The sequence below is a fragment of the Mirounga leonina genome, unplaced genomic scaffold (assembly GCF_011800145.1).
Source record: "Mirounga leonina isolate KUSES-001 unplaced genomic scaffold, KU_Mleo_1.0 Mir_151, whole genome shotgun sequence".
Classification (NCBI taxonomy): domain Eukaryota; kingdom Metazoa; phylum Chordata; class Mammalia; order Carnivora; family Phocidae; genus Mirounga; species Mirounga leonina.
The window spans coordinates 44,360,051-44,432,139 of NW_023270377.1; the positions used below are offsets into that span (position 1 = coordinate 44,360,051).

Below are 72,089 nucleotides of genomic sequence, written 5' to 3' on the forward strand. Positions count from 1 at the left end.
TAACTGGCGCTTTCGCTTTTTTTGAAGTCGTGAGCCTAATAAATGTTTCTCTCTGTCTCCTCTGCCATGACACTGTCCACATTATCATTTCCTCTCTCCTGGGCTCCTTCAATAGCCTTCTTACAGGTTTTCAGGCATCCGTTCTTGCTCTTTTTTGAGCCCTTCTTCCCCAAGAGCTAGAGCGGTCAATTTGAAATACAAGTCTGAATATGTCACCTCACTCTACTCCGCTCCATCCAACACACACACACACACACACACACACACACACACCCCTTAAAAAATTTCGGTGGTGTCTTCCAGGATAAAGATAAAAATCCTTAAACTCAGAGTCTCTGCCATGACCTGACACCTGACTCCTGAAGCTTCATGTTGTCATTATCTGCCCTACTCTCTGCTCCACACACAATGGATTTCTGTCCATTTCCCCAAAACAGGGTTCCCCATCCTGCCTAAGTCTATTTGCGTATGTATTCCTTTTGTCCAGTTTACTTGTACTCATCTTTTAGAGTTCTGTTCAAGGACATCCTCACCCTTCACCACCACCCAGGTTAGATAAAGTCCCTGTTATAAATTTTCTTGGCACTCTGTGCTTTTCCCTTATAGCACAATTACAATGCTTTACACAGTTTTATGATTATTTAATTAGGGTCAGTCTTCTCTATTGTATTTGTTACAAGGGCAGGGGCTATTTATAAGGATCCGACATACTGCCTGGTATATTTGTGTTTGTTCAAAATATATTCATTGAGTGAATGATGAGAAATTATATACTGTGTAACTGGAAAAGTACACTTAGAGAGTATTAATAATTGATTTATGTATTAGTGTGAAGCATGTATCACTATTACTATGTATTATTTGTATTATTGGATAGGAAACACAATAGAAGAAATGATTCTATCCCCAATGGCAGTCACAGCATACAACACCAAAGACTAGATCTGACAAGAAGTCTATAGAACCTGACTAAAAAACTGTAACATTTCACTAAGATATGTAAAATAAGATAAAAATGGGAATAAATGTGCCTTATTCTCACATAGGGAAGCTCAGTATTTGGAAAATGTAATTCTTTTTCCTAAATTCATGCCTAAATTAAATACAACCCCACTCAAAATCCCTACAGGATCTTAAAAACACGGAACATGACAAAATCATTCTAAAATTCATTGGAGTAAAAAATATGCAAGAAAAATGATAAAGCATGCCCCCCCCCGAAAAAAAAACAGAAATGAGTAAAGTTGGGTCACTGGCCCTACTAGATAAAATTAGATGAAAAAAATATAATAAAAAGCTACTGGCCATGGTGAAAGAAGAGTATTTCGAAATGAATCTATGCATGTATATTACAATTTAATATATAATTAATTCTCATGTAGTCAGTAAATTATATTACAGAAACTTGATAAACATTTATCATTTTAAAGCATGTTTCCTTCTCTAGTCCTCATACCAAGGCATTTCCCAAATGGACTGAATAAAACCTCTAAATGTATTAGTATAAAATACTTTGAGCAGTTTAATAATCTTGGAATGAGAATGAAACAAATATATAAATAATAGATTAAAATGTTGGAAGATCAGATTCTAAAATGAATTTCAAATCTCGATTATAAAACTCTTACAAGCATGTTCAAACTGGGAAAATTTTTGTATTTAATATGACAGAAAATATTTAATAGATTTACTTGCAAAAATTCCTTAGGAATCAGGAAGGAAAAAAATTAAAATATGAAAATCCTACATAGAGAATTCACAGAAGCCATAGTATAAAGGCCAATAAACATGTAGAAGATATTTAATATCATTAGAAAAAAAATGCAACCAAAACAATAAGAAATTAAACTCTATCAGAATTTGACAGATTTTAAAATGTCTGATTGTATTGGGTATAAAAGAAGATGCAAGGAAACATATACTTTTTGCCTGTTTTTTTTTTTTTTTTTAACTTCATGTGCAAGGTATAGTTAAAGTCATTTTCTCAAATTGGTTTATTCAGATTCCTATTAGTATGGGGAGGGGCTGTGACCAGATGTGAGCTGTGGGAAAGAGAAAGAGCAGGATACAATGGGGTATATTCCAGGACCATTAATTTTACAGGATGACAAGTAACTGAAAATATCATTTGTAAAAATTACAAGAACAGATATTAAACAGAGTGGAACTTAAAAACACATGACAAAACCGATTTCACAATGATGGCAGATTGATTTAGACTATAGCCTAGGAATCAGGTGTGGGTGCTTGATTTGCATGTGTATTTCATGTAAGAATATTGGCATTTTTTATTTGGAATGTAAAATGACTATCCAATCAACAGGAAGCCACTCTTGTATATTTACCATTTAGTGGGTAAAACAGAAAAACACACCAACTGAATTGAATAAATATGTGGTGATAACTGATTTTAACGAAGTATTCACAGTGGAACCACAGGACTGAGCCATCTAAACTAGACTGGGATTTGGAAAGGAGGGGAAGCAAAGAAGAATACCTGAGGCTTGAACGATGAAAATAGTGTCTTGAGCAAGGGACCAGACATAAAGAATGACGTAGATCAAGGCATGGAGCTCTTAAAAGATGTGGTTTGTTTGGGGAACCCCAAGTGAGAAGTCAGGGCACTAGGACTAAATGCAGGGCATCACAGGGAAGTAAATAAAAGAAGCAGAAAGAGACGTCAGGAAGGGACTTGTATGTCAAGCGAAAGAGATTGAAAATTATTCTGGAGGACTTTCTTTTAGGAAATTTTCGGTTTTCAGCTGAGAGTTTAACCATACCCTCTAGAGGGCCCTCAGAAATGTGTGAGGAGGGTGTTTGTGGTTAGCATAAAAACTGGGAAATAATCTAGGCGTTTCATGGATAGGCCAAAGATGCTGAATATTTTGCATGCAGGGCTAATCCCTTTGAACAAAATAAGGACCATCCAAAATATAGGTAGAACTCTTACTGCAAAATACTGAGTGAAGTGTTTTAAGCAAGTAAGACACGTATTGTGATTTGCATATTAGAAACATCACCTTGGCAGAATTTTTAAGTGAGTGTGACTGAAAATAGATTAGTTATAGCAATATTGGAGAAAAAGAAACAAGGAATAAGAAGTCAAGGCTATTGAGGATGGAGAAAGAGGGATGGATTGGGGAGATGCTTAAGAAATAGAATCAACAGAATATGACGAAAAAGAGGGGGTGAGGCAGCAAACAATTTCAAATAATTCTCGTTTCTGGCTTGGGTAGCTGGATGGAAGATGGTGGCATTTCCTAAAATGGGGAGCAGAACTGGGGAGAGGCTGAAGACATATGGAAAGTACCTGTGGAGCATCCAGCTGGACACAGGTTGGGTTTATACTTAAAGACATTCTAGCCATCCCATGGAGGAGCTGTTAGAGCTTCAAGTGGGAATGCGATCTCTCAAGAAGGAATTAAAAGGAGAGCAGTGAGCTAGGACAGATCACCAGGAGCACTGATGTTTAAGGGTGAAAAAAAAGAAAAAGAAAAGTTATATTCCTATTACTAGGAGTATTACTTCTCAATTACAGAATCCTGAACCTTAGTTGTTAAGGGTAACCACAAACTTTGGAAAGAGAACTGAAAGCCACCTCTGATGCTGTCCTGCATTCTTGTTCTCATCTTTACACTTTCATGACTAAAATCAAGGAGACAAATAGAAAAAAACATGAAGATGAAAATTCTGGTTGAAAAATCAATCTAGGCAAAGACACCAGTGAGATTATTATAATAAGAAGCCCTAAAAGGGTGCCTGAGTGGCTCAGTCAGTTAAGCATTGGACTCTTGATTTGGCTCAGGTCTTGATCTCAGGGTTGTAAGATCAAACCCCACACTGGGCTCCTCGCTCAGCAGAGTCTGCTTATCCCTCTCCCTCTGCTCCTCTCTCTCTCTCTCTCTCTCAAATAAATAAATAAATAAATAAATAAATAAATAAATAAATAAAATCTTTTTGAAAAAGAAGCCCTAAAGATGAAATTGCACTAATTCAGCATAATTCTATATAATTTATGCTTATAATTCTCTGCTGGATTTTATTTTGCTGTCATCAAGAAACATCTCAAATGATATGCAATGCACATTAAAGCCTTACCATGTGACTATCTTACAAGTTAAAAAACCCAAAAACCGGAATTGCATTTATTTTTATCAAAGAATATGATTTACCACAATTTAGGGAGTGCATACCAAAAGCCTATGCACATAAGCAAGGATGGTTAAATGCCCTCAGTATTATAAGAGATGGGTCTGTACGTATGTGAAGTAAATCAGGTGGCTTCGATGGTAATCAACAGAGGAAGGTAGAACTGTAATGTCAGCGTGAACAGTTTTCCCAGCAGTTGAAACGGTAAGAAGCTATACAATGAAAGGCAGCTGGAGATACAGAATGATCCCAATTATTAGCCACTTTAATGAGAACAACATAACAGGAAAGGAACACATCTGTAGTCAAAACGCAAGCCCTAAAGATTCAGATAAGGAAGAGGCACTGCAGTCCCTGCTCACCCCCACCCTCCGGGACGTCTGACATGTTTCCCCGCAGGATGCTGTGCTCTCTGCTCTGTGGGTTCGCCCAGGCAGGGAATGCCTGCATCCCTTCAAATCTGTGCTCTTGCTGCCTCCACAGAGAACAGTCTCCAGGTGGTTTAAATTCAAGACAAAATTTGAAAATCAGGCCCGAATCATTTTTGTCAAGAGCATTAATGATACCTTCCTTCTGTTCAGTTTCCTCTCTGTGCTCATAGCCCTTGACTTCATCACAATCCAGCCCTCAAAATTAAACCCTCCTTTCTTCAGCCATTAAAAGCTACAGGATGCCAAATGAGACTCGCCGTTGCTCCCTCCACAGCCTCCCTCCCACCACACAAACACCACGCTGGCCTTTTCCCTCTTTCCTTTGGAAGTTTTGCTCCCTCATGATTTCATCTGGAGCCAGATGATTTCATCCACCATCTGTAGAAGGGTAATTTCCACATCTGCTTAGCCGCCCCTGACCTCGTATTCTGCAATCAGTCACACATTTTATCATGTTCAACCGCTCTTCCAAGTGAATCACTGTTGTGTTGAACCGCCACGTAGAAAGCTGTTAAGACTGGAGTTGTGTAACTTTCCACGTAGTCCTCCTTTTTTAAACAGAAACAGCTCCTGCGTGACTCTTGATGTCCTCCTTTTGCTGACCCCATTTTCCCCTCTTAACCTAATTTTCCCAGCAAGGACGTCTACACTCTGTGACTCCTTAGTCTAGTCTTTGGGGGAAGAAAATTGCCCTGATTTTTTTGTCAAGTTTTTTTCGTCTTATCCGCTTCCTCCCTAAAATGGTGATTCATTCTTCCTTCTTCACAATAGATACGTCTTCACTGCCTGTTAATCTGATCTTGTCTCCCCACACTTTCCTCGACCTTGGACTCTCCTCAAGCAAGAATCTTCCAATAATTAAAACCTTTAAATGGCTCTACATTAAGAATCAGATCAAAAACAAAAACAAAAACAAAAACCCTGTCACCTTACTATTGTAAGCTCTTTGGGCCAGACTATACTTCTAGCCTTGTCTTATTACACCACCGGTGAAACCTATGCTCCATCTGAAACTGGGCTAATTTAAACACCAGATATATTTCATAACTCTGCACCTCTTTCTTTACAGTATTTTCTGTGAACCTCCTTTCTCTTTCTCCTTGAAAATGTTGTTACTTAAAGTCTGCCTCAAAGGCCACTCTCTGCATATAGCCTTTTAAGTGGACATGATTGTTCCTTCCTTGTGTCTTTCTAGTACCTCATATCTCTCTAATACAAGTTATCATGTTGAGTCCCATGACATGTTATTTTCTAAATTGTATGGTATCTCATTCTCCTTGAATCTTCTTGAGCACTTGGTTCTGGGCCTTGCATTTAATAATTGCTCAATAATGTCGCTGAATTGAAATGAATACATTTAGGTAGCCTGGATTCTTCACTATTCCAAGAGCATAGAATAATCATTCTTGCTTCTATTTCTCTTCTTTTGTTTCTTAGTCTGAAATGGCTTTCCTTTTCTCCACCATTTGCCCAAATCATACTCCTTTATTCCACAGCTCAAGTTTTATCTTCTTAAAGACTGTCCTGACAATATAATCATCATTGGCCATTTCTTTTTTTCTGATGTAGTATCTATATCTCCTTGGTTGGTCCAGCACCATTTGGCACTTAATTGCTAACCATCTTGAATGCTTTTGTACCATTTCATATGGGTTCAACTGACCAATTCTTGATAGACAACACATTTCTAAGGAGGAGCAATTATATATTATATCCCCCTATAGTGTTTAGTAGAGCACTGAGCAGAGAGTAGGGGTTATAGTAGATAGTATGTTGTTCCACTCAGATTTTCTCTTCAAAGCCAAAGCATTGACAGCCCCTCAGAATGCCTGTTATTGAAGATTCACCACCATTCCCCTCATTGAGAATTGCTTTTAGTCACCAAGACTGCCTTATTGAACATACCTCCCACCCCTTGCACATTCTGGTCTAGTCAATGACTGCCTTGAGTCAAGGATGCACAGACCCATCCCCCTTACTGTGAATTATAACAACTCAGAAAGGTCATCTCAGTTCCAGAACTTGTTATAGGATTGTATGAGACCTCGGTGTCAATTGCATGTGGGTCATCTTCTCCTTCAGTCCAAACCTGCCTTTCTGTATTTTCTGAAATGACTCCTTAATGAATCTTCTGCTCACAAGTTGCTACCTTGCAGTGTGTTTCCAGAGGACCCAATCTAAGACAGAGCTTAAATCTTTTTTTTTTCTCCCACCTATTTAATTATGAAACGTCTCATTTCAACATTGCAATGAGCATATGTCTTTGGTCAATGTTTAAAGAGATGAGAAGAAAAAGAGAAGAAAAATTATCATCAGAGAAGAATTTGTTTAAAAAATATTGGCCACAGATGATATCATTTTTTTTCTTTGTGGCATGAACTCAGCAAGTGATTCTTTTATAAGATCTGTGAAAACTATAATGTGGCAGATTGGGGAACACAAAGATTTGGTGAGAGTTTTCATCTGTGCACTGTCATATAGAATGTTTCACTAATATTCTATCAAGCTCACTTAGTGAGTTATGACTCAATGGAGAATTACGTCTGAAAGGAAAATATTTTTCACAGTTTCTGACTCACTTTTAAAAGTAAGCACATTTCTCTAAGATAGAACCCAGACAAGTAAAATTTTAATATAAACTAGACAGAAGAAAGGATATTTTAGTGTGATTTCTAACTTCATAGTCTTTACTTTTAAAAAATAGCTTCTTCTGTGTTTTTCCCAATTATTACCAAAATTAAAAAAAATTTAAATAAAGCGGTATCCCATTAAATGAAATAAGTGGCATACAAAATTGCGTATGTAGTATTGTCCCAATCATGTTAGAATATACATAGAATAAGGAAGTGTCCACTGATATGGGACAAGGTTAATCAATTTTCCTTCTTACTTGTCTGCATTTTCCAAATATGTTATAATGTCTGTATAAATTTCATTCTCAAGACTTATAAAATAAATTTTATTTAAAACAAGGAAGTGTGGGCACCTGGGTGGCTCAGTCGTTAAGCGTCTGCCTTCAGCTCAGGTCATGATCCCAGGGTCCTGGGATCGAGCCCCACATCGGGCTCCCTGCTCAGTGGGAAACCTGCTTCTTCCTCTCCCACTCCCCCTGCTTGTGTTCCCTCTCTTGCTGTGTCTCTCTCTGTCAAATAAATAAATAAAGTCTTAAAAAATAAATAAATAAATAATAAAAAAAAACAAGGAAGTGAAATAATTGTTGTCAAATGCCAGATTGAAGGTAAAGAGAGTTGTATTCAATCTTTTAACAAGTAAGAGATAATTAAGTGATAATATGGCTTTAAAGTGGTAATATAAGTTGGGGGATTGCATCACGTCACTGTCTGTAGTTTATAGGACATTGGAAAACTGATATAACCTCACTTGATCTCACTTTTTAAAATCTGTGATTAGTGGCTTGGAATACATCAACTCTAAGCTTACCTATCCTTGTAATATGCTATGAATTTAACGTTGAGACAACAAACTTTTTTCCTACTTGCTGTCCGGGTCATTGTACTTTTCTGGTTTCCTTTCATTACATCTCCATCTTCTTTGCTGTTTCCTCTTCATTTCTCCAACTTATAAATATTGGACTACCCCAGAGTTCAGTCCTTCTTCCCTTTCTCCTTTCTTTCTACACTCACTTACTTGATGATTGCATCTGCTTCCATGGATGTAGAAGCCATGCCTATGCGGAAACTCGTAAGTGTGTTTCTCTAGCCTGGATCTCTCCTCTGACCTCTAGATTTGTCTAACCACCATCTCAGCAAGTCTACTTAGGTGATTGCGAGGCATCCCCAATGTAACCTTCCCAGCCTGAAATCTTGAACCCCTCAAAATCTTTAACCTTGACAGTCTCCTCCATCTCAGATATTGCCAACTCTTTTCTTCCAATTACTCAGGCTGAAAGCTTTGGATTCATGCTTGACATCTCCCTTTCTCTTAGACCACACATCCACATTATTAGCAATTCCTGTTGCCTCTATATTCAACATCTATCTAGAACCCAACTACTTTTCATCACTTCCACTATTACCATCCTGGTGGAAGCTACACTATTATCTCAAAAGAGCAACCACAGCAACACTCTAAAACTCTAAGCCAGATCATGCTGTCCATTTGCTCAATGACTTCTCATCTCACTGAGAGCAAAGGCCAAGATCTTCACAGTGACCAAATAAAAGTCGGGTGGCCATTTAATATCATAAAATCAGAATATTTAGAGAGTCCTAAAATGCTGAATGTCATGAGACATCAAGAAAGTACCCATAAATAGTGCTCTCCCAGGCAAAGCTAGACCAAAGATCACCCTTCCTCTAAGACTCCATACAATCTATCCCCCTGTCTCTTTTGGTGGTCTTTTCTTATACTACTCTCCCACATGCTAACTGCTCCAATCAGTCTCCCTTTGTTCTTCCTTGAACACACCAAGAACACCCCTCTCTCAATACCTCTGTAATTGCTCTTCCCTCTGTCTGGTATGATCTTCTTCAAGATCTCCATATTGCTTGCTTCATGAAAGACATTTAGACATTTTAGTGGGGGTCTCAGTTAGGCCATTGAAAACATGGTTCATTTGTTCTACAAAATACAGATGTAAATTTGTGAGTTATCCTCAGTGAAAGTGCTGACTGAAGTTTTGGATATAGCTGAGATTGTCCAGGGGAGATATTAGGGAGACTAATGACACTCTAATGACTGGCAAGAGGATGTATCCTTAACATGGTAACTTTTATACTGTTTGCTGTCATGGCTTAAAGTATCAGCTCTAAATTCAGATTGTTTGGGTTAAAATCTTAACCCCAAATTTTAACTTCTTACTAGCTAGGTGACCTTTGGCAATTTACCTAGTCTTTCATAATTTGTTTGTTTGGTGAAATGAAGATAATAGTACCTCATAGGATTGAAGTGAATTGTACATTAATAAGTTTAAGGTGACTAGGAAAATGCTTGGTCATATTAATAATAATGCTTGGCTCATCAGTTATGTTGTTATTGTAGGAGACTTCCTCCAAAGCTCTGAACTTCATTCAGGGTACTGGATCTATGAACTGTCTCATAGTCTGGAAACTGGGGGGAGAGTCATATCCTGTATGATTGTTCAACCAAGCTCTCTTTCTACCAGCACTAGAATTGTTTGTCATTATTGTTTATGAAAAACTAAGTACAGCTGTCACAGTCAGCCCATCTAGCAGGACCCAAATAGTAGACCCTTTCTTAATTAGCCACCACCAAAGATATGATATTTCTGAGTTAGGCCTTTTTTTAAAAAAACCACTCTAGCCCTGTTGTCTCTTATAGTTATTCTCACTTTGTTTCTAGTGATCTAGAGATGCTTTTTGGCTTCTGTCCACTCCTGTCATCTCCAGTGAAACCAAGAAGCTTATTTCAGCTGGTTTTTTTCTACTTCCATCTCTAGACTAAAGACACACTTCCAAGGAAGTTTTCAAAGGTCTGGCAACATCTCACTATGTATTTCTTAAGACCTTGGTGTTCCATCCTAAGAATATAGTTAGAAGGTAAGTTATGTCTCACATAGGATAAGCCATTCCAATTTTTCTATCTTAATTCTTCTTTAATTCTCCATCTGGCAGGATGTTTGCAATGTCTCAAATCATTTGTTCATTTAATTTGCGCTGCCTCTGAGGCCTGGTTCAGTCAACCAACCATGTTAATAATATAGCCTTTCTAGAATTTTCTATTAACATTCACATATTGGTGAATTTTGTCTAACCTGAATTGCACAATTCTTCCACACATATTGCCCAGATTTTAGAAAATACTATTTAATGAAATTTTTTCATTCTTTTTATGTGTAAGCCTCCTTCTGAGATTGACTTCTTAATTGTTACACAAAGCATTCTGGGATCTGACTCTAGTTATAAATCTGGAGACAATAAGCAGTGGTGGGAGTGAAGTATGAGGAGAATTAGTCTTTTCTTGGAGGCATCTTGCATTTCAAGAAAGGCAGAAATATTAGCAGGTAGGAAATAAAGGGTCCTATTTTAAATGGCTAGAGTAATTTAATGTGAAAGAGGAATATTTGAAGAGAATTCTTTCAAAAACCCCATGCAAATTTCTGGGGTCCTATTACTTCCTAGTTATGTACCAATCAAACAAAGAATTCGAAAACCCATTTAGGTTTATGTTGAAGTTTGCTGATCTGCAATAAGTTAAGATTTATATTTGCTCTTTGGTTATCTCAAACCTTTGCAAAGAGATGAGTTCTAAAATATGTTTTTCCATGTTAATATATTTATTTTAGCACAGTCAGGGAAAGGCCATAGCTTTCCTTCTGCACGTTGAGCCAAGAAGATACGGATCTGAACTTGTCATTCTCTTCCTGTGGATCAGCAATAAAGCAGACACACCTGCATGCTGTCCTGCAATTTCTCATGAAATTTAAATATCCTGTTGCATAGCAGAGGTCACTCACCCTCTTCAGCCTTAGCTTCACATTGCAAATCATTCCAGGCAACCACAGACGTGAGCCCTATCTCCACAGACTGACAAGTTCTCATCTCTAAATGCAAATTGGATTTTCCTATGTTTACCCCTAACCAGTATAATATTTGATCCCAGAGTTTTTCCATTTTCCTGAATTTCTGCTCACTGTCATTACTGCTATTATCAGTTGCTGGCCGAGTTGGGGTTCTTTGTTACAAACCACCTAAATGAACATTGGCTGTTTTAAGTAGAAATGTAATTTATAGGTTTTGTCTAAATTTCAGGGAAATTCAGAGAAAGCTATAGAACCCAGGCTCATAAAATAAACATATATGAAGAGAAGGCTCACTTTCAGAGCCATATTCAAAATCATACCCCAAAAGCAGCCTGGTGAAATCATCATAACATGGGACACTAGATGCTATTTTGGGTATAAGGTTGCAGACAGAATTAAGGTTGGTCATCAAATGACCTTGAGATGAGGAGATTATCCTAAATTGTCCGGTTGCACCCAATGTAATTATAAAGGTCCTTATAAATGAAAGAGGGAGGGGCGCCTGGGTGGCTCAGTTGGTTAAGCGACTGCCTTCGGCTCAGGTCATGATCCTGGAGTCCCGGAATCGAGTCCCGCATCGGGCTCCCTGCTCGGCAGGGAGTCTGCTTCTCCCTCTGACCCTCCTCCCTCTCATGCTCTCTGTCTCTCATTCTCTCTCTCTCAAATAAATAAATAAAATCTTAAAAAAAAAAATGAAAGAGGGAGACAGGAGAGCCACTGTCAGTGTGATGCAATGTGAGGAAGACTTGGCCAAATACTTCTGGCTTTGAAGGTGCCTAAATTTAAAACTCCAAGTAATTTAATTTTAAGGCATAATGCAAATTGGCTTGCTTTCTTTCTGTCTCTCTATCTCTGTCTCTCCATATCTCTGTATGTGTGTATGTGTATATATAATATTTCTGGAAAGATGCACAAGAAGCTGTTAACACTGGTTTCCTCTAACATGGAGGGTAAGTGGACGTCTTGACGTGACATTTGGCTGATAGAATTTTTATTTTGGAAAGTAGTATTATTGTTATAAACCATATAGAGTAAGCAAACTTCAAACTATAAAGTCAGATGTGCAAGACCATACTTACAGTAACTAAAAGAATAAGAATTTGAAGGTGGAAAAGGGCCAAGAGGGCAATGAGACAGTGTGTAGCAACGGTAGAAAAGCGTCGACTTGAATTATTCTTAATTGTTTTGCCAGACCCTCCTTACTTCCAATAAATTACTGGCATCTTCCTCCCTGATTCCTTCCCTTTTGGGGACAACTGAATTTACTATGTTTTTTTTTTTTTTTAAAGATTTTTTATTTATTTATCTGAGAGAGAGAATGGGAGACAGAGAGCATGAGAGGGGGGAGGATCAGAAGGAGAAGCAGACTCCCTGCCGAGCAGGGAGCCCGATGCGGGACTCGATCCTGGGACTCCAGGATCATGACCTGAGCCGAAGGCAGTTGCTTAACCAACTGAGCCACCCAGGCGCCCCTGAATTTACTATGTTATTATTTCCAGGGATTGACTCAAAGAGCAAGCCCTCAGTTTTCACTGAATATGATCTAAAAATCCTCAAGATTCCCCATTGAGCATTATCTCTCTTCTGAATGAACATAGCTTATTATCTCATATTCTTGAGGTCATTGCATTATTAAGCTAGAGAGTTAGAATTCAATATGTTTTTTTCAAGAAGATCACCAGAGTTCTAGAGTGTACACATACATTTCTTGTATTTATTAAAAGTGACAGAAACCAGGAATGTTTTATTATGATATTTTATTATGGGTGTCTGTAGGAAAAAAAAAAAAGATCAACAACCACATATAAGCTCACAAAGTTAAATTTCAACACATTCTCTGTGTTACTGTGACAAAAGAAGCCCCATTATTTGTTTTTTGTTGTTGTTGACTTTTACAGGATCAAGGGAGAGAGTTCCCCGAAGTGACACACCAATAAATTTTTTTGATAGGAGACATGTACAGATGGTGTGCATTTATGTTTTGAATATAAGGCAACAATTCTGACCTAGAGTTTTTAAAGTGAAAATACATTAGCACCATAACATATGTCTTTAAAGCCTTCCCAAATATCGGTAATCTTGATAATTTCAGCAGTGACAAGAAAAGAGAAAAGCACCTTTAAAAGCAGTTGATATCCAAGATTAAAATAATTGTAGATTTTAAAATGTTTATTCAAATTCTTGTACTATACTTTTTACCAATATTTTAGGAAATTATTGTTCAATTATATAAATTTTTTCATCTTCCGGGACTTCTAGAATTCATCTGTATTTCTGACCAGGTTGAGGTAGTTGAAACAGGGAGGTCTTTTCTAATTTCATGTTGACTATTTCAGAAAGAAAGATTATCTTTTAATGGTAAGCCTAGTCATTGCTCTGCAAATGGGATAGGATTCAAAGAATATAACACAGTGTTATTGTAAGAGTGTTGAAGTTTATTTATTATAGCACCATTGAGACATTTTGAAATTGGAATTGGTAAAAAAAATAGAACAAAAAGCATTTGAACTGTATTTGGTGTAACAGCAAAAAAAAAAAATCCTTTTTTGCCAAATTATACTTTTTCCAAAACTTTTGGAAATAAATAACTGGAATTGAGTTGGTCACTTGTACTGGTTGACAAGGTTAGAATGAGAGGAACACATATGGAGTGTGAAATTTTTTGCTGGGGTTTCAGATAGAGTTTGATTTATAAAAAGCAAACAGGGCCAATGTCCACACCAAATTCTTGATCAGGACCACCAATATCATAGGGTGCAATATCTACAATAGGTAGTCTCACGGCCTTGCGTGTTCGATATTCGAAGACTGTTTTGCCCCATTCCCCAGTGTGTTTCTGTAAAAAAGAGGAAAAAAATGTGAGCTATCATGACATTACAATTACTTAGACACTTCCTCTGACTGACCAAGTTTAAAAACATAGTGTGCCCTAAGGGTGTTGCCAAACTGCCACACTATCTTCCATGCATATGAGACCGCCTCCATTTTAAAGTTATAATCATCCCAGATAATAAACCATATTGGGCTTTTTTAGAGATTGAGAGAGAAAGCATGTGCACATGAGGGGGCAGGGGTCGTGTGAGAGGGAGAGAGAATCTCAAGCAGGCTCTACCCCAGTGCGGAGCCCCACATGGGGCTTGATCTCACAACCCTGAGATCATGACCTAAGCAGAAATCAAAAGTTGGACGCTTAACCGATTGAGCCACCCAGGCACCCTAATAAACCATACTGTTAACCAAAAGCATTATGGAGCTTTAAGGTACATTCAGTAGAGATTGCCAATAGCCAGCCCATTTTCAGGAGGTCTGGTTCTGTCTGGTCACTGCTACCAGATATATGGTTGGTTTACTAAAAAGTGAGTAAGTCTCTCATGATGGAATTTGCTAGTATTAGAAGTGAATTCTCCCTTTGCTTATAAATGATAATAACAAAGAAAAGATTTAAAGCTAACCTTTAAAGAGAAAGCAGAGATTTTAGATTGAGTCCATATGATAGCTATTATGGAGAATGTATAGTAACCACCCAGAAGTTTATATTATGAATTTAAATTTCTACTGATTTCATTTCAACTTGTTTCGCCTGGAGGTTGGGAAGATATATATTTTTGTGTGTGGTATTTAATATTCCCTGCAATGAACCAGTAAATCCTACATAACTCACACCAAATGTTAACTTTTGTTCATTCTCATTATTTTTTTTTCTTTTCAAAATAGCATGATTAAACTAGAAATGCTAAGATCATTATGGTCCATGCCTTTAAAAATGTTATTACTTACAGTGCAACCATCCTCCAGGACTGTGTATGTGAATTTGCTATTTCCTTCAGCCTTGAATTCACCTTCATTTGAGCCCATCAGCCTCAAGGCTTTCTTTACATTCCCACTGGCATGATCCATGTATGCAATGCTATTCTTGCAGTGATACGTGATGTTCTGGGAGGCCCGGCTGGAGAGAAGTCGGAGGAAGGCCAGCTGGACATCGAGGACATCTTCAGGAAGTTCAGGATTGCCATAGCTAAACTGTGATGGGGAAAAACACAGGTGATCAAACATCTTTGTTGCAACCATATGTCCTAAGGATTCATGTAGTATAGTATGGTCATTATAACGCAGGTTATCCATATATTTTATGTATGAATATTTTATATGTGAATATGTTCTTATTGCGTGTGTAACATATAATGCTAGAGTAAAAAAGGTGTTAAGAATTGAAAGAAAGGTGGTTGCATACAACAAATAATTCAATCTAACTTAGCTTTGGGAGAGAAGGTATAAAAGTTATAAAGATAGTCACCTGAATATATAAAGCCATTTGGGTTCTCCTATTTATTAACTAATTCAGCATTGTGATGAAAAACTGGGAGGAATCAAAAAAGTTAGGTAAGTAGGAATGACTTCGTTAAAAAACGGTATATCCATTATTACCTGAAAACCACCATCCATAGATTCTCCAAACCAAACATGTTTCTTCTCAGCACTAGAATCTGTCCACCAGTTCTTACGTGGAACAGTCCAAGGACTGGCATTTATGCACGTTTCCCCAGTTTCCATATTGCAGAATACTTTAATAGCATCCAACTTGCAACCTTGGTTAGGATCAACCCAATATTCTCCTGAATAGTCACAAAAGAGAATAATGGGAATTGGTTACAAAATCCAGTAGTGAAGTTGCGGCCAGAATGATTTTGTTTGTTTACCTGGTAAAGCATTCATAATGTTGTTTGTTAATTTACTTGTATTTTATAGTACAATATAATACAGAAACTTTTTATTGAAATTGTGGAGATTAAAAAGTGTTAGGTATAATAATTAGAAAGCATGAAGTAAAATATAGCTTCTTGATTTGGAACAATGATGATATACTTAGCCAAGACATTTTGATTGGTGTATTGTATTGATTGAAATCTCTCCCTCTTTTTAAGACGATTATCTGTTTAATGTGGCTTTGCTAAATAATGTAAGCTTTCTGTCTAATCTAGATTTATGCCAGCAAGTTTAACCCAAAGTCCCTGTGACTGATGTTGTTCTCTTTCTTAAGTAATTTTCAGAAATGACTCCTAACAAAGGCAATGTTCCATGTCAAGGTATCTGAAAGCCTGAAATAATTTTTGCCTTTCAGAAAGAATTAACCCAATATATGTAAAATCTTACAGTATTACGGTATTTGATTTAATTTTATGTAAGTCTGGGATGTTTCATTTAACTGTTTCTTAATATGAAAAAGCTAATAATTAGATTTATCGCAAAAATTAATCTCATTAAATAAAGATTGCAAAAGTTAGGTTGCAAATTATGTCTGTATCAAGTTATATAAATTTTGTCCTGAAAACACAGTGATCTATGTTGCTTTATCACCCAAACAACTTTAGACTGATATGCAGAAACATCCCAAACTATGACTTATATCAAACTTTCTACAAGACTATCTTGAAGTTTTCCTACATTTGGAATATTTGGATCATGTATGTTCCATCTTAAGGATACCTGCAGTGTGTACTTTCTGAAAGTATCCAGCAGTTTCAATCCAACCAACATTCTTTAAGTACTATTTCTGCTATAAAATATTTTCTATTCACAGTGAAACTTTTCTCTTCCCCCAGTTCTCATCTAAGCAGCTTTCTCTGTAATCTTGTTGCCATGAGCCTGAAAGACTCCCCACATACCGCTCTTGAGTTCAGGATGGCAAAATTTCAGGTCTCGGCAGTTCCGAGCAGGGTGTTTACGGGACCCATCAGGACTAAGGAGGCTTTCCAGTTGTCCGTTGACCGATTTGAGTGAAGTCATAATCTCCTCGGTGTTGATTTTGAAATCCATCGGTTCATCTCCATAATATGGGGCAAAACCACCAGCTTTTTCAGCCCCTCCGATAGAACCCATGGCAGCAGCCCCACCACCACAGCACGGACCAGGAGCACCAGGAGGTCCAGGAGGGCCCGGTTGTCCTGGGTGGCCTGGGGAGCCCTAGGATGGGTAAGAACAGGCATCATGGAGGTGTACTTGCTCTTTGCTGAAAGAATATGTTGCTGGGTCAATACAATGCATTAGAAACAACCAATATGTCAACATAATTACTTTAAGAAAGGTTTACTTGAGTTGTTTTGTGATCAAATGATAACCAATGATAATAAATTTGTTGCCATGAAATTTATTGTGTTCCCCTGGGTACAAATCAGTGGAGTGAGAGCACAAATTTTACTCTATCATGTTTCCTTCTGAATAAATTATGTAAACACTTCTAACTCTGACATGCCAGAGGGAATCTGATCAGGAAACCTAGACTCTGATCCCAGATTTGTCATTAATTTTGTGTCTTTGGGCGGATTACTATTTGTGTTCAATTATCAAATTTGTAACTCATGGGGATAATGGTTTTTATTCCGTTTATGCCAAAGATGTGGGATAGGAAGGTATTGGGAATGATGGTATTGGTAGCAAAACAGGAATCATGGAAGCTGTTTGAGAAGATGTGCCACGTGCTTGCCATTCATTACGATGGTCATAATTGTGCGATCTCCAGCGTGAGATCAATGCCTGCAGAGTTCATTTGGTTAATTGGGCTTTTGTCTTTATTCTGATAATGACTGCTCTCTGATCAAACAGTAAAAAAGGTTTTTTTTTTCTCTCTCTCTTGTTGTTATAGTGTGATGGTGAAAGGGTAGAGAATCTCTAAAAGTCATTGTTGATTTTCTAAGTTAAGTTGGGTGCTTCTATTGTACTGAACTCACTATCTAGCTTCCAAATCTTACAAAGCGTTTCTGAAACCTGAAGACTGTAGCAAATTAAACCCGGATATTTGTGAGTGCAGTCTTACCTCAGACCCTCTTTCACCTCTGTTCCCTCGAGGCCCTGGCGGTCCAATGGGACCCGGATGTCCGCTCGTGCCATCTTTGCCTGGGGGCCCACTGGGTCCAACAGGTCCCTAAAAAATGATCATGATATCACAATGCTAGGATATCTTCCTGCTAGAATATCTGAAAAATATGGATCTTCCAGTATCTTTCTATGCCACTTACTCGCGGGCCTGCAGGTCCTGGGCTACCAACGGCACCTTGGTGACCAGCAGGACCCTGAGAGGAAAAGAAGGGTAAATATGAAGGAAGACTTCTCAAAGATTTGGGAAACTGTACATTCAAGATCAAATCAAGAAACATGGGGGTCATGATGGAATATGATTGCCTTTTTTTTAATCTCCCCATTGCCTCATGCCAACTACTATTTCAACCAAGCCCTCGAATCCATGTCTCATCTCTTTTAACATAAACTTTTAAAGATGAGCACTTTTCTACTTTTGGTCTCCCAGAGTTGCCTAGCTCATCACTTAACATGCACCGAAGGGGGTTTTCTAACAAAGCGGATGCACTTACTGGAGAACCTGGGGCACCTGGATTACCAGGGAATCCTCGATGTCCTTTGATGCCACTAGAACCACGTTCACCTGTTTCACCTTTGTCACCACGTGGACCTTGGGGACCCTTTACAGACACATTTCAAATTAAGGTCATAAACACACATACATATTGGTAAAACAAAATAAAATTGATAGCAATTAAATCCAGTCCATGACATTCTATTAGCTAGAAATCCCACGGACACTGCATACATGCAACACTGAAGATTGTTCTTGTAGTTTTGATTTTGGACTGATAATTGCACGAAACCCCAGTAGTTGCTACAAAGGTCCTTGGCCCCAAGGAATTTTAGATCCTGAATTGCCTTCTGTATCATCAAAAGAAAGTTAAAATTCTGTTCCATAGTTGTGTATGTTGTCATCCCCTTTTCCTGAACATGCCAGAAAGTAGAACATTTCTTAGACTCTAGAATGAGTTAAAAAACAACTCACAGGAGGACCTCGGGAACCAGCAGGACCTGGAGCACCAGAAGGGCCAGCGGGGCCCTGAAATAAAAACAGACACACAGGGAATTGTTTATTTATTGATAAAGCTTTGTTTTATTTAGAAGTTAACTTCACTGTGATGGACTAATAGTATGCACATGATTATTAAAAGTTAGTGCCATTTTCTCCTTCAAAGTGCTTTCTCTGTTTATATCTTTACCAAGGGGTCTAAACAGGAAAGCTGAGAGAGTCTTGCTAATTCAGCCTTGCATTTACCCAGTGAATATACACTCAGACTGATTAATGCTGCTTTGAATTTAGTAATGAATTCTTCATTAACTACTGCCAGAAACTTAGCAGATACCTTTTTTACCCCAGTTGCCTAAGGAAAGAGTAGCATAAAAACGAAAAGAAATGATAGTAGATCATTTGGTTCTCAGATCTGACATCGTATCTTCCACCTACTAATCCCTTTACTGAGGAAAATAGGTAAGCAAAGAAAAACTCACAGTTTCTCCTCTGTCACCACTCTTTCCAGCTGGACCAACGGGACCAGGGGGGCCTGGATGACCAGGAGCACCGGGGGCACCAGGGGAACCATTTTCTCCACGATCACCCTGAGAACAAATTCACAGATCCAACATAAATATGATCAGCAGTTATTACTTTAAGTACACAAACCCACTGCATCTATGTTCATTATACCTTGCCACCAGGAGCTCCATCTCGGCCTGGAAGACCATCCGATCCTGGGTTTCCCTGATTAAAAAAACAAGGAGAAAAGAAATCAAACTCTTTCGAACCATTCAAATACAAGCTAAGCCATGTATTCTCAATGGTAGCAATAGCATCCTAAAGCGGATAAAAATTGGTTCTTAGGACTAAAAAAATCTTAGATATTACAACAGCTGTGGCCCTTCAAAGGGTCATACGTAAATAGATAAACAGTATACCTATGGCACTAAAATTTCACAGGTGAGAGAGGGAGAAGTGATTAGGAAAGAAAAATATCTAAAAAAATCCTTTGGAAAGAGATAACAAATAAAAGCTTAAGAAACAGTAATTTAAGCTGATAATAGAAATCTACAATTTAAGAAAAGACTTAATCACAAATAACATGCAGTACATTTTCATGCAGGAGGAATGCTATAAATTGGGGCATTCCCCATCCCCAACTTGTGTCTTTATTTAGCTAGCATTCATATTCTTCTCCATTAATGATCATTCATTGGGTAAATATTAATGAACATGAACATTTAAGATTATTCTAAATTGTAATAGAAGGGATATCTTATTAAAAAAAGAAGGAGAACTTTGGCATGTGACAATATTTACACTCTTAGACATTAAGGCACAATTTGACCCTTGCTTAAATACATTACCAAACACTACCAGGACAATTGGATATTTCCTAAGAACTAGTACTTACGTCTCTTCCAGGTTCACCAGCTGTACCAGCCAGACCAGGAAGACCCTGGGGTCCAGGAGGACCACGTTCTCCATTGTGACCAGCAGCTCCTGGTTTCCCACTTTCACCCTGTGTATAAAGAAATAAAAGACATATTATTTTAACTTATTTTACCTTTTTTTAACTTTAAAATTTTTTTAAACTATTTTTTAACTTATTTTATCTTAGCAATCAATATGTTATGACATGTTCTTATTTTTCAAGGAAAAACTTTGTTTTATTAAAAATTCTATTGAATTTGTTCCTAAAACTATCCCTATCCTTGAGGAAGAGCAAGTTTCTTGTATTTTCCAACTTTCCCAGTGACTCTGGATACCAAAAAGCTAAGTAATGACAATGATTATATTATTTAGAATACATTCTAATATGAGATATATAAATAAGACATGGCCATTGTGAGAAAAAAATAATGATTAACCATCATGAAATTATAGGTTTGTGGCGACCATCAGAATTAGTTTATATTGGACATCTGGCTCTATCTAAAAAATATACATTTACCAGATATGTTCATATAAATTGAATATGCTTAAATGTTATATCTTCATTTCATTACAATATTATATGACATTTTGTTTAAAGAGGTGCTCAAAGTGTCAAAATGTGAGCCCTAATAATACAGAATTTTATTACCCCTTTTGGTAAATGGATATTTAAGACAAATAAGTATAAGATGCTAGGATGTTACAGTAATATTAGGGAAAGAAAATTAGAAGTGTGAAACAAATTGAGTTGATGGAAAACTGGTATTAATTAAAGGCTTTCACAGGTCTATAAACTGACTATTTCCCTCTTAGAAACTGACAGTCAACAAAGTAAAGAATGCTCACACATCTCCTAACGGAGGTACTTAAGGTGGCAAGATATTTTCTGTGTTATCAATTTCTTAGTGTTTATGTTCAAGGCTGCCCTATGATGTGCATTGTTTTTGTGTTCGGCAGCCTTTTGATAATATGCATGCTTCCTGAAAATCTGAACATATCAAGAATTTGCATCTTTTACAGGAAAATTTGTTCATGACACGCTTGCTATGGTTAAGTGATCTCCGAAGGCTATCAGAGGAAACCAGAGTCCAGGGCAAGATGGCCACACTCACCTTGACACCCTGTGGGCCTGGGCTTCCCCTAGGACCCGGGATGCCCGGTGGTCCCGCAAGACCCCTGGCTCCGGTAATCCCGGCACTTCCCAGTGGGCCTGGAAGTCCCTGTTGAACAAATAAGAAAGCCTTAGTTCTTCTCTCTGTGATTAGGTTTTCCTCTGTGGAATTCATAATTCAAAATAAAAGAGTATTGTCAACCCATAGGGCACCATAGCCACTCACCGGGGGGCCCTGGGAGCCGGGGGATCCCTTCTCGCCAGGTTGGCCAGCATCACCTTTAGGTCCAGACACTCCAGGGTTGCCGGGAGCACCATTATTACCAGGTGGACCGGTGGCCCCGTCCTTGCCTGGAGCACCGCTGGGGCCCGGGGGGCCTGGGTTACCCTACAAAGACATTTTTTGAAATTGGAGTGTTTTATACTGAAAAGTGAATATTTCTTCCCTCTTTTACCTGCATTTTAGATGGGATTTAATCACAGAGAAAAGTAGCAATGGGTAAGTTTCTCCTCCTATGCATATATGAATGTTCTTTATGGAATAAAGAAAAAATATTTTTAGAAAAAATACTTACATTATTACCAGGAGGACCAGGAAGACCACGAGCACCAGGAAAGCCAGCAGAACCCTGGGAAATGATAATATATTTTTGAATTTCAAAAGTGAAGCAGAATGAATAATAAACTACTAAAAACAAATATAAAGGATAAGAAATGTGATCTGCATTCTACCCTGGGATCATTTATGGTTTGTTTTTTTTTTTTCCTTTTAGAATTTACATATAACATATAATTAAGGGATTATAGTTTTTATACTCTCAGGATCTAGTGATTTCAAGGCAGTTTTTATACAGATTGGTATTAATTACTGCTTTTGAATCACAGTTTAGAGAATACTAGTTAAGAGAGTGAATACTTACAGGACCACCAGGACTGCCGCGTTCACCTTTGACGCCCTGGGGACCAGGGGGACCCTATATGGAATGGAGGTAGAAATGGTTCATCAGAATTCCACCACACTCAATATTTGAAAGAAGCATTCAGCCTTTGAAAAACAGGAATTCTACTTATTGTGATAATCATTTTGCAACATATACATATTTCGAATCGTTAGGTCGTACACCTTAAACTTGTACAACGTTATATGTCAATTGTATCTTAATAAAACTGGGGGAGAAAAACTACAACAGACCTACAAATGAACAAACAAACAAAAATCAACAAAACAGTAACTCTGGGTAGGAAGTGGTTAGAACAACTTGATTGGGGTCATATCTAGACTATTAGAGCCAAGCTTCAAAGTCAGAACTGTACTCCTAGGAAGATGATACTCTTGTCACCTTGACAGGCTCTCTCAGTATGAAGTCTTGGACTATGGATACACCAAAGTGCTTTCCATTTGAAAACTGAATGAAAGAGAATACTCACAGCAGGCCCAGCACCCCCAGGGGGTCCTGCGATGCCAGGGGGCCCTCCTTCACCTTTCTCACCAGGAGCACCTCTTTCTCCTTTAGCACCAGGCTCACCATTCTGTCCCTACATTCAGAAATGACAATGACCTGTGAGCTGACGTCCTTCCCAATACACTTGGCCTATCAGACTCTTTCTTCAGAAAATAGAATTCTTCAGGTGGCAAGATGTTGAAATAAAATTGGAAAAGGAGGTTCTCTGAAGACAGGCCAAACCAAAGTGAATCAAAATGCTTTCATGATAAAAGAAAACTATCAAGAAAATGTTAAAATGGATGTTATTTGTCCTAAGGGAGAAAGCCTCTCCAAGGATTTTTCTTTGAAAATGAGCACCAGTAAATTCACTGGAGAAAGATAAAGCCTAGAGCAACTTTTAATTAGTATCATCTTACAATGGAATAACTTTTTAAATTTCCAGAGTGTTTTAAAATCTAGGGTATCATGTGAGTCTCATTAATGAAGCATAAAGGCAAGTCAAGTGTTTTTATCTCCATCTTTTAAAGAGTAAGAGTGAAGTAAAAAACAAAACACAAAACACAACAAAACAAAAAAACAGAAAAAAAAGGGAGGGGTGGGTAAAGTCACCCTATAGGGAATGAGCAGCTGAGGCTTGACTAGAATCCGAATTCAAACGTCTGTTTTTCAGCAAGAGAGTGCTTCTGGGCTGTGTATTCATACTTACAGGAGCACCAGGGAAGCCAGCAGGTCCTGGAGGCCCGTGTTCGCCTCTCTCACCCTGAAGTGAAAAACATTCTCATTGGTCACGGTTGGTCACGGTGAAGACACCTTCCCACAGGGACAATGATATATCATCCTCTACATCATCTTATCTTTCTTTTGGCAGGAAGTATGCAAAGCTAACCAACACGGTGAAACTTGTGAAGACTTTTCCACTTCTCAACAAAATCAGGAGCGGACAACACCAGAACCTTTGGTTCTTTCTGCCTCTGATTGTGATATTATTTACAAGAAAAATAATCTAAGAATTTTGAAGTGTTTAACACATGCAATCATATGACTTCTAAAAAATGTAAGCATTTAAAAATATACTAAAAGGGTTAATTGAGAAATCAATCAATTAATTAAGTAGGACCATTTATTATGTATCTGTCCTGAGTTGCAAACCCTGAAGGTAGAAAATTTTAGATCTAGAAGGTGCCTCAGGCAAAGATCCTGCAGGTTTAAGAAATATTATTTATAAATGTATATTATTTGTGCCTTTTAAAAATATTTTCCAGAATTATTTAGGGGAGAAGGCGTGATTTAAAAGGGTCTTTTGTGAATTTTAGATTTAAGAACTTTGACCTTCCTTTGCATGTCATAGGATTCCTGAAAATGGCATCCTGCCATTGAGACTTGGGGCCTGGGGGGCAGAATTGCTAAACAAGGAAGCAGGGATAGCCGCTGCCCAGGTGGGGTTAAAAAGCACACTGAAGATGACTTTAACACTTACAGGGCCACCACGAGGACCAGCTATACCCGGAAGTCCAGGGGCACCACCTTCACCCTGAAAAAAGAGGAAAAAAATATTGCCCTGCATCCAAAAAACTAGGGATATTTTCTTGTTGTTTCTAAGTAGTATTAAGTGTTACCTTATCTCCAGGCTGACCAGCTGGGCCAGGGGGACCAATGGGACCAGTAGGACCCTAAAGAAAATAGAAATGCATTTTTAATTTTAGAGATAAAAAGCATCCTCTTTCCTATTAATCAAATAGAGTATATAAACATAGCATTGATTATCTTGGATTTTAGTGACTCATTATGACTTTAGTTTGTAACCTTTATCATACTTTTGAGGGTTTTTTCTTTTTCTTTTTTTTTTTCTTTTTTTTTGAGCGTTTTTTCTATGCTCACATCACTGTTGAACCATCAGGTAACGATAGATATAAAGCAGGAATTTTAACAAGTCATTTGTGTCTTCTTAATGGTCAGAAAATGGCAAAACATGGTCTAAGTAATCATGATGAGTTTTTAGAACAATAGAAGTTGAGATGAGGAACTCTTCCACCTCACAGAGAGGTAAGTCCTGTTTTTCCCCAGTGGGAGTACTCACCCGCGGCCCGTCTTTCCCTGGAGCACCATCCGCCCCTGCGCTGCCTGGTTCGCCCTGTCAAACAAAAGCCAGAGTCATCAGATTAGAAGCATCCTCAGTGAGACTGCCAAGAAGAAGAGCAACCCTCAAGATGTGCTGTGATGGGTAGGTAGTAGATGTTCTCACTAATAGTTCCTCTAGCAATACATCTCAAATTTCACTTCCTGTAAAATGGTAACATTAAGCAGCACGTTTTTTTGTTTTTTATTTATTTGACAGAGAGAGACACAGCGAGAGAGGGCAGCACAAGCAGGGGGAGTGGGAGAGGAAGAAGCAGGCTTCCCGCGGAGTGGGGAGCCCCATGCGGGGCTCGATCCCGGGACCCTGGGACCATGACCTGAGCCGAAGACAGACGTTTAGCCGCTAAGCCACCCAGAGGCCCCTGCATCAGCGCTTCTTGCCTTTAACCTATGAAGTTGGTTTTATGCTAGAATGAACAGCACAGCAGTTGGTACCTTGTCACCCTTTGGCCCGAGGCCTCCAGGACCTCCTCTTTCCCCAGGCATCCCTTGCAGACCAGGAGTCCCAGCAGACCCAGCTGGCCCAGGGGGTCCAGCAGCACCCTGAAGTTAAAGGACAAATAGTAAACCTCCAGAAGGAAATGGAGTGCATTTTGTAAAATCTAGGTGACCTGAACCGTGCGGAGTTACCTTTCCTCCTTCGGGACCAGGGGGGCCGGCTCCACCTCTCGGTCCCATGGGCCCCACGGCTCCGGGAGGTCCTCGTTCGCCTGGGGCTCCCGAATCACCCTGGGGGTAGGAATATGGAATAGCCCTGTTAGCCAACCCAAGGCTAAAAACAAAACAAAACCACGCTAAATTGTATTCATTTTGATGCAGGTCAATGGGGGAACTTATATTTTTGAACAATTTGGAAATGGTAGTTATAAAAGACATTTGATCAACGGAGTGAGATGGAAACTGAAAAAGAGTCAGTGTAAAGGAGGAAACTCTGATACCTGGTCTGATGAGCTGCCTCTGACACTGTTGTTATTATTTTATTCACGAGGGCTTTTTTTTTTTTTAGTTTTTCTACCAACACAGTTTTCCTATGCAGAATCAATGCCCTGGAAAGATTTGTCTTTTGCAATCTCAGGCCCATAGTTGTTTCTGTAGTATTGTTGCATGTCAGAAGATGTGATCTTCCAGATGAAGCACATCTTATCTACTAAAATGTCTTGGGTTACCTTAAGTGTATTCACCAAATAGTTGCAATGTTGTGCTTCTAAAAGACAATTTTGGTTTGATATACTAAAACTGAATCACTAGTCAATTGCTCTATAAGATGTTGAAATTAGAAAATAAACGGAAATATTTACCTTGCCTCCTGGAGTTCCAGGTGAACCAGATTCACCCTTTGGACCCTAGAAGATTGGCATTATATGATTAGGCCTCTATCAGAATGCATGTTATGGGAATATAAGCAAAATAACACATTTGACTTCTTTGCATTTTGTACAATTTGTTAAATCTCGAGCTATGTACTCTTTATTTTATGGTAAAATTGAAACTTTCTATGTAATACCTATGATTGAATAATTTTTCTCTGTTTCGTTATTGAATATTTAAAAACTAAGTGCTAAAACTCAGAAACCATGCATGAGAAAATGCAAAAGTTAATAACCGATAAATGATTACGATTGATTCTTTTGGTTTCTGAGTTTTTTTAAAAAAAGGGCATGCAACTTACTGGTTCACCAGGTTTTCCATTTTCTCCTGGAGGTCCACTGGTTCCAGGCAAACCCTACAAAAAGTCATATTTGTATTGTGTAATCACTTCAAACACTGCTTACAGAAAAGCTTCTCACATGTATGTTTCTGCAAGGTATTCACACTGGTCCTAGCAGTCCTTTTAAGGCTAGAAAATTTGTGGCTCTCAAAATCCAGTGACAGAGATGTGACAATCATATCTTCCAAACTTAATGCTTTTCTTCCTCTAGTTTTCCTGTTGCTGTATATAAAAATAAATCGATGAATACGGTAAAATGGATTTAGCTATGTGGATTTATATTATAATAAAAAGACGTATAAGCATAACAAATTTTGCATGCTTAATTTAAAAAATGACTAATGCACTCATTCTGGAATAGAAATGTCTGTTGTTTTTTTTTTTAAAGATTTTATTTTTATTTATTTAATAGAGAGCAAGCGAGAGAGAAACAGCATGAGAGAGGAGAGGGTTAGAGGGAGAAGCAGGCTCCCCGCTGAGCCGGGAGCCCGATGTGGGACTCGATCCCAGGACCCTGGGATCATGACCTGAGCTGAAGGCAGTCGCTTAACCAACTGAGCCACCCAGGCACCCCTGGAATAGAAATGTCTATTGGCATTGCCTGTCATTTTATTTCAAGGTGGAAGACAGACCCACAAATTCTAAGCTTAAGATTAATTATAATTTAGTAGTGTCACAAAAAAATTGAACTCAATTAGCTCAACAAATACAACTCTCAAGGGTAAGACTGAATTGTCTAGTAGAAGCAGAAACCCAGTGATATTTAAATAAGAAGTTCTTACTTGCAATCCTTGTGGACCAGGGGGTCCTGGATCTCCTTTGTCACCACCTGGCCCCTAATGTAGAAAAATATAATGAGATGTTCTGTTATAAAATAGCCTTTCATATTTAGTCCACACAGTTTTCATTTCAACAGGCTCATTGCTTAGTTGAAAACTTAATGGTGTGAAGGAGGGCAGAGTTTGGCCTACAGAACTGATGCAGTGGAGACATGGACAATGTAATCTTTACTTCTAGCTAGTCAGCACTTAGCTAGCTAAGTAACCAAGCTTCAAAACCGCTTTGGTGAACTATGATGACATAACTACGATTCCCAAAGTCTTTCCTCTGCCCCACTCCCGCTGACTTCCATCTCCAAGTTATGTGAGCAAACTTACAGTAGGTCCTGGGGGACCCTGAGGTCCAGTTTCACCATTCTTTCCAGCAGGACCCTAAAAAAAACAAAAGCAGTTAGGGAAACAGAGATAACGGAGATAATAGAAGCCATAGGCCAGAAATGAATGCATCTATAGAAAGCTGGAAATAAGTTAATGAAAACTGTGTACCTGAGGGCCAGGACCTCCAGGGCCACCTCGTTCTCCATTCTTGCCAGGTGCACCCTAAAGAAGTAGCCAGTATTTACTAATTCTCAAAAGGAAATCATTCAGTGTCTTATTCCCTGATAGTTTTGATCTGCCTCTTCCACACACACATACATGCATCCACAACCCAAAACTACTTTCTAGAACTAGTTTTTCATAAAGTTTGCCACTCTTTCCCCAGAACTCCCCCCCCAAAAAAACAAAAGCCCAAAAAACCCAAACAACAACAACAAATACTCCCTGTCTCACATGGTATTTTGATTTTCATATATTCTACTGTGCTTTGAAATAGAGATCAAATTTTGGCCATCTCTGAACTCCCATATGGAAAAGAAAAGCCTTCTGTCAAATATTTATTGAAGAAATAAAGGAAGGAACTCACATCATTTCCTTTAGGACCAGGGAAACCCATGACACCAGGCTGACCTCGGGGACCAGATGGGCCTGGAGGACCTGGTCGACCACTTTCTCCTTGACTTCCCTAATGAGAAAAAAAATTACATTAATAAGGGTTTGATAAAGATCTCATCAAAATATGCAATATATATGTATATATGTGTGTATGAGTGTGTGTGTGTGTATATATATATATCAAGGCTCTATAATATGCATCAATGTTAGGCCAAACTATGCATTCCATTATTCACTGGGCTATAAAATGAGATGTTAAAAATGTACATACGGGAGGCCCTGGTTTTCCATCGCTGCCTGGCCCTCCTGGGCTTCCGGGCATACCCTAAATTGAAAAGGTCAGTCAGTCAGGTGATTTAAAATGATAATTAAATATATATATGTATCTGTAAAATTTTGAGATTTCATAGGTAGCCTTTTATTTGCACACATTTTCCTGTCTATGTCTCAGTCAAGTATTCTGTTTTTCTTCAATCAATTCTGATCTTAAGTTATCTTAAGAGTATTTTGCTTTGTTTTGAGGCTGTAAAATTATAGTCTGCTTTGAGCTGTCTTTGATCCTCTTTTATTTGCTCTTCTTCTTACTAAAGGGCAGTGTCAGGCAAGCGTTTCTCGGTACCCTCATTCCTGGACCTCCAGGGACACCATCTCGGCCAGGTTCTCCGGGAGCTCCTCTGGGCCCTGCGGGGCCGGGACCACCACGCTCCCCAGAGGGACCCTACAAGGTGAAATAAATCAACAAATAGGTAGAAGAACCTTCATTGACCTAGACATTGACCACCTTTAGGTTACAGTTAGAAAGCTTTCTTTTGTCTCTTAAAGAGAGTTGGTATGCTGCTGACATGCCATAAAATCACTGTTATCTATTAGCTCGGATTATCATATTGGGAGTAGTTTGAGGCAACTTTGATGAACATCACATGTCAGCAATATTCAGTGGGTATCACGATATACTTCGATGCATATAAAGTCAAATATCGCTGATGATATAAAATCATATTTGGATAGTATTTTAGAGTTTTCAAAGAACTTTCAGGCACTTTAATTGACTTTATTCTTGCAATGATGCTGAAATAAATAATTCTTTATTGACACATAAGTTAATGAATTTTCATAGAAGTTAAATGACTTGCTTTAGTTACAAAGCTAGAAGGACTGAGCAGGGGCTAGAATCATTGTTGTGTACTGGGAATTATAATTATTTTTAAACTCCAATATATTTCCTTCAGATATTTAGGTTTTAGTTAATGGGAAACTGTGTGGAAGAACATAACTATTTGTAGTACCAGCATTTATAAAAATAGAAATTAAAGTTATTTACCTTTTCTCCTGGAAGGCCGTTGGCTCCAGCAGGCCCTCGGAATCCAGGCACACCCTGGAAATAGTAAAAGGCAAATGTTTCAGCCCAAAGCATGAAAACTTTTTCATAATTTCTGAGTAACAATAGAGATGTTCTCATGTTATACAATGCCCCCAAAACACATTTGGGATTGAGTACTCAGCTTAAGAAAAAGCATGGTTTCCTCACCCTGAAGGTCAAGTTCTATGTGGATGAAAGTGATAACTCTTCTCCTTGGAGATGCCTATGGGAAACGTACCCTTTCTCCTGCAGCTCCTGGAAGTCCGTTTGCACCAGGTTCTCCAGGTGAACCATCTTTGCCATCTTCACCTTTAGGTCCTGGAATACCTGGAGAACCAGCTTCCCCCTAAAAAGGATGCCAATAAAGGGATACATTTGGTTGCAAAATTTTAGCGGAAATAAAGAATAACCCATTCTGTTGGGGTAACACTTACACGTTCACCGCGTGGCCCTGGCTCTCCTTTGGCACCATTTTTACCAGGTTCACCCTAAATGAAACAAAATCTTGGTTTAAAAACAGGGAGTACAGACTAAGAAAATCAGCAGTGGCAACTGCTGATCCAGTGATAAAACCAGAGGGAAACCAACATAAAATCAAATAAACAAGTGCAAAAAGTTTGCTGTTTATATTTCTGTTGTGGGACTTGAGCCACACCTTTCAGGCAACTAGGGAAAAAATATGCAACTTACTGCACCACCTCGCTGTCCAGGAGCACCATTGGTACCAGCTGGTCCAGGAGGACCCCGGGCTCCTATCAGTCCAGGAGCTCCAGGAATGCCAGCAGGACCCTAAAAATAGCCCAAGAACACTAACATTAGTTAAACTTGAACTCTCTTTTCTGAAGAGCTAACTTAGACATCACAAATGGGTTGTCATGCAAAATGCAAAGGAATCCAATAATGGGTGTGGATGAAATGAGCATGGGCGTGAGGGCAACTTACCATTTCACCTTTCCCACCAGGACTACCATTGCTCCCAGGAGGGCCCTAGAAGGGGAAAAGAGCCTAGTAAAAATAATGTAACTAGTGAATATACATTTGCAAAGTAAATTTATTGATGGGTGTTGGGCTTTGTAGAGATTCGGTGATTCCTCCAACTACAGCATAACACATAAAATGTAGGCAAAAGAATTATCATTATCTGAATAAATTAAAGATAATATGCACTTGGTCTAAATGATTAAGGAATAAATAGAAAAGGTGTTTAATCCTGTTTCTTCTCTGAATTTTTGTGATCAGTGATCAGTTGGAACACATTCTTTGAAGTATCAGATAACTATCCATCCTCCACTTTGTCAAATAAACATAAAATTCATAAATTTTGAAGAGGGTAAACCTCAAGACCCATGAATTTTAGTACTAACCAAATCAGTATTTATCACAGTAGAGTCATTTCAGAGCATCAAGCAACAATTTTTTTTTCAAAAAATATTTCAGTTGATAGCAACATTAAAACATATGCTTTCATGAAAGAAGTGTAGCAACACTCCTCAATGGCCATATTTGTTACTTACAGGAGGACCTGGAGCACCAGCATGGCCCTGAGGTCCAGGTTCTCCTCTTTGTCCGGGGGAGCCGCTTGAACCAGGAGATCCAGCAGGTCCAACTTCACCCTAAGGTGGAAAACCCTAAGTAGTCAGTGTCTTTCGCCATTTGTAATCACTAAGCCAGTTTAAGCCCATCTCCCAAATGCAGGAATAGTATGATGATATGCTCTATCATAAGCAAAGAATCATGAATCACGTAGGCACAGAAAAATACTAACTATGTGTGTGATTATGTGATCTGATTTTCAGAAAGAGACTAGGAAAAGACGAAGAGATATCAGAATAGTTGAATGCCAGGGAATTAAAAATAGGGCTTTAAAGATCTGAATAGGTAAAAAGATATCTACTTGATGGGTAAAATATATATATTATTTTGAAGAAACAATCCAAAGATTTTCTGTTGTTCCAAGATCTATTTTATATTCTTCTATAAAAATGCATGTTTACCTTAGCACCAGGAGAACCAGGGAATCCTGCAGTTCCAGGGGGACCAGGAGGACCCTGAAAAAAATTAAAGACAATTTCAAGAGCTCTTAATCAAGTAAACAGAAGCTAACATAACACTAACTAGTAAATAATAAGTTAGCACATAAACAATACAGAAGACAATTATGCAGATAAAATAGTACTTATCATCCATGGGTGAATATTATGTAGAGAAACAATGTGGCAAAATACAAGAAAGTAAAATCTAAAGTTAGAAAAGTAGGATCCCCTGCCTTCCACCACAAATTCTGTGATTTGTGCAATTTACTTAGCCCGAACTCTTGTACTCTTGTTTATAAAATGGAGGTAATATTATTATCTATTTTTCAGAGCGCTTTTAATTGCCATGTCCAGTACTGGTTATTAACTGACACAGTGAACACTATACAGATGTTAGTAATTGGCCAAGTATAATGAGGAGTATCAGAATTTCACTTATGGGTTTAGTGTTTCTAGATCGTGTCTAGATTTAGTCTATGGACCTGGTGTCAGTTTGAGTGAAATGTTTATGGACAATGTTGAGTTTTAGGCCTATATTCCATATTATTCCAACATTCCATACCACATAATCTCTCATTACACTGAAGCAACTCAGGGTTAGATAAAAAGTTACTTACTGGTTGTCCATCACTTCCGCGAGCACCATCATTACCTCGAGCCCCCTAAAAAGAGAAGTTTGTCTCAAATATCTTCTTAATTCTGAAAAGCCAGTCACGAGTAATGACTAAAATGATTTTTTTTTAAGATTTTATTTATTTATTTGAGAGCAAGAGAGAGAAAGAGAGTGACTCAATCCCAGGACTCCGGGATCATGACCTGAGCCAAAGGCAGAAGCTTAACCTGCTGAGCCACCCAGGCGCCCCCTTACTAAAATTCTGACTCCATTGAGTTGACTTTTCCTCCAGTGTATTAAAATCTGCTAAATATATATTTTTAGAGTCAAATTGTTAAAATTCTGATGTATACAGCAATGATCTGATATAGAAGAACTGGGTTCTGTGTTTAACAGAACTAAATGTGAATTAATTGTTCTAATAACATAGGCAAAGTTAACCCTCAAAAAAATTTTCAAAGGAGATAATAACTATAAAACCCTTATTTGTTTCCCTACAGTTATAGCTACAGTTTTATGGAGGCATCGTTAAATGCTATTTCATGGGAAAGATTTTCCTGGCGATTGCCACAGCCTGCAAACCTGGATGAGACCCTTATCTGGGATTCTGTGCAGTGTTGGTAGCAAAACTCACCGCAGCTCCTGGCAGTCCTGGCCGTCCTCTCTCACCAGGAGCTCCTCTGGGACCCTACAGAACACAGTTGAAAGAATGGTCTTACCTTAACCTTGCCATGTGTAAGAACAGTTGGGGAAGGAGCAAGGCAAGTTTTGGGTTAGATGGAGGTTAATAAACTAAAACTGAAAATTACATAAGAAATATAATTACCATGGGTCCAGGGGCTCCATTTTCACCTGGGAGGCCATTTTCACCCTAGAAACATGTAAAATATGTTACCATTTTGTAGAACAGAGAGAGGAATGTAAAGTTTTTTAAATGCAGCACATTATGAAGAATATTATAGAACCTAAGAAAAAGATATTTTTTGGCAATATCAAATTTTTGGTAGCATTTTATTTACCATAATTCTCAATTTTTGCATTTTAAAAACTTGAGGATGAAACAGGAGTAATCAGTGAGTTACTCAGAGATGCACAATCATTTCTAATCTAGATAGTCAAGCTATCAGCTTTCATGGAAGCCCCAATAGAACATCTGAATTAGTCACTGTTATTTAGCTCCTGGAATGCAAAATTCAGGTAAATTTCAGAAAAGGTTAAACCCCAAAGTATAAATCTTAAATATAGCTATAACATTTAAAGGAATTTATTTACAAAAATATGATTTTTGTTTTGATTTACCTTTAATCCAGGAGCACCTGTATCACCCTTTTCTCCATTTCGTCCATCAAAGCCCTAGGAAACGTATAAAAGTAATAAAAATATTAAAGATCTGTTAACAATCCAGAATGGTTGAAAACTTTACATTGTATTTTTCATAACTAGTTTTTACCACATTCACTGATGTGAATAATTTAAAACTCTTTTAAATGGATTGAAGATATTTGACATTGATTTTATAGTAAAAAATCTGAATTAACAAGTACAATCTAGTTCAATTAGGAAGTTGCCTTAGTGATAGCAAATATCAGCTTCACAGATTTTATTTCTATTAAATTGATAAATTTGGGGGTCAGTTGGTGGAATCTACCTAATGATTTGCATAGACTAATTTGCTTGATTGAATTGTAAATCACATTGACTAAGCCAATGAATAATGCATGGCTCTCAATAATACATTTTCATTTTTTTCTGGCAATGATGATAAGAAAATTAAATAATTTTTTCCCAAGCCTTTTCACATATTTAAAATCAGTCTAATTACTACCTGTAAAATTACTAGTTGGTTTGGTCAACAAAGTCAACTGACTGTTAAAAAATCAAATCAACCATTTTTGGCACATACTCAAATTGCCCAATAAAATTGGTTAGGCAAGTAAACATGGTTAAATGAAATAGCTTTTTGTTAATCTAGAAACTCTACTTACTCTATGTCCTTTCATACCAGGGAATCCAGGCATACCAGCTGGACCTTTTATACCCTAAAAATAAGGAATAGAACAGATATTAATGAATTTTCAAATAGAATCACAGTCCAGTTGTAAAATGCCTTCCATTTTTAAGTTTAATTCAATCTAATTATAGAATAATTTTCAAGCTAAGATCATCGTGACTACTCCATGTAATTCACTGGATGCCAAAGACTTACTGGAGGTCCAGGCAACCCTCGCTCTCCAGGTCGTCCGGGTCTTCCTGATTCTCCCTAGGTGGAGAAATAAAAAAAATACGTAGGTGATTGTGGAAGAGAAAGCACATTGTGCCTAGTTAGCAAACCAATGACTTTGCATTTTCTCATCAAGGACTCATGAAAATGGTTAGGCTAAACATTTAGTTGTTAGAACAGCTTTCCTAGTAGAAGGAATGGAGAGGACTTCTCCCATCTCAATATGAACTTATGAACATCACACGCATCACTCTTCACTGAACTATTATAAGGCTCTCTCAATCCATTGAGAAGAATTTGCCATTGGAAATCAAATGGGAAAGGAAGAAGGACACAATATTAAAGGTGTTTTTAAGTTTTCAAGTTCATGAAGTATTGATATCAATTTCTTCATTACAAGAAGAAGAAAGAAGCTACTTTTCTCTCCTCCAGTTAAATGATCTATTCAGTGGGTGTACCTTCTTGACAGTGAAGAAGCACATTTAGGGGTTCCATTAGTTTGGAATTCAAATTATGGTATTTACAGTTATACAAACACTATACATTCAAAAATTAATATGAGCTAAAATGTCATTAGGATAGCAATGATTTTTTTGGTAAGGTTTTCTCATGAGCCTAGCATACAGTATATTCCAACTTGGATTTTGCCATATCTCCATTCAATCTTTAAAGACTTACATCTTTTCCAGCAGGACCAGATGGACCTATAGCACCAGGGGGTCCTGGAGGGCCCTGAAAATAAGAAAATAAAAAACAAATGTATCTATAGGTTTTTCTTTCACAACAACTTATTGTTACATAGTACGTGTTTTCCTGAAAGGAATCTCCTTTTAGAAAATACTCTTGGGGCGCCTGGGTGGCTTAGTTGGTTAAGCGACTGCCTTCAGCTCAGGTCATGATCCTGGAGTCCCGGGATGGAGTTCTGCATCGGGCTCCCTGCTCGGCGGGGAGCCTGCTTCTCCCTCTGACCCTCCCCCTTCTCATGTGCTCTCTCTCTCTCTCTCATTCTCTCTCTTTCAAATAAATAAATAAAATCTTAAAAAAAAAAAAAAAAGAAAATACTCTTAATATTTTTCATGATGAAAATGACATATGGAGTTAATATTATGCCTGTATTATATCCAGTTTTCACTGTTTAATGAACTTATTTTTAATAGGAATTAAAAATATCATGTATCTATATTTTATATCATATGCACTTATAAACCCATAGGCACTTTCACATTTTGTGAGATATTGAATTTTTTAATATACAGGGATTTCCAAATAGTTTGAAATATTAAATTGAACTAACTTCACCTCACTTGCTTGTTTATACAGCATGGTTTTTTTTTTTTTTTTGGAGGACTCTGTTAGATTATACTTATTTCTACTAAATTAAGTTTTAAAAATTGTATGTCAGAAAAGCAGATATGCAGGTGAACTGAGTGATTACAGGAAAATTAAATCTATATTTAAGAGAAAGAAGATTTGTATCCACACTAGGAGGTGAACTATGATGGTGGCTAATTAGGCCAGGAATTCCTAGATTCAATAGCAAGTGTCTCTAGGAAATCTAAACCACTACAGAGTCCAAAAGATCTTTGAAACCAGTTCAACTATCATAGGAAATATTATTTATTATTTTAATTTTGAGCATAAACAATCTATACATTATAGGACCTATGATGATATTTTAGAAAATAAAAGTGACTTCTACATAGAATTGTCAATTTATTAAATACAGATGTAATTGTTACTTACTGATGGACCAGCTTGCCCAGGTTCACCGGGGGGACCTTGGTATCCTGGAGAACCCTAGTGAGTAGAATAATGTGCAAATATTTTAAAAGTAATGTAATATTCACATTAAGCATTTACCTCTTGAAGACAGTATGAAATCAGGATTTGTGAATGCAATAGTAAATCTTATTCCAATTTATAAACACAGAAGCCAAAATTTTTCAGATCAGAAGAAAGCAAATTTATTCCATTATATCCACGTTATTCCATTGAAAATGAATTGTTTTGAACTTGAAGCCGTATCACATGCAAATTAAGCCTATGGTTTAATTTTACCAAGGTTTTCATTATGAATAGTTGTCTGTGGAAAGGAATTAGGCATGAAATTCCATCTTTGAAGGAATGATAGTTTCCTGGGTGTGATTTCTCTCCTTAATTGGGATTATGCATGTTGGAATGGCTAAATTACAGCAAGATCTATGTAAACTCGATTTATATAAAATTCATGAAAAAGAAAGCACCACTAATGGCTACACTTACCGGGGAGCCAGGATGACCAGATGTACCAGGGGGACCAGGAGGGCCAGGGGGACCCTGGAATGTAAATGTAAAGGATAAATACCAAATAAATTTATCTGAAATACACTTTTTTCAGGCATCAAAGAGATGCCTCTGTTCAGAAATGATACTGACATTAAAAAAAAAAAATAAGAACAGCATGCCTCGTTATGTAGTAACTATTCATGGATATGATTAATTTTATTAGATATACAATAAAGATCTCACTACAAAAACATCACTCTAAATGGAATTCCCACAGAATCAATACAAATTATTAGTAAATGCTATAAAATGTTAGCCTGAACCCTCCATAAAAAGGGGTTTAAAATCTGGAAAAATCCATGCAAAATGCTGTGGAAGTCCCTGCAATTAGAATGATACTTGTCCTGGTGAAGAAGCATTTTTTTTGCCTGCCAGCCAGACTCCTGTGGAAAAATATCTACATACTGTTAATCCCAGTTTCTAAAAACAATGATGTAAATCAACCCAGAAATTCTTAATTATGTCACTGAGTTATGTTAACATGAAGATTTAGATGTGCTTTTGAAAATCAGCATACATGGGACGATGATAAATTACAATTAGAACCAACTGATTTATCATTGCTCAGAAATACAGCTTACACTAGAAAATCTTCCATTTTATAGCATGCGGTTTCTAAATACTGATAACAAATTTATAAAGCAACAGTTTGTAATTAAATGTTCTCTCGTAACCTCTTTTCTGGAATATTAAGTAGTGGGTTTTTTGTTTTGTTTTGTTTTTTTAGTTTTTGTTTTTTTTAGTAAAAACTGTATATAGGATTGAAAAATAAGATTCATAATTTGAATCTAGTTGCATAAGACCAGATATTTACATTGTTAATATAATTTTCCTTCCGGCTTTAAAAGAAAAAAAAAATCACATCCCCCAAAACTTTAGAGATTTGTAAAATTCTCTTTTTACAATTTACATCAATTTTAAGGGTCATTCTTTAACTGGTCATTTGGATCTACCAGCTAAATTTTGTCCTCTCTAGTTTTGGAAGTCACAAATATGGTGTCTAATGATCTGGTTGGAAACCTTCCATAATCCCTGAGAATCCAGCATCATGTTTCCTTTACACTTACGTACCTGTTACTGGCAGTGAAGTGATGATCTTTCCCACATTGCTTCTCCCGAGAGCCTGGTCTACAATTAGGGTCATTTACGTGGGACACCATGCGTCATGCCCAGGTGCCCAGGTTTCAGTGATTTTTTTTTTCTATTTTCTTCTATCAAAACTCTAGGTCATTTACGTTAAGGGAAACCTTTTGGGTACAATGTGAATAGCTATCATGTGTAATAGGAAAACTTAAAGACTCAATAAATTCTGGAAATATTTGTATTTGATTTCAGGGTTTGAGGTGGGGCAGCTTGTAATATTGGACATTCATCACTCGGATTGTCATCTAGCAAGTAGCACTTAATTGATGAAAGCACATAAAAAAAGAAGATTCTGAACAATTTAGAACGAGGAAAAATGGAAGTGAAAAATAGCAAATTTTGGTTAAAATTAGGGAATATATAGGTGTGAGACCTAAGCACTAAGGCAGGTGGGCTCCTGGGATGCGTTGTTGTATAAAGAAGGAAGGCGAGGCAGAACAGGTGTGAGATGAGAGGCAGTGAGGAAAAAATGAGTTAGGATAAGAAAGATCATGATAATCCTACCATTTGCTTTACCAGCCTTAATGGAAAATAAGCTATTTTGTACGCATATGTAATAATACCATATTACTAGGAAAACAATCATTCAAGAATTAACAAATTGGAAACTACATCATGCTCTAGAATGCTGAGAAACTCTTGTACATACAGCTGGCCCAGGATAGCCTGTGATTCCTCCTCCTCCTACTCCAGCCTTGACGTCATATGACTCAAACTGGGGAGAATAGTTCTGTAGCAAAGAGACCAAGTAGATACGATCATTTTGATATATATGTCATAGTTCTTTCCAAAAGCATTTAGAAGAGGTGCATGCAACATCTACCATTCACTGACAGAGAGTTTCTGCATGCCAGAAGATGTGGTATGTATTATTTCATCATCTTGCTTATCCTGTCTCTCTGTTGCTTCAGGTAGTAGATACACTACAGAAATACTTGTTTATGTAGTACACACACCCTTCAACTAACTCTGTGCAATGTTATTCCCAAATAATTATTTCCTATATGATCTTACTCAAAATATCATTTTTACGTGATACCCACAGCTTTAGAAACATAGGATCATGGACTGTTTGAAGCTGAAAGAGGCTTGAAATCATATAATCTGATCGTCTCATTCTGAGCAGGAAAAAAATGGAAAAGTCAAATTACTTTACCAACATTTAATGATGAAAGTTAAATTTGTATCCCCTGGCTTCTGGTTAATATGCCTAACAAATTCACCCTCCAAATAAGCATCCCCATAGAAAATAGGCACAAGAATAATAGAAAAGCTCATGTGCTTATTGGATTTCTTTGAAGATTATTTGGTTTTGAATCCCAGTCCTACAAGTGGGTTATGTTTGGTACCAGGATAAGAATAAATAGATGGTATGCTTTGCTTTCTGTTGAAATGATTTTTGAATAGCATTTTTTAAAACTCAGAGTGATTTGTAGATATGTGGCTTCTAATTTCTCCTAACCGCATGCAACAGAAATTACATCTCATTTATTTGTTTGGTTGGTTGTTTTACATGCAGGGTTATTTGGCTGTCATGCTTTTTAGGAGAAGCAGGATGTGCTCTGAAGGCTTGGCAAGAGTATTTGCCTAGGCTTGAATCATCCTGTTGACTTAAAGTCAATAAGGAGTATTCACAGCTCTTTAACTGCTTTTTGTCCAGACTTTCAGAGGCTCTACCGTTGGGATTATAAGTAAAATAAGGCACAGTTACAGCAGTTCCTAGATCCTCCAGGTTAATTCATTTGGGAGTTGATGGCTCATTTCTCAAACATAGTGATAGATTCTATGTCTGCTGAGAAGTTGGGAAATGTTGCAAAGATATAATAACAATAGCATTAGCATTATGAGGAAAAGTAAAATTTATAAATCACTTAAAATAGTGTCCAGCACTTACAGGCACTAAATAAGGATTTGTTAAATACATACAATCAGAGAATAGATATAAGGAATCCACAAAAGTGAAATGTTTTATAGGCTAAAGAAAAGAAAATGAAGTAGGTAGTTTTAAAGGGAGGGGATCTTTTCGTCCTGGAATTTATTACCTGAGGACCAGTAGGGCATGATTCACAGATTCCAGGGGGGCCAGGAGACCCAGGGGAACCTGGTTGTCCTGGAATACCAGGATCACCATTTCTCCCAGGAATACCAGGTGGGCCCTAAAAGAATCAAAGACAAAAACTCATAAGACAGTGAAAAGGCCTCGTGATTCAGAATTATCATCAAATTGTAGCTTCTCTGCTTTATAATATGAGGAACCGATATAAGTGATACATTTTCTTGAGAATACATATATTTTTTATCTAAATCATGTGAATAATTTCAGCATGATTTATTTCTTTGTAGATTGTCCTATATTTTATTTTTCAAATTGATAATGGGGATGAAGACATTATATAATGTTGGGGAAATTTAAGTATTCACATGTACAATTATGGATTCTCAGTTTGAGTTCTCTTGTGTCATTAAATAATGTAGTAGTCAAGGAAATGTCTGAATGATGAAGACTCAAATATGAAAAGGCTATTAGAAGAAGCAAAAAAAAAAAGCAGACTACTTAAATAACTCATTTCATTCTACTGAAGAATGTTTACTTACTGGATCTCCCTTAGGGCCTTGAGGTCCATGACCATTAGGAGGGCGAGGAGGCTAATAAATGGAAAAGATACAGATTAAGTAAGACATAAGAGCAACTTTCCCATGAAGTGTGTCCCAATTTGCATATTTATTTCTTATCCCCAATTACATCCAATCCTTAGTTTTAAACCAGAATATTCATCTTTTACTTGTAATTCCAACATAGTTGGTAGACATTGCTTTCTTCTCCTTTCAAGCTCCTACGGTATAGGAACGATTCATGTGTTAAAATATAAATCTTGAAGGTGTACAGATTTTCTTTAAACTCACAGCTGTTGGAGGCTGGGGGCACACTGCACAACATTCTCCAAATGGGATTTCTGGGTTGGGACAGTCCAATTCTTGTTCGTCACATATTATGTCATCACAGAGAACAGATCCTGAGTCACAGACACATATTTGGCAAGGTTCTGGCTTCCAGACATCTCTATCCGCATAGGACTGACCAAGATGGGAGCATCCCCCGTCAACAGCTGGAAAGTAAGTTAGATGGTGTGATGTTGTCTTAGGTTTTGCTGAAATATGATTTTTGTTATGCTGTCATGACTTCCCAATAACCAAAGTGGAGATAGTTTGAAACCAATAAGTTCTTCCTTTTATTAAACTAATTTGTATGTTCTTAGAAGCATGCTTATGCAAAAAAAAAAAAATCCACAAATTAAATTACTAAGAATATCATATTCTCTATACATAATTTGCTAACTGGTAAAAGATTGCTTAAAATACCAAATCTTGTTTATTAGCTTCAAAATGGCACACCATAGTAAATTTTCCTTAAGGCCAATAAGAATTTTAATTTCAATTATAGTAAGAATTTAGCACCAATGGAAACCACACAAGACTTAAACATTTATTTATTAATTGTGTAATTGAAAACAAGCCTTTCTAGCAATCATTATCCTCTGCTTTAATAGTAGACCGGAGCATTAAACTATAATGACGATTTTATCACTAACTCTGAAGACTTTCTGGATTTTATTAAGCTAATTGGGAAATTCAGAGGAAAACAGCTGGTCTTGGCAGCATAAAACTCTTCCAGATTCCTGGGAAAGCTTTAGCAAAGCTTGCTGTATGTATTGAATATCACTGTCAGCTCCACTGGGCATTAGTAGGTCAACATGATATGACATAATATATTGTATAGCCCATATGGATATAAAGAGAGTTCCAAATCACTAAAAATAAATAGTGTTTTTAAAAAATAAATATGGGCAGGGAATAAGTAAAAATAATAGGGAAAAATATGAATCATGGCATGTGTATTTGTGGCTTAACATGGTCAAAAATTTGCTTCAACCAAAATTTTAAACTTGTTTCCTACTTATATGTAAGGTACTCAGATTTCAGCAGATATTAACAATGAATCAGCTTAGGGGTTGCCAAAACAAAACCTGGTCTCAATTCTTAAAGCATTAGCTGTGGATTGTGGTTAAATACAGCTTTAGTTCCTAAGGATTATTATGATAGTTTGCCAGTAATTGAGTAAATAAATAAGATGTTTCTAAACATCTGCAAAAATTTTTGCAAACAACAAATGATATACTGTTCAGTATTTATATTTTTGTGAAACAGTGAAACTTTATTTTCTCAGAGCCAACATCTTTAAAATGTCTGCTGAAAGAGGCCTGCTTGGGAGGAAGCAAGTAGTTTAATAACCATACTTTTTGCTGCCTTGTGGTCAAGAGGCCTTTGAGTGGGTCCTAAAGTTTTTCCATCTGGAGGTTGCATATGACCATGAAGATCACGTTTATAAGTTCCCAGTTCTATATCCTCTCATATCTGAAGTAATAATGATTTAGGTTCATGCTATATACTTTGGGTTTAGACGTTTAGCCGGTTTAACAAAAGTTCACAAAAGAGGGGTAATTGCAGAACCTGCAGACTGACATGGCCTCCATTCGTCTTTTCCATTATTGTGTACAGATACGACTTTAACGATCTTGCACTATTATAATACCCTCCATCAATTCAGGAAGTGTCAAAGTCTGTTCTTACTGTGTGGGACCATTACCCAAAGTGGTCTACAGCTAATAAAAGAAAGCTTGTTTGTTTTATTGCAATTTTAAGAAGGCAAGAATTTGTTTATTTTAAAAAGTTATTCTCATTCTTCCTCCATGTTTGAAACAGATATATGAGAACACTGGAAAGAAATACTGTCTAAGCTTTCGGAGGAGAATTCCTTTCTATTTAGTGAGCATAAAAGCTGAATGCCAGAATGCTTACCTAATGCAAATGAAGTAGGTCTATTTAAACAGTATTATGAAAGATATGCTTAAGAGAAGCCCAATCTTTTTCACATTGTTATGAACAATAATAATATGAGAGGGGAGAGGCATCAAACTCATTTTTCTCTAAGCAGAACTGACATTTTATATTTAGGAACTAAGTTCACTGTTCTTCAGAAGAGGCCTGAATGTTTTAATTAGATGGAAGGTAGTTTAATAAATTGCATGAAATACATTCTGCAGTTTTTGGATTAGCTTCTGATTCTTAAAATGAAACATTTTAAAGCTTTCTCTAAATTAACATTATGGGAAATGTTCCAACAGATTATTTTTAGCTCAAGATTTCCCCATTAATAATGTGGACTTCAGGCTCCCCAGCCTTTCTGAAAATACTACTAGTGTACAGAATGTTGATTACAGGTAATAATAATGTATCGTATACTAGAGATTTGTTAAGAAAGTAGATTTTAAGTGTTTACACCCCTCTGCACACACACAAAAATGTGACTGTGGGGTGACTACTAGTTAACTCGATTGTGGTAATCATGTCACAATGTGTATGTATATCAAATCATCATGTTGTACACCTTAAATATACACACTTTTATTTGCCAATAATAGTTCAGTAAAGCTGTGGGGGGGGGAAGAAAATATAGTACTAATTTATACTAATGATTCCTTCAGCTCTTTGTCTCTGGATTGGGAATATCTTTCTACATTTAACACAGGACCTATGTTACAAAACTTAGCTATTGGATATTGATAATTTACTAAAGACAAATGATTAAAACAGTTAAAGGGAGAGTCAAGTATTTCATATTTTAAATATCTTTTCTTTGTTCTTCATCTGACCTAAAATTAACATTTTTTTCCCTTGTATATTCATCCTCTCTGTTTACGTCTCATTGAAAGTATCACCACATCACTAGAAATACAGTGTTTTCCATTTGCTCTGCAAACTATTAAGTGAGCACAATATTTACTTTTTTTTTAAATTGTAAATGAGTTCATTAGAGTTGGGTTAAAACCAATGTTACATAAATGAAAACTGTTACTTAGCTTCTTGTGTCCAAATTTTATTAGAAACCATATGTTTTATGCCTCTTAAACCACAGAGGTCTCAATATAGAGGTTGAGTCACTTTATTGTACATCTCTCTTTTTTTTTAAGTGATGTTGTTCTAAGGAAAAGAAGAAAGTTGGAATGCTTGAAAAATAAGAATTAATGCAGGTTGTTTATTGCCATACTTATTTCACATCCATTTAAAAGAAGTTTGGCTCTCCTGAAAAGTCAGTTTCTGTAGAAACTTGTGGTTGAGAGTCAGACTGTTCTCTGTTACTCTATCTCAGTCACCTTTGTTGAAAGGCAGTTTCCTCTAATTTCTTGTTCTGTGCGTGACAAGATATGGTTGGCGATATGTTCTCCTGGAAGCTAAACCTCTTACACAGATGTCTCATGGCCCTCAGTTTTAGTACCATAGTCTAATGATCTGTGAGAAAATCATGGGAAAGTCAAGAAAAAGAATGTTTTGTTCTCAAAAGGAATAACATTCTAGTTTGCCACTTGCAGCGTTTAGAAATGGTTTTAAAAATGGGATTCAGAAATTCAAAAATGTTAAATAAAAGGCAAATAATCTCATTTTTACTACTGGAGAAGAAATAGATTTTTCCAATTACTTCCTTTATTGTTATTGCTAAAATGAAGTCTCCTGAGGCACCTGGGTGGCTCAGTTGGTTAAGCCACTGCCTTCGGCTCAGGTCATGATCCTGGAGTCCCGGGATCGAGTCCCACATCGGGCTCCCTGCTCGGCAGGGAGTCTGCTTCTCCCTCTGACCCTCCTCCCTCTCATGCTCTCTGTCTCTCTATCTCATTCTCTCTCTCAAATAAATAAACAAAATCTTTAAAAATAAAAAAATTAAAAAAATAAAAAATAAAATAAAATAAAATGAAGTCTCCCTGTTCCAATAAGTAATTAATTTTACACCCCACCTCTCATGTCACTTGGTGTTTCCGTTCCTTGTTACAAAGTACAGACCTGAAATAAATTTATTTGTGGCCACACAAGCAAATGCATTAGACTAAATCATCTCCTTCCTGGGATCTAAATTATAAAACAAAATGAAGCTAGTCTATGACATAATCCACTCTGAGCTTTTATTTCTTATCTCTCTGTTTTGAAACTTCAGAAAAAAATAAAACCAAGTAAGATAATCTAATATTTTTAGATATGCTTAACACTTTCCTTTTTATTGTTTTTGTTTCCATTCTTTAAATATTAATTTATGCTGATTTGATAGAATTTTATTGTTGCGACTAACAAATAGTATAAATTATGTTTGTCTCAATCCATTTTTGGAGTAAAAATAATATGCCCCAAAGCATCCAATCAAATTGTTAATTTGGCCTGAGTGATAGATTTCATTTTTTTTTCTTCTCTTCTTACTGAATCCTTTTCAGGGAAAAGGTGCTCTTTAATCTGAAAATTAAAAATAACAGATGTGAAATGCAAATTATCATAATATTATTTTCCTGTTTCTTTAGGAAGCTGAATATTTTGTAAGTGTGAGTATATAGAGTGTATATAGCTTCCAACTGAAGTATGTTTTGCTTTTAAATGACACTGTTTGGAAAACATACATTTTGGTTAAATACGTTTCTGCTGCTTATATTTATCAGAATATTTTAAAATACGCTGGATGAGTTGACTAAAAGAACTTCAAGGAAATATCTGTAGACCTCTATAGGTGGATAACTTCAATTTCAAAATGTTGTTTTACATGGACAAGGTGGATTCTGATTAGTCTTGTCCCCACCAGAAAAACCAAAAACCAAAAAAACTTTATGAATCATGTCTAGATGTTTCCTTACTTTATTCTTTCTAGATCTATGATTTTATGCCTCCAGTTAGAAATTTCCTTTAAGGTGATTAACATTTTGTCCTGGGAAAAATAAAAATAATTAGAGAATTAGAATTAAAAGTATCATATATCTCACAATCAGCAATTGCATTATAACATAAACTGATTAGTGACAAATTGTAGCAATACTGAAGAAAATATATTCTACCTGCTTTGTGGCAGTTGGCAAACATCTCACTTTTTTCCGTTGTCATTTTGATCTGATTTGTCTGATCACCAAACTGTACATCTTACTTTCCTTATCCATAGGTCACTAAGTACTTTCACTCCCTACAGCAATTTTATTTTACACTGGCAGTAAAAGTAATACTAGGCAGAACTGGTAGAGTGTCTCCTATGTTGTAGGCACTCTTCTGAAGGCTCCGTACACCTATTTTACTTAATCTTCCTTATGGGTGAGTGCTGTCATCATCTTCATTTTATAGATGAGGAATCTGAGATACAGAGGTGTTGAAAAATTTTCCCAAGATTACGTGGTAGGAGTAAAGCTACGATTGGAACCTGAGAAAGCTAACTCTAAATTTGACACTTTACTGCCTTGTATTCCTTTCTGCAGTTTCAAGGTCAAGGTAGGGTTAAAAAAGCCAACTTCAAAGCTCTACCCCATTAGGGTTTCTAAGCCCTGCAAGCTCAGAATCAGAGTCTAAAAAGACAGTGGGGTTTTTTGGGTTGTTATTGTCTTAAGGGATAACAGTCGCCTACAGAATATTTTTTCTATCTGGTCTCAAAACAAGAAGATAGCATCTGGAGTTAAGTTCTGTTGTTTATTTTCTCCTGACCTTATGAAAAAGAGACGTATCTCCAAGGCCACCCTAATGACATCCAGACCACCGACAGAATTAGTATGTGTTTGGGAAACTCAGCATACATTTTACTATATCCAGAGAAGCCTGATTCTCATAGCAACTCTGGTGCAGCCTCAACAAACAGATAAGGCTTAGGTATCGAACACACAAAAAAGCATATTTAGGGTGTCTCACTAAGACACCGGTTTTCACCTATCATAGCTATATAGTGTAGTAATGACTTAGTAGTTCTAGTTACTAAATGACTCATGTTAATGATCTTCTAACTTCATTAGAAGCTTCCCTTCTAACTTTGAACATTATGGACATACTTGCAGTTCCAAAGAGTGTTTCTCTGACTTTAATTAACTTGAGAAACACAGTCCCTGTTTGCCTTCTTCCACACCAAATACTATAGAAAGCACAGTTTCAGAAAAGTAAATGACATTTCATTGAACCAGGAATTTCTCAATGCAAGTTTTCAAAACAAATTTAATTTTTAATAGGTTCTGGATCCTTTCTCTTTGATTTTTTTAGATCTTTTGGGCATTCTAAGTTTTGCTTTCTTCTTTGAACTTTTGGTTTTGTTCATTAATTGTACATTTTAAATGGCAGTTCTTGACCTCAGTCATGGAAAATACAAGGGTTTTATTAGTTAATCTGAAAGGAATCCACTTCTGCTGTGTTTTCATTAGGCACAGACAGACATTCTAGTGGTTAATGTAACTCCCCAAACTGCAGTTAACAAATGATTTGTGGAAGAATAGCTATCTCATTTTTTTCTGTTGTCATTTTGATACGAAACAGGCAAAGCTTCCCCCTTTGAAAACTCTAGATTTTTTTACACCACACCTCCCTCCTCCCCTTCTTCTTCTTCTCCTTTTTTTTTGAGTCTGGAAAACAATGGGACTGAGCTTTTTTCCAGGGAAAACCGTTTTACAAGAAACAGTCCACTGAGACATTTCCAAAAAGCTATTGCAGACCTGGAAATTTTACAAATGTTCTTCATGTCCAGCAAAGGCAATCAAATCTTTCATCTTTAAACCTTTAACTTTTAAGCAATCCTCTTTAATGACTTCAAGGCAATGCTATCATTTGATGGACTGGGCTACAAAATCTTTGGAACTTTGCACCAAAGAGTCATCCACAATGAAAACCATGAGGTTTCAGTAGATGGCACCCTTCTCTGAGTGACCCCTCAAGGTCTGGCAAGTGACTGTAGGTGTGAAATAGGGACTTTTCTTTTAGTTTGTCTCAACTACTCTTGGAAAACTCATAGCCAATGGTCCTTGATTTTTTAAAATAAACCTGTAGCTCAGACATCAACCCAGGAATCTGAATTAGTTAAAAGGCACATGACCACAGTCTTTCCTTCTTTCCCAGAATTGTTCCAGTGGCTTTGTCTTTCCGCTTATGATAGTGGGATGTTTAATTCCAGAATTTAATCAGAATAACTATTTACCTATAGGTTTTTAGATCATATGATGTTGAATACTCTGTGGGTGGTAAAAAATGCAAGGTATCATGAATGAAAAACACAAAATTTTGTATCAATACTTTATTTACTTAAAGTTTATATTTTTACAGAACTGAAGATAATTTCTGGTTAAATCATAACTGAACATTTTTTTCTCTTGTTTAAAGAATAGATTTACCAATTCAAAATTGAGTGTTAAACAGAGAAAAAATCTACCTTTTCTCACCTTGAGAAAACGCATTCGTGGATATATTTTCTAGGACAATAGAAAATTTTTTAGTATTGCCTTTCAGTGAGAAACAATTACAAAAATAAGAAAAGTCAGGTACTCTAGATTTAGTGTATGTTTGTGTTCTCTAATTACTTAGGATTTAACAGAATTTTGGTCCTAGTCTTAACACTGTCACTTCTGGGTTGTATAATCTCAACTAAAGCCCTGAATCCATGTGGGATGCTGACACTGAAATACATGAGCAATTATAAATTCTCTCCTCTTGAAGGGACAATTGTTTCCAGTGATTTTATGCTATATTTTCTTCATTCAGTATGTTTAATTCTGGGGGCAACACAAACCAGAAAACTTGATTGCTACTTGATGGATTTCAAATTGTCTCCTTAAGCATAATGGAAAATAGACTCTCGTGACCTGTAATAGGGAATGGATTCTCTTAAGTCCATTTATTTTGTAATTCTAAAGCAATTAAAGTCTCGCAGTTCATTGTCATGGTGGAATTATCAGGGTAGCAAAATATAAGCAAAAACATTACAATACATTTAATTAAAATAAAGTTTATCTCCTTGCCCTTAATGAAGCAATATCACTAATAATATCGATCTATTTATTTATCCACCTATCTAATAAGCAGTGGCTAGAATACTTGTGTCAAATAAGGACTACATAAAAATACTTGACAAATATTAAACAAATAGTTACATGTTATATGTGGAATAGTCACCTGTGGAATTTTGAAAATGGCCATAACATTCAAGCTCATTTCCAAAGTTTCTGAATATTGTTACCACGTGTTTGTGTGTATGTTTGTTGGGCAGTATTTTATCACTAATATACTTATTTCCTTAGGAAAGTAGTGTTTAATATTTAAAATTCACACATGTAATATTTTTAAATCTCATTCTAAAATATGGAATCCAGCTGTGTAACACTTATGTTGGCATTGGTCGTGTAAATGGTAACCCTGTCAGCCACTAGGTGGCTAGTCTTTGTGCTTAAGATTTGGCATGTTTATAAACTACAGGAAATATAAAACAGACCACATCTCTCCATTGGTGGAATAAAATATGTGAATTAAATAGAACTTTCAGAAATCTGTAGAAGGACCAAATACTTTGTGAGGACATGTTTTAAGCTCCAGAAAACTTGTGTGAGTAGACTAGAAGTGAGTGCTATTTCTCTCTGGGATTCTCAAGAAATATGTAAGAAACCCATACCCCAGAACTATATTGAACTGTTCTTAGTGTGCCATATATTCAGCCACCTTCTGTAACCTCTCCAAAGCCAATCCACCTACAGACTTTCCTTATAAAATTTATAGGGAACACAAGAAGTACTATCTTAAAATACTTAACCTTTTTTCATGACAAATGAAAATAGTAAGCTGAACAAAATCCCTCTCAGCTTCTTTTGCGCTTAAAAGCACACAAATGTATCAGCAAAATTTCAGAACTATTATTTTCTATAGCTAAAGACAAAGAAAAATAGAAAGAACTTCTGTGATATACAAATAATGAAGGTATTAAACACTTTTTTCCCCTCTAAAGTTGGATCAAAAAGAAAAATAGCCATAGTGCTTATAAAAGATTGTAACCACCAGGCAACTACAAATATTTTGTCAATCTTTTGAACTAAACACCAAAGTTTTGTAGTCTTTCCAATAAATGGCAACTCTGTCCCTACCACCGCCCCCCCCCCCCCCACTGCCCCGAAAGCAGGAGAACTTAAGAGCTATAAAAATGGTAAATGTCTTTATTGAGGTACGGGTGTGGTGGAGGCATTTGGTACCCTAGCCAAGGACTGGGAGTTGTAGCATGTTCTGGGAGGGACAGAAAGGGAAGGGAGAGGGAAGAGTTCTAGGGAAAGAGAGTGGGAGGAGGCAAGAAGAAAGAAAAGAGATGGAGGTACAGGGAGGACACTTGGGGATGAGGGAGGGAGTGATAGAGGAAGAAGAGGAAGAGAGATGAGGAAACAGGGGCCTGCCTGGGAAAGGGGGTTAATGAGGGAAGGAATGAAAAGGGAGAGGAGGCTCAAAAGAGCCAACAGGGGTGAAGAGATGGGAAGGAGGGGACAGGAAGGGAAAAGAGGAATAAGTGGGAGAGGATATATGGAGAACAAGCAATATGGGTGTTTCTTTTCTTTCGTGGCCATGGGCCGATTGTAACTGAAGCAATGCCATTGGGTGTCCCCCCTGCCTCCCCACTTATATATGACCTTAAAGGACATCAAAGATTTTATATGAATAAACAAAAACTATTTTCAGACACATGTTGCAAAAACTGAATTTAAATGTAAACATTTTGATTCTGTGCAAATAGAAACTGATGTGTAATGATTTCTTCTAACATCTTTAAATTTAACATTTAAATATTTATTTCTATGAAAGTTTGTACTCCAATGTGTCTGGCATTTTCATGACTATGAGAAACATATGAGTTAAAAGAAATGTTTTCACATAACCAGATAATGAAACAAGCGTGGTTTGGGGGAAACTAGAACATGAAAACCATTGTTTACAGTTATCTGAAAACACAACAAATCAACCTTCTAAAGTCAAACAGTACCAGCATCTTTTTTACCTTGTTTGCAGAAAAGTCAAACATTCCTGTTGGAAACACTTTTTAAATATTCTCTTCATTAATGCAAATGCAGTTAAAATGTAGAACATGTGAAAAACACTAGACCCTTAACAATAAACTATTAGAAATATGTATTAATCAACCATGGAAGTGTTTGAAACAGAATAAACATAGGGACGATGAAACATTCTTAGCAGTTTGTATCCATTTAAAGTACACGGACAGTATCCGCTTGTTGCCATTCTATAGAAATATATTCCATAATTCTAATAATGTGTATTTCCCTTAATTCATGTTGTTTTTAAAATGCATTACCTTATTGAGAAAACAATGCTCAATAGTCTATCCTTACAAAGAATCCAGCATACAAAAGACAGTATAAAATTGTTACAAAAGACCAAAAACTTCCAGACTGCCTAGGAAAGCATTCCAAGATGTTAACAGTCCAGGAGGGGAACTTTTTAAAAGCCATTTAAAAAGTTTCCAGGGCCGCTAACATGAAAACAAGTTAGTACAAGAACATCTTTATCTTAAACAACCAGAAAACTTTCAAATACAAAAATGACAATATTCTTTCTATACAAATGTGAAAAAACAAAAAAACACCATCACGCTCAGTTCTACGTTACCCAGTTGGGAGCTTACAGAGGAAATTAACTTTGCGGAGGCTAATTTCCCCTTCATCCCTGTTTGTAAGGAGAAGGAAAGACAAAAACCCCAGAAAGTTTCTTGAAAGCAAGACCTACTCACCTTGCGGTTGTGCCAAAATAACAGTGGGATGAAGCAGAGCAAGAAGTAACCAGGTCCCCTTTTGCACAAAGCTCATCATGTCTAAATATCAGACATGAGACTCTTTGTGCAAAAAGGAGAAAAGAAAAGCAGTTCAATGTAGCACCATCAGATGTCCCCTGCCCTTCAGCACCGGGCCCGTCATAAAACTCAGCCACTGAGATTCCTTTGCTTTGGCCTTAAATAGGAAAAAGTTTGGCTTCCCTCACTTTCCAGCCCCTTTCTGAAATATGAGAGCAGCACCCATCCCCTCAGCAGTAAAAGAAATGATTAATACGTCTTTTTCCCTTATAGAAGACACTATTACCCACAAAGTAAGAAAAAACACATCTGGAGTTTGTGTGCATCTGTTTGTATCTAAGTTTGTAACATATTTTCCTTACATACATGTTTGCATAACTTAAGAATATATGTCAAAATGCTCTGCCTTGCATTTTAATAGAAGAATTAAATGTATATATTTTTCAATTCCTCTGACAACATTAACAACTGCTTGATTTTGAGAAATTGCTTGATGCCCTTTTCTTGGGCATGGCTAATTTGCAAATCTTATCTTCCTAGAAGTTCTTTATATTGGGATTTTGCCAGAATCCACCCTAACTCAATTTAAATAAGGAACTGTAAGAGATTAACTGAAAGAAAAGCCTCTGTTTGTTCCTTCTCATCCACCCACTCTGGGTTCTAGAAGTACAATTTCAGGCAAACGTCAAAACACTAAGCATCTAAGCTATGTTTGAATGGCATCTTAAAAGTTAGAAACTCATCAATAGCTATTCCTATTTCTCAACAAATTTCTTTAGCCAGCCAAAGCGTGGTTTCTTGTGAGATTTCAAATTTGTATGCTGCTTGTGAAAGCCAGGACAGAGTTTTCTAGAGAAGAAATTAGCTTTTTCATGTTTTGGCTTTGTAAGAAACAGGAAGGGAAAGGGTTTATTACATGGAATATCAAATGAGTCCCAGAAGAAGCTCTCATGTTATCTGGATTGGTATAAAGATTAGTATAAATATTTATATAAATTTAGATGTTCATATGTATATTTTCCAAGCCACATTAACATAGCTTTTCAATGTAGTTCTGGATCTAAGGAGTGATTTCTGGGTCATATTTGAAAGAGGGACAAATACCATCTGTAAGTCTTTGATAAATCTTGGCCAGAGAAACATGCTTGTCCACAGATCAAGATATTTCTAGTAAGCACAGTATTTCTTTACACCTTAATCATCAATCCACAATTTCCTCAATCATCCGTGTATTCTACCTGGGCTCTTCAATTCTGGTCAAGTCTAGTCAGCGTCACTTGCATTTATTTCATTTTTTCCACATTAACTCAACTGTGCCCATTTCCATGTGTGCATGTACACAGAAAATTCTCTCCGCCTCACACCGATTCATGGAAGTCACTTCTCTAAGACCCAGTTCAAAACTGTCCTTCTTTAAACTTGCTTTCCTCTCTCTCTTTCTCTCAATTCATGTTACTCAATTTTTACTTAATTCACATGTTATGCATCTATTCCCAGGTATATGTATCTGTTCTGTAGGGATGGATAGTGGTTAGCTTGCTTCCCGGGGCCCAGTTACAAAAAGCACAAAGATGTCCCAATGTAGATGACATCATCTGATGACAGGAAAAGAGAATCAGTTGGACCAATCTCTTGTGAGTCTTCTGATTTTAGATTGGAGAGTCACCACTTGATGAAAAAAAAAAAAGTAACTAGTGAACAGTCATGAAATTAAGCTGTTTTACTGGATCATAGTGGAGATGTTGGGGAAAAAGACTGTTACATACATCTTTCTGTCTTCCAATTATCTTCATCCTATACTTAAAAATCAAAACCAAAAACAAAACAAAACAAAAAAACCTTGCTTTCAAACTAGTCCAGAAATATGATTTGTTTTTCTTCCGGTGTCTTTGACACTTGCCTAAAAAATTCAGGTCTCTCTATTATCTTATTGTCTTAGATGGTCGATAAAAGTTGAAGTTTGTTGAATTTCTTCATTAAAATCATTTTGCAGTGTGAAAAGTTAGATAGATTATTTTTTTAAATAATGCTTTTCATGCTTTATTTCAGGCATTGCACGTACCATTTCTGTTGTGTTTTGTTATTCTTTTCTATACATCCCTGGCTGCCCTGATGTTAAACAGCTCACACCGACATGTCATTTTGCTCTCTGGATTGCATTTGGAGTTTTAACACAAATCTAAACACCTGCACCGGCAAAAGCACTGATTAATCTGGCTCTCCTTTCACAAAGAGAGTGACTGGAAGGATGAGGCAAAACGAGGGTGTGGCAAATTATCAACCAACAATGGCAATCTTTTCCAGTTCAGTGGAAAGCGCAGCTTGGGAGAGATGCATAAGCACAGCTGTGATGGACTCAGTAGGCCAGTGAATGTCAGCAATGCTCTCTACAACAGCAATAAGAAAATCAATTATCTCCATCATGAGAAACACATGGAAGGAGAACTCTTGCTCTCCTTTCTACTGCTTCATGTATGATTCTCTTTTTTAAGCCATGGGCACGCAGTATTTTTTATGGACATTTTCTATATGCTTTCAAATCACTGTAAGCACCTTTAAAATGTATCTGTGATAAGATTCATTTAAAAATATACTGAATCCATAGCAGAATTGCAGCCTCAAATAGGGTAATTTACAACTGTAAAACACAAGGCAGATTTTCTTTGCTAGTCATAGAGGAATGGGTGAGTTCACTTAGTTTACGTGTGTGAAAGCACACTTGAAGAGTTGTATTCCCTTTAAAAGAATTTGGACAAATACCACTATGTGTGTAGTTGAGCTAGAAATATGGTTAAAAATATGTTGTAGTTAAAGAACTTGGGTATATCTAACCATAGACAGATCCAAGATTGAGGCAATGACATTGGTAGAGGCCATGATAGGCAAATATTTGAGTGATTTACTATGACCAATTCTTCAAAATCCCTTTCTTTAATTTCCTCTTAGTCCGCAAGGTAAAATTGATTGTCTTCTTATTTTTGTTTCCATAGAACTATATTGCTAACCACTTCTCTCTAGCCTAAAAATTTTACTTTCGGACAAGACTCACATTTCCTTGACATTTAGTAAAATGAAGTGTGCCACAGTGTACTCATTTTGGAAACACTAAATATCTTTATTCCCATCCATTCTTTTTTTTATCATGTGCTGGTACTACTGAGGTTCTGCATTTCTATCCTTGTATTTTTCAGCTGAAAATTACCCCAAGTTCAAAGAGGTTACATGACTCTCCAAATTACTCATTGGGATGGGAATTAAATAGCACACTTTCCAATTTTTTTTTCAGCTGTTTTCCACTTGGATTAGTCACTGATTGTGGTAAAGATATTTTTATGCAATTTAAGAATTGGGTGAATGCAAATTTGGCACTTAATTTTGTATGTCTTTTAATGGGGAGATTGTGAAATGGTGGAGAGAAGAGAAAGAACAAAGTTTTAGAGTTAATGGTCAATTAAAAAAAATACAATTCTTCTGATTTTTGACTTACCATTAATCTTTACATAATTTCCAGTATTGCTGTAATTTAAATTTTTTTTTTTTTTTAGTAAATACTCATTAATTTATACTGAATGATTCAGTCCAAACTCAGGACATGTAGGAGAATTCACGTATGTGTTTGAGTGTGTTTATATGTGTGTTTGTGTGTATGTTTATATATATACATATGTGCATACATGTATATATATACTTTTAAATATTTGTATGCTTTTAAATATATATATATATATATATATATATATATATATATATACACATACACCTTTAAAGATTGACAAAAATTTGAGCAAGGACAATTTCCTGCAAACTGCCTTAATGTACACGTATGAACTGTAGAAGTTTCTGAAATAGTCTCAGTATGTCCTTTTGAATGACCTCTTTATATACTTATGTTTCAGTGATGATTCATTTGCTATCATAATTATTATTGTAATTAGATTTGAAAATTCATAGAAAACTGAAATTCATCTCATTACCTAACACATTGACTCATCCCAGAACAGTGCGATTACTTTATAAATTTTGCCACAAAGGTGACACAGAGGCTTGGATGCAACATCTTGTAGGAGTTTAGGAGTTCCCTGTTGGGTCTTCAGTTAACTTAATCATTCTTAGGATTGAAGCTCTTCTCTGCAAATCCCACTAGACTCTATATCAAATATAATTTGTCATCTGAGTCATACTTAGGAATTTTCAGCTGTAATAGCTTTTCAAACGTGGCCAATTCTGTCTGCAGATAAAAAGAAGGCCCCAATCACCATCTACAGATAGAACAGTAGATAGGCCAAAGCCAAACTCACTGGATTTGCATGTTTCAAATGGAGACTGACTTTAATTCCTATCAATATTTTTATATTCAGATATTCAGTGCGGGGGGGGGGCATCCAGATTTAGAGTCTTTTAATCCAAATAATTCTTTAGGACACCAAAATTTAGAGCCATCTGACTCCCTCTCCCAAAATAAATGAAAATGCAGCCTTTCCACATTTAACTTATTGTGACTATTTTATACAACTAACCCGTCTCAAGTTAGTATTATTGTTCATGAAAAAACAATTCTGTCTTAATTGCTTGAAGACTTTATTTTTGTCTGTACATTAAATCAAGTTTTAAAAAGCTCTGCATTTAGGTATTTATTGATCTATGAAACAATACCAACATTTAACTCTTGGTGGGAGCACCTGGTTTAAGCAGCTGACTTCAGCTCAGGTCATGATCTTGGGGTCCTGGAAAGAGCCCTGCATCTGAGCTCCTCAGGCTCTGCACTCAGTGGGGAGTCTGTTTCTCTCTCTCTCTCTGCCTCTGCCCATACCCCACCCCCACTCATGTGCATGCACTCTCTCTCTCTTTCAGATAAATAAATAAAATCTTTAAAAAAAAATTCTTGGTGGAAGGGGGCTATGGCAAATGGGCTCCTTTTGTTTCCAAGGACCCACGTGTCACCCTCTGGCATCTTAGCTTTTATGTGGCAATGTCCATTTTAATAGCTTTGCTTTCTATTTATACTTATTTACGTATTTATTTTATTTCTGCTCATAGGTCATTCTTATTTTTTACCTCACCCTCTTTTTAATATCATGCTCAATAGCAAGCACAGTCCCTCGAATGCAATAGGTATTGGTAAATGTGAAAAAAAAAATTACAGGATTAGAATGGAATATTTAAAATATTAGGCATTCTCTTTCTTGCCAACTTGAGGCCGATGGAGGCCTGCTGGGAATGGGGTTTCTAAAATGCAGGTATGTCTGGAAGAGTGTGGTCCAATTTTGCTGGCTTCAGTGGGGTCTCCATAACCAGTGGGAACACACAGCTCCTCTTAAAATTCAAGGTGCTTATGCACCTGAATTCTGTTTGGGCAAGAATTGTTCTTAGGCATACAAAGGACACACTGTGACTCCTGGTGGCCAACCAAACAAAACCAAAGTGATCTGGAGAGAAGTGCCAGTGGGAACAGGGGCATGGTTCATGCCAAATTCTGAAGCAATCTTTCTGCTAAGGCCATTGGACACAGAATCTGTATGATGGTGCATCCCTTAAGGATTTAAACTTACTGAAAAGTAAATAAATAAGTGTAGAAAAAATACTAGGCACTTAATAATATAGATATTTCTTCAAATTTACAGGACCCACACCAAGAATTCACTTCTATCCTTCACCATTTTACAGATGTTAGATACATTTCATGTGGTGATTAAGTCCAAACATCTGACTAATGAAAATAACCACTCCAAGTAGAACGTTTCCACATAAAAATTATGCCATCTTGATTATGCAAAGTACTAATCTTTGGATGATGATACTGAATAGACTAATCTTACTTTATTCTTATTCTTTCATGTCCATCCACCCTTTCCATTTTCCATCCCCTCCCTGATAAGAGGCTAAACGCTCTTAGATAATTTCTGATATGCAATTCATCCTGCTTTAGGCACTACCTTCTTAAATCGAATAACTCCCTTTTTCTAATATCTAACCTATATTTATTTGTTTCCATGCCTTTCCTGTGGTGCCTTTCTGTCGGAAATTATCTTTCCTCTACCTAAATATGCATCTCTATATAATCTTTCTCTATTGCATTTTTAAGACTCAACCCACAGATCACCTAATGTAGGAAATCCCTCTGATATTCCCTGTCAAAATAGTTTCCTCCTCCTCTAACTTTCCTTACCTTTCCCATGGCTCTTGGTTTCTTTTGATTTATAGCTTTTTATATCCTGTACTAAACAGAAAGCTACTGTAGGGTAAGATTCAGGTTTATTCATCTTTTTATACCCCATAGTAGTTGTTATAGGGCTTTGCATATAGTACGTGATTAATAAATATCAAGTGGCATGTGATTTAAAATATACAAAATACATATGAAGTAATCTAATTCCTTTGTATTCTTTAGAATCCATGTAATTTTCAGTAAGTTAATAACTCCCAGTGTTTCTATCACTCTGAAAGAAGAAAGGTCACTCTTTCCAGCAAAGGAAGTCTTTGGATTTATAATGGATTTTTAAAACTTCCAGATGTTATGAATTTATTTCTAGAATAAGAAAAAATAAACAATAGAAGTGGTTAGCAAACAAATTAAAAGCAGCCAAACTCTGTGTTTATCACAAGTATCACAAGTAAGAGACAGAGAACTAAAAAAAAAAAAAAGAAAAAAAAGTAACTTGCACAATGGAAAGAAAGAGGTAATTTACCAAGGATTGTAAGAGAGAATGACAGAAAAGGCAAAAGTTCATTTCACAATGAATTTAAATAATTGAAATAGAAATGCATCACAATTTTAATGTGTTTTATTGGGGGGGGGGTGTTAAAAACAAACCAAAAAAATGGCATATAAATGAGTATCATGAGAACAAAATATTTGAAAAAAGAGTTCTCACACTTTTTTTGTTTGAACTCTTTTCCTTCCCTTGACTCAGTTTCCTTGCAATTGCAATTTTAAAAAGGAAAAAAAGTGTAAAATAATCAAATCAAAATGCTGAAATTTCCCTTCCCTTCACAAACACAAACACTCCACACATAATGTAAGACGACTGTTTAGTGCTTTGCTTTATATTGTTTGCTCTATTGATTTAAATGCCATGGAGCAGTGTGGAAACCAGTCTGGTTAGTTGAGCATGCTGAAGAATATATAGAAGTCAGGTAATGGTATTCTCAAGAGGTCCTTTGTGTGTTGAAATTGGAATCCAGTTTTTGGTTGTGAGGGGCAAGGTTAGCTCCAAAGTGGGCGGCGGCTTTGACCTAGATTCAGCATCAGGGTTGTATCACTTTTGATTGGTGTGAGCTCAAGCAGTCCTAAAACTTCAATTAGGGTGTGACGGGCAATGGGAAGCCAACAGCTAAAGATTAGGAGCTGGAGGCAGTATGTGATCAAACTGGGTAGGATTGTGTGAAAATTGCGTGATTCTCCCCATCTCCCAAGTTGAAGTGGTGTAAGCAACATACTTTTATGCTGGGGAAAGGAAGTAAAAAGAAAGAAATATGTTTGCTAGTTATGATGACTAGCTAATTAAAAAGAAATCCATAGCTAAAATAAGACTCTTGGATTATTTTTAAATACCAAAGAGTTATTATTTCCTATTCAAAGTATAATCAAGAACGGATGGACTCTTTGAACTCATGTAGATTCAGGAGGGGAAAATGGGAGAGGATGCATCTTGGGAGATTTCACTGAAATTAACACCATGTTGAAAAATGGTAATTTTGTATCTGTTCTTTTTGCTATAGCAAACAACAGAGCAAAATATGGCCAGACAGTCAATTGGGATAGCATGACACACCACTGGAAAAAATGATGTCGAGTGCTAAATTACAAGTACAATCATTGTTAAAGCCACGTTAGCATACCCTGCTCAAAATTGTATCTGATTCTCTAGACACTTCCTTTGGAAGATTCCCCAAAACAAAAGCAGAGAAATTACATAAATGGTTTTCCAGGCCAACCTTTCTGATTTAGTGTGCTGTAAGATGCTTGCAGTGTTTCTCCAAGTAGGGGATCCAGGAAAATTTCTAGGGGCTGTGGATTTTGGAACTTCACCAAATTGTTAATGATGCAGTCAATACTAGTTAGCAAAATCCTTCCTGGCTGTTCACAAGAAGAAAGGGTGACAAGTGAACGGGAAGAAACAACAGCAGTCGTGACAGCTACCTTGTGCACCTCTGTGTACCCATCATGGTGTTAGCTTTCCTGCTTGTTGTTCCTAGCACTACACTGGTGCCCATTAAATTTTCTTCTCCTTGGCTAAAAAAGGATAAAGGCAACACTTTGCATTTTCTCTCTTCAACGGCTGAGAACTGGGGGGAAATGGGCATCAAAAGTTTGGGGTAAAAAATCATAAGACACGGGATTTTAAGGTGTTGAGAAAGAATGCCCAAGTATGGGCCATCTTGAATGGACACATTCCCAAACTGCTTAATTTCTTGTCTGGTATTATTTATTTAGGTAATTTAGTTGATCACTCATAGTTATCATTTTTTTTTTTTAAGATTTTATTTATTTATTTGAGAGAGAGAATGAGATAGAGAGAGCATGAGAGGGGGGAGGGTCAGAGGGAGAAGCAGACTCCCTGCTGAGCAGGGAGCCCGATGCGGGACTCGATCCCGGGACTCCAGGATCACGACCTGAGCCGAAGGCAGTCGCTTAACCAACTGAGCCACCCAGGCGCCCTATCATTTTAATTTCCCGTAAGGCTAAGCTCCACGCAGAAAAGGTTGTGCCTATTCTGGTGGTCACCTTTTCTCTACCACCTAGCACCTGACCTCAGAGAGCAGGCTCTCACTAAAGACCTGCCAGCTGATGAGATGCTGAGAATCTAGTCCAATACCAAGGGTTCTAAGCTCTTTGGTGATTTCATTGTTTTCCAGTCTAATTTACAGAATTTAAATTTAAATTGAAGACCTCCCAATTCTCAATCTTGAAAAGTGGGTTTTATAAGAAAATCATCACTTTAAAATAAAAGTATCCATCTGGTGACATTTTTCTTCATTTCTTTTTTTTTAATCCCAAGTAAAATCCCTGCCAAATGAAAAAAATGCAAGGAAACTTGCCTGAGGCAAGTTTATTAACATTTTCCCAAAGCCTATCTTATTTGAACTGTTTATTTTGGATCACTATCCAACAGATAATTTTTTTAAAAGTCTTACAAGAAAAAGGTTGGCCTGTAAATGCTAATTTGCATAGATAAAGGCAAGGAATGGGGTTGAGTGAAGAGGAGGAAGAGAGTCTCCCTCAATTAAAATATTCTCAGAAATTGTTGTTGACTGTGCATTTAAGCACTCAGCCCTAAAAAGTGTTAGGCAGAGAGCTTCAATCATCTCATAATAAAATCTGAAAAATATTAAATACCTAATACCTGATGCAGCTCCTGGCAAGTAAGGTGCTTAGTAAATATCTGTTTAATGAATGAATTATGAAGTGGGTTTACAGGTTTTGATTTAAGGGTATTGTCACAGAAAAACAATTGTGGGTGGGTGACTGTCCATAATTAAAACAATAAACAAAGCCTTTCTTAATAACAGCAACAACAATAATAATAATAGCAATTCTTACATATGTATTTAATATAATATACTTAAAATTTAATATATAGGGGTGCCTGGGTGGCTCAGCGGGTTAAGCATCTGCCTTCAGCTCAGGTCATGATCTCAGGGTCTTGGGATTGAGCCCCACATCCCGCTCCCTGCTCAGTGGAGTCTGTTTTCCCTCTTCCTCTGTCCCTCCACCCTACTTGTTCTCTCATATAAATAAATAATATCTTTAAAAATACATAATATATAAAAAATTATAGATATATTTCACTTAATCCTCACCACCACCCTATGTGCATATCCTTTTATACTTGTTTTACAAATGAGTACAACGACCTGCCAAAAATCACATGGTTAGTAAATGGCAGAGCCAAAATTCAAACCTGGGAAGTTTGGTTCTAGAAGGCATTCTTTTAATGTCCATATATTATGTTGAGTTTCATAGCATTAAATTCTTTTAAACAGATCAGAAACTTTATATTCAAATGAGCATTTTCATCTTCCATAAAATATTTTGTATAGCTATGTTTAGTTCAGTTTTTTTTTCTGAACTGCATACTTGTTTGAAATATATTGAATGTTTCCATTGACAGAGCCATTAAGGGTATGCTTAGATTTTTTAGACTACCGAAAATAACTTGCTGCAATTTCTGATGAATAAATAGGAGTAAACAAGTTGAGTGAAATTGCATCAAAAAACAAAATGTGAATATAAGGTTTTCTTATATTCTTGTATGTCTCGCAAATGATTCCAAAGGTAATTCCATAGAAGAGATCCAAAAGTGTTTTTCTTTTTTAATAATGTGAGGGTAGAGTCAAAGATGTATCCTTTCTGTTGTGTTAGTAAAAAAGAAGAGAATAAAAAGGATAAAAAAAAATCTCAGTACTCTGTGGAATTTAAAAGCCAATTTAAGAGTCCTTTAAATCTAGTGCCTTGAATTGAGATGGTGTGAATATACTTTGGAATGCAAAGGTCTGTAGGATGAGTAGTCTGTGAGTAGAACCTGTCCTCTACTAAATTATATATTTTTAATCCTATTTTTGTTTTTCTCAGAATCTGTTAGGACAGTCCACGTTTTATTGTAGTCAATAGTAAGCTAGGATTAGCCAAGCAAAACCAGAAAGTGAAAAATCAGGCTTTCCCTCCCCTCAGGCCCTGTCCACGTTGTAAACTGTACAAGATGATCCCTTCTTGACAGCGCAAAAATGAACACAGTTTCCAACAAAACTTACATATGTGGTGCGAGCTGTCCCGAAATGACAGCCTGAGACAAATATTTCCAAAGGGTCATAGTTTTTTCTTTAGAACAGTGTTCGCTAGACTTTTCCAACATTTCTCAACTTGACCTTCTCTTTATCACTTTCTCTCTTTGTCATTTTTTCAAAACAGAGTTTGGTTAATTTTCAGTTTCTTCAAAGAAAATTTTTCCTTCAGATAAATTCTTATTTTGATGTACTTTTTTTTTTTTTTAGTGACAAGAAGCAACTGAAGAACACGTAAGACAGTTAAACTGGGAGACAACTGTGGATTGACAGTTAAATAAATTAAAGCAGCTAACCAAATTCCAATTTTTATTTTATTTCATTTTTAAATTTTATTTCATTTTTGTACTTTAATCATTTGACAGATGTGTCATTTCCTCTCAGTCTTATAGATTTGGATTTTCAAGGACATTATTCACTTTCTACATTTTTACCTCCAAATTACTTTTCAGCAACTCATGTAAGTGTCTCTAGGTGGATAGTGGCATCTAATTGGTGGTTCCAGCAGTTTCCATTTGCTTAATTAATCACGCTACTTAAATACCTATTGTGTGCAAGGCACTGCACTGTTTATTAGGGTAAAAACAGAAAAGTGATGTACAACCCTTAGCCTTAAAGAGATTATAATTTAATATTGAACAAATCATTCAGCCACTCAGCATAAATTCATTTATGAAATGATAAGGTTAAACATAATTTGACTGAAGTTTATTATGGTTTAAACATTCAACAGTTTCCTAAAAAAAGTCATATGGTATGCTTTTTTCCCCCCAATTTAAAAGAAATTTCAATTATTTATTCAAATGTGCTCCTTTCTCTTGTAATATATTTTATATTTATAGACAAATTTCTGTTTTCCAAATAGCTCCCACAGAAACAGATCTTTTCCCTGGATTTAACAGAACATTATCCTTTTTCCTATACCACATTATTGTAAAATACAGGTAAATAGAACAAAACAGGTTTTGGGGCACCTGGCTGGCTCAGTTGGAAGAGCATGTGACTCTTGATCTTGGGGTTGTGAGTTCAAGCTCCACACTGGGTGTAGAGATTACTATAAAAAACAATTAACTTAAAAAAAAGAGAGAGAGAGAGAGAGAGAGAACCAACATGGTGTGTGTGTTTTAAACAGCACATGAAGTATTTTCTCAGCTGTTAAGCTATTTAAACCCTCTCTGGGGTTGATGTGTGGATGTTTTTCACTTAAAGGTAATGCTAGAAATTTTTGTACTTTAATATAGAGAATTATACATAACTCTAGAATAATCAATACTGTTATTATTTATATTTTTATTCTTGAGTTCACTAAGCCTAGAAAAGAGAAGAAAGAAGCTTACTTTTTCATTCCACCCATAATGCCTTCTATACCAAGAGATCAAAGAAATTCACATCAAAAGATGTAGGGTTTGTAAAAATAGTATCAACTACTTCATAAATATTGGGACTGCTATTATGCATGATTCAGAGGTGGGGTGGTTAGTCTATTCGTGACTGCTTTGCTGAGCTATGGCAGGGATAGCCTTCATCTGGCTGTCACACTGATTTATTTTTCAATACTAGCAATTGAATCTGATTCATATTGTCTTATAGAAGGCTCAAGGTTTTACATGCATGCATTCTTCAAGCATTTCTAATCAAATGCTTCACTCTGGCTGAAAGTGCTGACAGTGATGTAACCCTTATTTGTGTAGAGAAGAGTGAAAATGCTTAAAAATGACAGGACATAAATCTCTTAATGCCTTGGGATTAAACAATTCTACCTGTTTGGGGCTAATTTAGAGATGCTGGTTCTCTTTCTGACACTACAGAGTTCATGTCAGTGCATTTTGGCAAAGTCTCTCATACTGTACTTTGTCAGGGAAGTGAAGACATCTTCGTGGGATGATACTGAAATGGGAGGTATGAACGAAGTTTAATTAATATGCCTATAAAATAATGACTAATAGTCATAGCAGAAATTCTTATCAAGTTTGTAGGTGATACAAAGCTCCGTGTTGCACGATAGCATTAGGATTAAAATAAAAATCTCAAAGTATAGTGATGGTGGCTGAAATCAACATAAAAAAGTTGTGTAAGAGTAATGTAAAGGCAATCATCAAAAACTGATTGCACAAAAATATAGTGAAGAGAAATATGGCTGTAGAGTAGTAGTTGAGGTGGAAAAAGAAAAAGTTGGTAGGTTTTAGGTGATCCTACCACAGAGATATGGCTGTTGAACTGGTCCATGCCCTCATTCATGAATTAAACATGTATTTATTGAGTGCCTATCATGTGCTGAGCATTATGCTACGTACAGGGCTTGGTGATAAAACAGACCTGATCCATGTCTTTAGGAAGTCTGCAATCTGGTCTGGAGGGCTGACAAGAAGCAGTTTCAACTCAGAGTGATAAATTCTACGATAAAGGTGGTACCAAAACATTTGAAGGGCACATGATTCCTTCTCTAGGTCTCAAGATGGGTTTTCCAGAGGAAGTGAGGTAGCAAATGACACCTCGTATTTTCCACCAATCTCACACAAAGGGATTCACCCAGTTATATGTAGATCCCAACCTCAGCCTGTTCTACAATGATCTTGCTACCCTTCTCCCCCTCTTACACTATCTGGAAAAGATTGAACATAGTACCATTTCTAACTTCTTCAACCAGCCAGAATAGTCTTACAAACATGAAATCAGACATTGATAGATACCGAGAATCAAAAAGCTTACATAATGGGCGCCTGGGTGGCTCAGTTGGTTAAGCGACTGCCTTCAGCTCAGGTCATGATCCTGGAGTCCTGGGATCGAGTCCCGCATTGGGCTCCCTGCTCGGCAGGGAGTCTGCTTCTCACTCTGACCTTCCCCCCTCTCATGCTCTCTCTCTATCTCATTGTCTCTCAAATGAATAAATAAAATCTTTAAAAAAAAAAAAGCTTACATAATACTTCTTCCCTCTCATTGATATTAAACAGAGTTGCATTCAGATTTTATACCCCAATAGCCTGCTTATGAGATACAGTAGAAAAGAGGATAGATGGTAGAAATCTAACAGGCAGATCCGTTTTTCTTTATTTTCTAGATCGTAATCCCAATATCATCAAAGCGTTCAGAGTTGGAGCAAACAAATCTCTATGAAGCCTTTAGCCCCTGAGCAAGGGCTATTCCATAGTACTGTCCATAATGTTTACCAGTATGAGAAAGATGGTATACATTATATTCTATTAAAGGAGTTAGGTAATTTTGTAGTGCATTTGGGAAATGAGTTCTACCTGAAGAGTTCTGTCTCAATGTCTGTTTTTTAGAGTAACCTAGATATCCTTTATCCTGAGATACCCATTTTCCTCCTCTTCCTTCTTCTTGTGTATCCTATGGCTTTAACCTCCAACATATACTGATGTACCCAGAGCATACTCGTGTCTTAAGGCTTTTGCATTTGCTGGTCCCTCCAACTGGATCACTCCTTCCCAGCATCTGCTGCATGGTTTGCTCCCTCCTCTTCTAGAGACCTTTGCTCCAATCTCACCCCAGTGAGTACTTCTTTGCTGATCTCACTTAAAATCTCACAACTTACCAGCCCTCTGCCTTCTTTTTCCTTTATTATTTTTTTCTCACCCCTTATGATCCTCTGATCAAGTGGTGAAAAAATATATCCTCTGATAGATATTTTATTAATTTTTCTGTTATTGTCCTTACAGCTAGATTCTAAGTTCTGTGAAGACAAGGACTTCTGTTTGTTTTGTTGTTTCTTGCAGTACCAACACGTAATACTCAAGTGCCAAGTCCTAGACATGGTAGATCCTCAATAAATATTTGTAAAATTAGTGAATGAATAAATAAACCTTACCCATTTACTTCACCTCTGACATCTTTTCTGAGGGCCATACATCTCTGCCCTAGAGAGAGTACTGTAGTCCACCTCTTGCCTGGATTTAGGTTAACACCCTCTTAGTTTCCAGTCCTGTTTCCCATCTTTCTTCTTTTTACATTTATTCTCTATACCATCTCTTGATAAATTATTCTAAAATCCAAGTTGAACCTCGCCATTCCCTGATGTATAATTTGCCAATGGCATTTCACCACTCTTAGAAGAAAAACCTTCCTTTTCAGGAGAATCACCTTAGCTTTTCTTGTCTCACTTCACTTTGTCTTAGCACTCCACACTCTGGTCTTCACTGACCATCTGAAACTAAGTTCCTCACACTCACCTTCTCTTTTACCTCAGACCCTCACAGCATACATTCTGCTTCACACACTCGTCTCACAATGCACATGATCAGATTAACTCCTAACCCATGTGATCAGACTAATTCCTATCCGTTCTTCCTTGTCAGATAGTCCTGCCCTGGGGAGATTTCCCTGAGACACAGAAAGGCCAGTTTTTCCTGATAATACCTACTTAGCACCTGCACTTTCTCAATGCAGCCTTCACACACTCTTTTAGTTGATGATTCTTCTGTGTCCTCTACCAGGGTCCGAGTGCCATGAAGGTAGTCCTCTTGTTTGTTATGCTCACACCCATGTCCCTGGAGCTTAGCATGATGCCTGGCTTATAGTAGGCATCTGATATTTGTTGAAAATAAAAGAGTTGAAGAAAGAGTAAGATTGAATGAATGGGTGAGGTGGCGGGGCAATCAGACTTTATTCTGTATTTAAAAGAAGACAAGCTTAGATTACCCATGGTGATAAATTTTCTTATCTTAAAGGTTTTTTAATTGGATAATAAAAACACATCTAAAATCCAGTGGAAAACATTTCAATAATTATCTTTAAACTACTCTATTGTTTTAATAACCCAATAGGCTCCCTAGGTCATAGCAGATACCAAATTAATATCTGGTAAATAACTCGCAATATTGTTCTCATTTACAGCCAGATAAGAGGTAATCTTTGTGAATATACACAGATTGTTTGTTCAATAAACTTACTGTACTCTAGAGAGGGCATTCAAGATGCCTTCCAGGCCAGGACACGGTTCACCCAGCCTAGTGTTCACTATGAGACTCAGAGTGACTCCTTGGATAGAAATGAATGGGAGTTAGACACTGGGGAGGGTATGTACTAGGGTGAGCCATGTGAACTGTGTAAGACTGATGAATCACAGACCTGTACCCCTGAAACAAATAATACATTATATGCTAATAAAAAATTTTTAATAAAAAAAGTAAAAAAAAGGAAATGAATGGGAGAGCCTCAGAGATCATCTTGATATGATGGGTTTTTAATAAAGTAATTCTAAACTAGCTGTATTTATTATTTATATTTTCTTCAAAATTGCTATTAAAATAGCTACATCTTCAGGAAGCATCAACCCTTGGACAATCAAGTTCCACAGATTTTTAGTCATTGTGTTAAATACATGTTCTCAATTGTTGTAAAACTACCTATCCAAAGCTTTCTGGGATCCACAATACTTCTAGTATTTCCAGATTCCCTAAACAACCCCAAACCACCAAATGATCAACTTCCCTCTTATTTCCCCCAACTTCGATCAAACTTTTTTTTTTAAAGATTTTTATTTATTTATTTGAGACAGAGAGAATGAGAGAGAGAGCACATAAGAGGGAGGAGGGTCAGAGGGAGAAGCAGATTGCCTGCCGAGCAGGGAGCCTGCTGCGGGACTCGATCCCGGGACTCCAGGATCATGACCTGAGCCGAAGGCAGTCGCTTAACCAACTGAGCCACCCAGGCGCCCTTGATAAAACTTTTTACCTGCTTGCCCTTAGAGGCTTTTTGTTTGTCCCTCCTCTCAGATCCTCAACAATAACCATTCTGAAACAAAGTTGGAAATGTAGGTGAAGAAAAAGGGTGGAACCAGTCTGAGCTTGGGACTGCTGTCAAGACCATGTGTATTGATTTTTCCTTGCCAAAATATTATTGCCATTTTTCAGAACTCTGCTAAGGATTTGGAATCCATCTCTTTGCTGAGTCTGCCACATGTTACAATTCTCCTCAGACCATGAGCTAATGTTGCAGAAGAGTAGAGCATCTGGTATCATTAGAGAACTAAACTCAATCTTTATGCTTCAGACAAGTATGCTGATGAGGAACTTCCATATATTATAAAATAGAACTGTTGCTTTCACACCAAAGTGGCAAAATTATATTCACACTAGCAAAATAAAACAAAACCACAATAACTACAAAATGTAAAAGAATTTACATAGGAATATCTTATTACTTATTTTTTTTATTGTGTCTTGAATTTTTTTGTTGTAGTCAAAATATTCCCAACTCACATTTTAGTGTAATGCTTTTTTTTTAAGTGCTGCTTACATAAGATATCTATGACTATAGCAATCGTTTCCTATCTGAATAAAAGAGTAAGATGTGGGAGACAGGACTTAAGTTATGAAATATTAATGTAAGAAAATAAAACTTTATCAAATTTTATTATTTAAAGCCAAATATCTAATATTACATTGTTGCTGTTAGACTGTAATCCTGTAAGTGTTTTTTTGTCATTTTTGCAATTATTAAGATGATCTGATAATATGTTGGCTATTAATTCACCACAAAATAAACAATTTACTGCAATGCCATTTCTAGATTTATGTGAAATCTGAGAAGTGAGAGGAAAGAATGTGAAATTAATGTATGACTTAACTTGGAAAAGGAACTGATGAGAGTGAGATTTCGAGATGGAAAAAGCATTTGAGCAAATCTGTGAAGTAGGAACCACAGTGCTCGCTGGCTTAGGAGTGGAATTGAAGACAGGAGGAAGAGATGTAAGAAAACAGGTAGTTGGATAAATTCAATTTTAATTTACACCTGTAATTTGATTATGATCATTGAATCTCTATTTATTCTTTAGTTAATAAATAATTCTGTATAATGAGTACACTTCCCACCAAAACTCAAATGAAGAATGTGAAAAAAACAAAGTTGTCGGTTAAGTTCATGTTTTTCCTTATATTTAGTCACAGTCATACCATTAGGAAGAACATGGACACATTGCATTTAATAAAATGCATATATTTACTTATTTTTTCAAAATAAAACTTATTTATGTGCCTCATATGCTACTGCAGGGCAAAAAAAATAATGGCTTATGCATAAACTTATTAAAGATGGCATCCTTTTCTTTTCTTTTCTTTTCTTTTTTTCCGAATTATGGTATGATTCCTGAGAAAGAGAATTGGAAAAGAACACATCCTGCTTGTACTTGGAATAGACGAATTTTCAGAGGTCAATGCATTCCCTATGAGATTTTATATTATTGTGTTCTCATTTTGATGAGAAGCACACACCCATATGCACACATATGTATACTCTGGATAATAAGAATGACAATTTTATAATCAAGAGGTGCCAAACAATAGTGCCTGCATTTATGTTTGTATTTACAGCTTTTTGTTGTCAAATGAAACTACTGTAATTGAGTTGAGAACAGTGGAAAAGGCAGAAGTCAAATAATTAATTAATATGTAAATGTTGAATTTTCTCCAAGTTCAAATGCTGTCATGGCTTGATTTGTAAATCACAGTTTCATAGTAGTTTGAAAAGACAAACACGGTAAGAAAACTTGAGGTGAGAATGAAACAGAAGGCATAAGGAGGAGAGAGTAGCACTTTCTTGAGTATGCTGTCTTACGTAATTTTGACATTTGAAAGCACGTAACATTCTACCTATTTTTAGATATAAATTAAGATAAATGGTAACTCAAAAACTGAAAGAACACTGAAACAAATGTCCTAATTGTAATTCCATTGACTACCATAAACATGCTATAGGGAAAGTAAGTGAAATAACAAACTAATCAAAGTAATTTATGAACACAGTATTTATATACCCTTAGTCTTGAGCAAAGTAGCGTGTGAAGACTCACAGACAAATCCTGAAGTATTTTTAATAGGTTTGTTGATTGTACTAGTGTAGACAAAACATTCTGAAAACTATTTTAGATGCATTAACTAGTTGAACAAATGGGTAAACGTTTTGATGTTGGGAACCAGAGGTTTCACTATGGAAAAACAATAGGTATTGAATGGGGGAAAGGCAAATATAAGCCCAATAGGACTAGATTGGAATTGGATGTACTACTGTGAACTTAGGTTTTCTTAAATACTTTATTAGTGTGCATGTGTGTGACTGTTTATGTATACATGTACATATGTATGTGGGTATCTATAGTTTAGATAAGTATATGTATATGCATGTATATATATGCATATTTTTCTTAGCTCTGTCCAAGGAAAGATAAGGAAGAAATGACACCCCAGTGGCAACGAACGCACCTAGTGCCCCTAACTTCTTCTCGTTACCACTCTTCCTTAAAATGAACAAAGGCACCTTGAAAAATCTGATACCAGGGCTGGGCACAGTAAGTACAAGATGGTTCTGGTGCTTCTTGTTATGCCAGAAAATAAGGAAGTACTAAAAAAAAGAGTGACAGGAACTTGTCATAAGGATACAACTGCCAGTTTGAAGGTGCACTTATTGGTCAAATCTGGGACAATTTTAGCACCAGTGAACTATTTATTAGCATTAATGAATTATAATCCACTGAATGAATGGGAATTCATGAGTCCATATTGACAATAAGTAGAGAAATGAATAATTAAAGAAAGGAGATCTCTTCCTTACAGTAAATACAGTAAATACAGATAACTAACTGATTGTTGTGGAGGGAATGTTAAAGTTGGGAAATAATCATTTGATAAACAGTATGTTCTACATAGAATTAGGCAAAATAATGAATGTACGACAAACTTAAAAAGAATCTTTTATTAGGAGTAGGATAGTTGCATTGTCTTACAGTGTCTCCCCATAGACTAACTATTAATTTCAAGGGAGAAAAACTCGTAATTATACAGTGGGGATTTCGGCACTATTTTAATGAGGTGATCAAAACTGACATCACCAGTAAAGGATAGATGGATATGATGTATCTCCAGATGTGATAACCTAGAAAGATACAGCACAGCTGTACAGTGTTCTAGCTGAGAATACAGTAACAACTACCTACTCATGAAGAAACATCAGATAAACGTAAGAGAAGAACATGTAACTTAAAAAAGGGATCTTTACTCTTCAAAACATCGATGTTATAAAAGATAAACACTGTTGGAGATGTTCCAGATCAAAGGAAACTAGAGAGAGATGGCAGATGGCACAGTATCTGGCCTTAGACTGCATACTCTAATGGAGAGGCGAAATGGTGTAAAAGACATTATTAGAACAACTGGCAAAATTGGAGTATTGATGCAAAATATAAGAATTGTATCAATGTAAATTAACAAAACTGATAATTGCACTGTGATCACATAATAGAACTTTATTCTTCATATCCGGGGGCAAAGGGCCATGTAATTTATTCTTACATGGTTATGTATATATATAACTTTCTCCTTAAGACCTGCAAGAAGGCAAGAATGTTCACTCTCACCACTTCTGTTCATCATTGTATGAGAGATCCTAGATAGGTAGTAAGGCA

The 72,089-nt window shown here is 36.6% G+C and overlaps 1 protein-coding gene across 1 annotated transcript; it reads right to left on the reverse strand.

Annotated features, from left to right (window-relative positions):
• Window positions 1-13,109: 13,109 nt before the first annotated feature.
• Window positions 13,110-52,034, reverse strand: COL3A1 (collagen type III alpha 1 chain). Its single transcript, XM_035007555.1, has 51 exons — window positions 51,836-52,034; window positions 41,140-41,342; window positions 40,831-40,881; window positions 40,278-40,391; window positions 38,885-38,965; window positions 37,030-37,083; window positions 36,511-36,564; window positions 35,446-35,499; window positions 34,753-34,806; window positions 34,532-34,585; window positions 33,846-33,899; window positions 33,373-33,417; window positions 33,181-33,234; window positions 32,551-32,595; window positions 31,895-31,948; window positions 31,415-31,513; window positions 30,843-30,887; window positions 30,591-30,689; window positions 30,335-30,388; window positions 30,139-30,246; window positions 29,862-29,915; window positions 29,160-29,258; window positions 28,812-28,865; window positions 28,512-28,610; window positions 28,094-28,147; window positions 27,926-27,979; window positions 27,551-27,604; window positions 26,730-26,783; window positions 26,359-26,403; window positions 25,691-25,789; window positions 25,496-25,603; window positions 25,002-25,055; window positions 24,541-24,594; window positions 24,402-24,455; window positions 23,631-23,684; window positions 22,908-23,015; window positions 22,400-22,453; window positions 22,055-22,108; window positions 21,706-21,867; window positions 21,481-21,588; window positions 20,346-20,453; window positions 19,622-19,675; window positions 19,426-19,533; window positions 18,923-18,976; window positions 18,447-18,554; window positions 18,096-18,149; window positions 17,894-18,001; window positions 16,746-17,043; window positions 15,508-15,695; window positions 14,860-15,102; window positions 13,110-13,918 (listed from the first exon to the last, which is right to left on the reverse strand). The coding sequence occupies exons 1-51, from the start codon at window positions 51,912-51,914 to the stop codon at window positions 13,772-13,774; spliced, it is 4,401 nt and encodes a 1,466-aa protein (XP_034863446.1). The 5' UTR covers window positions 51,915-52,034; the 3' UTR covers window positions 13,110-13,771.
• Between the last annotated feature and the right edge of the window lie 20,055 nt (window positions 52,035-72,089).

What these genes read in the sequence shown, in the direction of transcription:
- COL3A1 (XM_035007555.1), bottom strand. Translation starts at nt 51,914, where the DNA reads ATGATGAGCTTTGTGCAAAAGGGGACCTGGTTACTTCTTGCTCTGCTT. An exon ending in TCGGGCCAAAGGGTGACAAG is followed by an intron (nt 25,056 to 25,495) that starts GTACCAACTGCT and finishes TTTGTTTGACAG; the next exon opens with GGCGAACCAGGCAGCGCAGG. An exon ending in ATGGAGCTCCTGGTGGCAAG is followed by an intron (nt 19,534 to 19,621) that starts GTATAATGAACA and finishes ATTTGTTCTCAG; the next exon opens with GGTGATCGTGGAGAAAATGG.